The sequence below is a fragment of the Leucopleurus acutus genome, assembly GCF_964270905.1.
Source record: "Leucopleurus acutus genome assembly, chromosome: 3".
NCBI lineage: Eukaryota > Metazoa > Chordata > Mammalia > Artiodactyla > Delphinidae > Leucopleurus > Leucopleurus acutus.
This window is the reverse complement of record NC_139145.1, coordinates 118,743,749-118,815,837: the sequence shown is the minus strand read 5'-3', so window position 1 is coordinate 118,815,837 and position 72,089 is coordinate 118,743,749. Positions and strand designations below refer to the sequence as shown.

Here is a 72,089-nt window from a genome sequence, read left to right as displayed (position 1 = left end):
GATGCCTTAGTGAGTAAAAAATGAGGAAAGTGCTCACGATTTTTTTCCTTTGCCTCCTCAGTTTCTTTTTCTTTTCTTTTTTAAGAGGAAGGGAAGTAAGTGCCTCTTAAATAAATTCACGGGATGGGGATGGAGAGGAAACACGTTGTTGAGCAGAAGCGCTAGCTTCTTATTTTAAAGAAATAAAATAATTACCCAATAGAGAAGAAAGAAATCAACCAAGAAATGATCTAAGGTCATAACACCATGTGTGGTACAAGGAGCAATTCAATCCATAAGGGCTTCATTACCCCCGCAATAGATAACATTTGGCTAAATCTAGCTGCAGATTAAATCTCCACAGCACAACACAGCCCTGAATGGAGAGGCTCCTTTTTGTGTGGTCCTTCTTCGGGAGCTGCCTGAACCATTAGCCCCAATATATCCCTCTCCCTATTAACTGCAATTCCCTCCCAACTGCGCTTCGGTCATTTGTCTCCAGGCTCTACGGGGGCGTTTGATGAGCAAAGAAACAAGGAGAAGGGGAGAAAAGCGTCGGGTTAATGAGTTGTAGCAAATCCACACTTTGTAGTCGGGAGGAGGAGAGCTGGTGGCCAATGTTTGTCCAACTGGTTTATTTTTCGAGACCCAGCCTATTGAGGAAGGCTTGTTGAAGCAGGCTTCGTCCTTACAAACACACAAACATCCTTCTGTTTGCCTTCAAAGAAAAGGGGACCGGAGCTGGATTTGCATGCGAATGAGGAGCCCCGGGAGGAGACGTCCTTGCCCATCAAAGGCCGCGGTAGCTGGCGTCCGGGCTGTCTTTGTTCCAGCACCTGCTCGCCCCGCGGCCTGACGGGGCGCGCCCCGCTCTCCTGGATCACCGGGTCCACGGCCCACGGCTCACTCCTCGCCTGCCCCGCGGCCCTCGCTTAGCGGCCCACGGCCCACCCCTCACTTGCCCCACGGCCTTCGCTTTCTCATATGTCGTCCGCCCGTCGGCCAGGCCCACGGAGCCAGCAAAGAAGATGGTGGAACCCCAAACCCTGAGGGTGGAGGAGCTGAACTCTTAGGACGCAAAACTCGAGACTGAGGCAGGCAGGTCTGCTTTACCTTTTCTCAGGAATCAGGGCTCACGATGCGCTTGCGGGGGAAGCTCCGGGTCCAGGACCGAGGCCAGCGCTGGATCGCCCAGGCCTTCTTGCCATTCTCTTAAAAGCACTGACAACCTGGGGGTGAAGCCCGTCCCCGCACTTTTTTAAAGATGCAGGAATCTGGACAGAGAGAGGGATTAGCCGGGATTCCCAGGTTTCAGGACATCCAAGCATCATGCAAATAATAATAATAATACACACGGTTTTGTTCTTTCGCTCTCTCTTCCTAATTACTTTCAGATATACATTTCAGATTTATGCGTTACAGAAGGCTGCAAGGCCCGTCAGCAGTGCTTGTGCGGTTTGGGCTTGGCCTGCTAACGTCTGTTCACCCAGGGCGCCAGTGGCATCCGGACGTTCTGGGTTCCAGTGTCTCCTCTCCCTTAGGTGGGCTACAGTAAGAGTAACTTTGAAATTTGAAATTCTAACGAATTTCAACTATATCTATATATTTAGTGGTAAATTTGGGGGTGATTGTGTTTAACCTCTTATTTAACCTCTCCCTAATATCTCATAGGAAAAAAAAAAACACAGAACTTAATTTTGAGGCTGTGAGAGTCAGTTTTTTTCCTCCCTAAAAAGGGAGGGAAGGACAGGGCATCAAGAATGAACGTCACTGCAAAATACTGGACTATAATGAAGTCTTTGTTAATTTGCTAGGTTAAATCTCCAGCTCTTCAGATATATACCTGTCCAGATATTTTTTAAAAATTAACAGATTTAACCTCTGCAACTCACTGATATTAAGCATTTAAATTACATATTACATATGCGTTGGTTTTATCTGAAGCCCACAACATCGGTAGTAATCAAAACTAGAGTTTCACTTTTTTTTCAAAGAACTATAAATTGCCTGCAACAAGTAGTCAGTGAAAGCAAAATCTGAAAAAAGATATCCTAAATCACCCAAATTGTATAAATATAGGTAGTTCACTAAACACCTGATGCAATTTCATTTTATTCTCTAAAGAGTATGCTATCCAAAAATTAAAGGTTTCCCTTACATACTCTAAGTTTTTCATTTAAACTAGAATTTCAAAGTTAAGTTTGCCTTTTAGGATAAAAACTTCTTTATGCAACTACTGGAATCCTATGTGTCAAAGAAAATAGTTTTAAATACTAGAGCTTTCAAATACAATTCATTTTATCTATGTAAATAGTTTCTTATTCATGACTTTAAAGCTATTTAACTAATGATCAGTTCTATTAAATTTTTTTCTAATAAATTTTTCATCCAAAAATTCCCTATTTGCTTGTGTTGCTTCCATTATAATATAACCTTATGTTGCAGAGTTTTTACATATATATATACAATATTGTGCTCAAAAAAGAGTGGCAGTTAAATGGAGTGAGAAACTCGAAAATAAATTTTAAAGTTCTGTAAAATTATCAGTATCTTAAAGATCTGTGGCTTTTATTTTGAGTAGGCTCAATGCTCTTCAAAATGGAATCAAATAAGATTTGAAATGTATACCAAAGTAACTTTTATTTGTAGTCGTTTAAAAACAATTTCTGATCTGCAATGGTTTTGACTTAGAAAGTATAAATGAAAAATCATGGCATGATGCTTTTGCTAAATTGTCTTTGAAAATATTATTCTTCTATTTCATAATGGGTTCCTACTTATCTCACAAGGAAACTTTTTTAGCAGAAAAGACAATAAACTAAGAAGGGGATGACTGAAGCCGATTCTTTTTGAGAATTTTCTTTGAAAATTAAGCATTTATTTCTAAAAAAGTGTAAAAATCTTACATTAGAATAGTACAATAATAATTGCCAGTCAAAATTTACAATACTCCTTGCAAAGAATACGCAGTAAGTACAAAATAAAAATTCCTCATGTCTATTATGATACAAAACACAGGTTAAAATAAGAAATGATAATTCTGACTTTTTTCCTTATGTAAACATGTTAATCATTTTTTTCTTTTCATGAAAAAGTACACCAGACAAGTGTTCTCAAATAAAAACTATTGCTTCTCTGGCATTCTTCGGGACTTTTACTATTTTTTGTATTAATCTTCTTTTGAACATTATCGATCCTTTTTTTTTTTTTTTCCTTTTAACGCCTGGACCTGAGACTCTCTAGACCTCAAAAAGGCTTAGGTTTTAAACATTTTCCCAAAGTCAAGGAAGCCCCTTGTGCCTAGACAGGGCGGATCCCCACCAGCACCCTCTTCCTCCCCGCCCTAGGTTAAGGGGCTGCAGCATAGGGCGACTTTGCATAAATAAGAGGGACCTGCAGAGCAGAAAAGCGCGCCCTAGCAGTTGCCAGACAGTCTCATCTGAGAAACCAAAGCGGTGGAATGGGGGCGCGAGGTCGGGAAGGGCCGCGCCGGGAGGAGGGAACAAAACAAAACCACCCAGATGAAAAAAGGAGCCGGGATTCCTACCTTCTCTTTCTCAAGCGCGCTAACATAGCGTTATTAACAATTTGAGATCCTAGCAGTAAAGTTCTCGACACTGGACAGGGCAGTCCCTTGGTGCAGAGTCCCCAGGGCGGCGGACGAGGAGACGGAGGAGGCGGCGGCGGCCGCGGCGGCCACGAGGGAACGGGTGAGCGCGGCGGCCGGTCCCACGGCCGCCTGAGCCGCGCAGCCGCCGCCGCCGCCGCCGCCGGACCCGGGCGCGGACGGTGTCCCGGGAGAGGGGGAGGGCGAGGCCTGCACGGCGACGGCGGCCTGCGCGGCGGCGGCGGCAGCGGCGGCGGGGCCCAGGCTGCCCCCGATGATGCTCTCGATGGAGAAGGGGGAGCGCGCCAGCGCCGAGGCGCCCGGGCCGCCCGCCTTGGCCGCCGAGGCCTGCAAGGGGCCGGGCAGGGTGGCGCCGAGCGGGTGAGGCCGGTAGCCGAAGGCGGTCCGGGCCAGCTCCGCGGCCGCGCCGTGAGGCGGCGGGGGCGGCGGGGGCGGCGGGGGCGAGTGCGGGTGGAAGGCGGCTGCGGCGGCGGCGGCCGCGGCGAAAAGGGCCGAGGGCGGCGCGTAGGGCGGCAGCTGCAGGCCGTAGCCGCAGCCGTAGGGGCCGTAGCCGTAAGCGTGCGGGGGCGGCGGGGGCGCCGGCGGGAAGAGCGCGGCGGCGGCGGCGGCGGCTGGGTCCCCAGCGCTCCCCGCGCCCCCCGCGCTGCGCAGCAGCAGCGACTCGGCTGCGGCGGCGGCGTTGGGGGGGAGCAGCGGCTGCCGCTTGAAGCGCTTCCTCCGGCGCAGGAAGCTGCCGTTGTCGAACATGTCGGCGGACTCGGGGTCGAGCGTCCAGTAGTTGCCTTTGCCGGGGTTGCCGGGCTCGCGGGGGATCTTGACGAAGCAGTCGTTGAGCGAGAGGTTGTGGCGGATGCTGTTCTGCCAGGCGGGGAACTTCTCCCGGTAGTAGGGGAAGCGGCCGCTGATGAACTCGCAGATCTCGCTCAGCGTCAGCCGTTTCTTGGGGCTCTGCAGGATGGCCATGGTGATGAGCGCGATGTACGAGTAGGGCGGCTTCACCAGGGGATTCTTGACGCCGCCGCCCGCGCTCACGCCGCCGCCCCCGCCGCCGCCCGCGCCCGCGCTGCCGCCGCAGCCGGTCCCGGCCCCTGCCACCGGGGCTGGGCCCGGGGGCGCCGGCGAGCCCCCTGTCCGCGGGGCCAGCAGGATGTCATCGTCGTCGTCCTCCTCCTCCAGGTCCTCTAGCTCGTCTTCCCCGGCGTACGAGCGCCGCCGTCGCCGCCGCTGCGCGGGGACAGCCAGCCGGGACACGCCACCGCCGCCCTCGTCGTCGTCCTCCTCTTCCTCGTCGTCTTCGTCCTCGCCCTCCCCCACCACGTCGATGTCTGTCTCCTCGGCGAGGCCGGAGGCATCGGACATCTCCGTGCTCAGGGTCATAGCTGTGGCGCGGCGGCGGCGAGGTGGCCCATAGGGGCGCCGGGCTCCGGGCTCCCGCCGCGCCCCAGCCCACGTCTCGGGCGGCTGGCCTGGCCTGGGGGCGCCACAATGGGGGGCGCCGCCGCTGCTCGGGCTGCGCAGCGGTGCCCGAGGCTTGCGCTGCGACTTTGTAACTCCTGCGCCGCCGCGGTAGCCCCAAAACCTCCGCGCTTGTTTGGCTCCGCGCGCACCCCGCCCGAGCGGGGGGCTTTATCTTCCTCCCTCCCAGCGGTCCTCGCCGGCTCAGTCGAGGAGGGGGTGCTGGGGCTCCCGGGCGAGCAAGTCAGAGCGTCGGGCGGCCGGGAGGATGCGGGACGGTTGAGAGTCTAGGGACAGAGATCGGCGAGGAGAGGGCTGAGTCCAGGAGAGGGCGGACCTTTCCTCTGCTTATAGCAGAAGGAGGCCTGTCACATGGTGTGCACGTCAGAGCGCTACCGAGGCAAGGGAAAGGAAGCCTAGGAAAGCAGCCCCGCTCGGGAGACAAAGTTCACCCAGAGGAGGGAGCAGCAACTGAGAAGAGGGGGGAGGAGATAGGACCCCACCATTCGTTACCAAAGGGGCTGAGACCTGAAGTACGCGCAGGCCCGCGGTGGTCTGACCAAGGGACGATGCACGAGTTAAGAGTTCCCAGTCTCCTCTTCAATTAGCCCTCAACCCAAACCTCAGCAGCACTCCCGGGACGCGACGGTTTGACCACTCGATGGCCTATCGGAGCCGTCCAGCCAGGAGATAACCACCCCGTCGTCTGAGGTGGTCCCCAGGGAACGGCCCTGAGGTCTGCTGCGTTGTTCCATATCCCCCAGATAGGGCGAGCGGCTCCCCACCGAATCTGATGAGAAACCCCCCCAGTTTAAGCACAGTAATAATTGTTTATTGACCTTTTAACCTGTCCCCTTCGGTTCTTCTCCAAAGACGTTTGTTTTCCACCATCTGTTAATAAAAATGCTGTTAAGCTGGCGTTTTAGTCACTTATCTGCAACTGAATGCCCTAGAAACTTGACAGCTAAACTAAGCTGTTCTAATGAGAGGATCTGACAAATAAAGGAAATAAAGAAGGTAACCATTGAATGCAGAGAAGGAATAGAAATTTTTAGTGAAAACCCAAATACACACCAGAAAAATGCATCTAGGAACGACTTTTAAAAGTTCTTTCATAATGGGGTAAGGGATTCTATAGTTATCAGTAAGAGAAACGTTCTAATCAACACTCCACAGTAATCTCGAAATAAATTACTAAACGTGTACACATATCTCTACTCAGCCAGGCTTAATAATAGAAACTACAATGATAAAGACTTTCACACCAGCTTTAGAAAAAAAAATTTTTTTAATCCACTAAATATTTCCAATAGGTACTGGTGAGAAGAAACGAAATAATTTTTAAAAAGAAGATTCAAGTTCTGTTCAGCCCAATTTTCCTTTTCAGGTGACAAGGTAGTGGAAATATTTCAAATACGATGGTATTTTAAGTACACTTATCTTTGTCACCAGCTGATTTTATTTTGGCTAGTGGGAAAATCCTAATAGTTTGTGGAATTCATACATAGCCATACCTTTTGGACTTTTGCATTTCCTAAAACACTTCTATTTCAAAGTGGGGACCTTGCCTCAAAATTTTAGCTTCCTGATTAAAATGATCACTTGACAAGAACTGAGGATCAAAAATCAATGGCTTTATGTAGGAACAATCATCAGCTGCCCTTGTGTATATCATATTATGGATCAAGCAGTTTTCACGTTTCCAAACGTTTCATTACTCCCCTTATCAATTACAGAGGCTCAAAAATACACTGTTACCCCACCTACGACTTATTTTTAAGTCAAGTTTTTGTTGCTCAGGACAGCTATCAACCAGTGATAGTTACAAATGACCCATAAAGTCCATCATAGATCTTTGGAAGATGTATGAGAACGTCTCAAAGTCCTAAATAATTTTTCATTGACTCTCGTTTGATACATGGCTGAACCATCTAATTATTGTAATGGGCTCAGCATTAACCTGAGCCAACATTAATCAGCACTATTAATCAGGCATTACATTGCTTTGTTGATGTAGCCAGGAGTCCTTACCAAGGAGTTCACTCTTACATTTGAAAGTTTAAGTTTTATAAGTACTCAGTCGTTATCTAAATAAACACCATGATTTTCGCTGCACTGAGGGTTGGTGTGTGGCGAAGTGTTCAAAGCTGAAACAGAGAGGAAGAATTTGTTCGCAGACCGTTAGTTACTTTAGATGATCAGTTACAGCCGTCGTTCCGTTCTGCTACCACCTCCGTGGACTTGTCTGACCAAGGAGGGCGGGGAGATTAACTCTGCAGTTCCGTTTGTAACCTTGCCCGAAGGTCCTTCCCCACAGGGTTAAGAGCTCATCCCTGAAAACCTTTGAAAAAAACGTGGCAAGTTATCTTCTGGCCACTCAGGTGAAAGTGTTAGGATTTACTGGAGGTTAGAGCGGAATTTCAATCCAGGAGAACCGCTGCAAGGATAGCGTTAACGGAGATTTGGGTGAGCTTTACTAAAGCCTCGTGTTTGTGCACGCCACTTGTTTTGTTTGCTTTAGTTAAACTACACGTTTGTATGCCACCTTTAGCTCCGCGCTCGTGAAATTCCCCAGCGCGGAAACCCAAGCGTTTCTTCTCCCTCGCGTCCCCCTTTCGCCTTCCTTGTCCCCTACCCGCGGGCCTTCCGTCCTAATGGGCTCCCAGCTCTCGGCCTCGGCTGCGAAATCTCCACTCCCACCCCTCAAGCTGGTACAAGATCAAGAACTTTTCCTTGTCGCGGGCGGGGGCCGTCGCGGCGACCCCCCTCCGGCGTACCCAGCTCGCGCGGACGCGGAAAGCGGCGGGGCTCTTGTGGGCCGGGCGGTGCCCTCATGGGGGAGGCCTGCCTCCTGGCGGCGGCGCGGAGCTGGCCCGGGGCTGGCCCCGAGCCGGCCCCGAGCCGGAACGCGGGAGGCAGCGGGCGTTTTACGAGTGTGCCAGGTGGGCTCCCGGGCTTCCCTCCCCCTGAGCTTTGGGCGGCAAGGCTTTTTCTTTTTCGAGGCCCCACGTCGCCTTCTCTGCGGCAACTGGAGGCGTTTCCCTGGATTGCAGGTTTCGGATATTTTCCCCTGACGGTTTGGGCGCTCCAGAAGGCGTCCCGAAGTTATCGGGGATAAGGCGGCGCAGGGGCAGAGGAGGCGGCTGAAGCCTCGAGAGGCACCGCTTCAGCCCTTTGCCCTCGGGCCCCGGACCGCGAGCTCCACAAGGTCCAGGGACTTCCTTCGGTGGGCGAAGGCTGGCAGACTTGGGGGCGTAAGCTCCCGGGCGGGAAACTGGACTACTCTCTCCGGCCCCTAGAGCATCCCAGGCGTTTACCCATGAACGTGAACATGAACGCGTTTCCAAATTACGCGGACATTTGGGGCTCTCTCTCCAAGAGTCTTTCCACTCGCCTGTATTGAGATACTACTTTGTGCCAGGCATTCTGGTTTTTGGAGAGCGTAACAATAAAAGGAGAGTTCCTGGTGTGACTAATGTCTCATGGGGAAGCCAGGTAAACAGATTATTATGCCTACTGAGAAGTGCTTTCTGAGTACCCCAGCCTAAAGTGGGCTATGCCTCGGGGTCCCTGCCTGTCTTTGGCTCTGTTCTTTCATCCTGCGCTGCCCTTCTTGTGGCTGTATGCGTCTTCTCTTGTTTTTTTAAACGCAAGCGCCTGGAGACCAAAAACGGCTCTATTCGTTGCTTTTTGTTTTTCGGTGTGTGCGTGTTCACATATGCGTCGCATATAACTTGCCGTTTTAAGTGCAGGGTTCAGAGGCGTTAAGTACATTCACCTTGGTGCAACTACTGCCACTATCCATTTCCAGAACTCTCACATCATCCCAGACTGAAACTCTGTACGGTTTAAAGAATAACTCGCATTCCACACCCACCCCCACACACAGACACACACACACACACACACACACACACACACACACACACACACAGAGACACAGCCGCCAGCAGCTTGGCAACCACTATTCTACTTCCTGTCTCTATGAAATTGACTATTCTAGCTACCTACCTCATATAAATGGAAGCATACAATATTTGTCCTTTGTGTCCGGCTTATTTCACTTAACATAATGTCTACAAGGTTCATCCATGTTGTAGCATGTATCAGAATTTCATTCCTCAGGCTGAATAATAGTCTGTTGTATATTATGTATACCACATATTGGTTATTGATTCATCCATCAGTGGACATTTGGGTTGTTTCCTCCTTTTCTATTTATTTTTGAATTTCCACTTACCTAGCTCTTTGTAACACTGCATGCACCAGGCACTCAATAAAGATGTGTCTGTTAGTTTTCCTACACCTTTTTCATTCCAGAAATCCTCAAAGGATCCCCATTGTTTTTTGCTGTGCCCTTCTGGATTTGTCACCTTAACTTGCTCACAGTTTTGAGACTTTCAGACTGAGACTCTGCCTCAGACTCTTCAGTTAAAAAAAAAGTAGAAGACTCTGCCAGAATTAGTTCCTGGTAAAATTAGTTACACACACACACATGCACACTTTTTACATCCTTTTTACTTTTTATGCCTTCTTACCTGTCCTAAATCCTTGAGGGCCCAAGATGATTTTTAAATGTTTCTCTGGCTGTCCAGGCCCTCCACTTCACCATTCTCCTGTGGTGTAATATTACCTGCCATGAATGTTGGTTCACACGTGCCACTAAGCTAATTCCAAGGTACAACAACCAGTCAGGTGGGCACCTCATGTGATGGCTGAGGAAGCAAAGCAGGCTCTTGAGAGTTGCTGCTGGCCGTTATGGAGGCAGCCATGGCAGAGCAGAACTTTCCAGCATCATGTCCCAGTTCTAGCGGCCTCTCCCTACACAGGACTCCATGAGCCAGCCTCTTTCCACCCCCCTCCCCCCACCCAATCTACTTCTTCAGGACCAGTTAGGTAGTCTGAAAATAAGTTCAAGGCAAGGTATTACTGGCTGACAGTGGTTGGCACCTCTCCCAAGAGTCGATGCATTTTAACCCAGGAGTTCTGTTGATAAAATGCCATAATCCAGTTTCAAATGGTGCATCTTCAGGCAGTGTAGTTGGGAGGTGAGATTCCTTTGTGAAGAAGATATGTTAGTGGTCTCCTGGGTCTTACTAGGCAGTCTATGCTTGCACAACAGCTCCTTAAACAAGCATTTCGTGGCCTGAGCAGGATTCAGAAATCCTCAAGAATTCAGAATGTCAGCAAAGGTCTAAATCTGTGTTTTATAACAGTAAAATTATTTACACTGACTCAGGAATTTTCATTACTGCAGTTCAGCTGGACTAGCCCTCCTGCCCCAACACACACCAACACAGACTTATTCAACTCTGGGTCTCAGTGGTTTGCAGTGACACACATTTAAATTTTGCACCCCCAAATCAAAAGTTCAAAAGATATTTTTATCGTGAATTTAATTGCAAAATATACACAACTCCATTCCAGAAAGAACTCCTCCATTTGGAAGTCATCTTCAATACAAGACCCTCAAGAGTCCGTGTGTGTGGTGCTGTAATCATCTAGTGTTTATTTACACTGTTTAATAAATTAATTTCCTGGAAATATATATAGTACTTTAAATTCTAATATAAGAATTTAAAAATAATATTACCACATCTAGAAAGAGCACACATAATAATAATAATAATATTAGCACATCTAGAATTATTTTTTATTTGTAGTTCATCCAGGGGCTGTCTGTGAAGAGAAATCTCTCTGCTTGGGAAGAATGGGGCTCTCTAAAGGGATTCTAGGGGTGCAGCTATCTACAGGACACACTGAAAATGAAAAGAATTCTTACAAGACCATGAGAAAGCCTTGTCTTGAATTTTTTTTGTGTGCTTAAAATGTATACAGTGACCAGCCTCCTCCCTCCCTCCTTCTCTCTCTCTCTCTCTCCCTCTCTCTCTCTCTCTCTCTCTCTCTCTCTCTCTCTCTCTCTCTCTCTCTGTCTCACACACACACACACACACACACACACACACTCACTCACTCTTTTTAGCCTGATGTTCAGGCTGAAACCAAGGCTGAACTACATGCTCTACATATGCAAACACACCAAAAGCTCGATGTCTGCCCTCAGGGGCAACCCTGCACCTGACACCATGGTCTGACATCAAGCTGTGGGAGGTGAGTAGAGACAGGGGGAGGTTTGTTGCAGTCAAGTACAAACATACTCCCCTGTGCAGAAAGCACTTTAGATGTCTTCCACTAGAGGCACATGTGAGTGAATCTCCTTTGCTAGAAAGCTTTGGTTGGCAGCCTTCCAGAGCAGAAAAAAACTGAGAAAGGTCCTAAACCCAAAATTTACAGAAGAGTAAATGCAAATAATGATCAATAGTTTTTTTTTTTAAAAAAAGATATGCAAATTAGAAAATGATGAAATGCCATTTTCCTCTATCAAATTAGCAAATGCATGAGGGTGATGGGTGTGATTGTAGGAACTCAATCATATGCTGCCTTTGTAAAGTGTAAAGTGGTGCAAACCTTCTAGCAGACAATTTGGCAATACAAAGCTTGGATCTTAAGTGCCATTTTCTTTGATTCATTTATTCTAGGATCCTATTCTAAGGAAACAACCAGAAATGTGAACAAAGATTTACGTACAAAAATATTTGTTGCAGTGATTTTTTTTTTTAAAGGGAAAAAATTGGAAACATTTTAAATGCCCAGGAGTTAAATATATTACTATATATCCTTAAGGTGGAATATTTTATAATCATTAAAGATTAAGTCTGTGAACTATTTTAATAACTTGACAAAAACTCAAGATTAATGGTAAAAGTCCAGAGAGAAAAATTATATGTAATACTTTATCAATTATTTAATATACTATACATGTAAATTGTATGACTGGAAGGAAACACACTAAAATGTCAACTGGTTATTTCCAGGAAGTGAGATTATGGGTGGTATTTATTTCATTATGTATATTGTACTTTTCTATATTTTTTTCCCAAATTTCTCACAATGAGAAACTTCTAAATTGCTGAGTTCAGACACCTGAAGAGCACACTTAGTGTGAGAGAAAGACTACAAACTGAACGGGTTATATAATCTTAAGCATGATTATTGGAACAGACACCAAAAATTTAAAGTAAGCATGATAAACATCTTAAGGAGGAAAGGAAACTTATTAGTAACATTAAGCAAGAAAAATAATTTTTTAAAACCCTAGTGGAAACACTGAGTATGAAGAATGTAATAGATGAAATAAAGAACAAATCAATGGAATAAATAGCAGAATGGGTACACCTGAAGAATGGGTTGAATTTGAAGATCAATTTGAGGAAGTCTCCCAAAAGCAGCTGGAAAGGACAAAATTCTGGCTCATGAAATCAAGTTAGTGAGTTGTAGTCAGCATTGACAGAGAATAGAATCAGATGGGATGGGATGGGATGGGATGATGGGATGGGAGGAGATGGAATAGAGGAGAGTAGAATAAAAAATAGCACCGAATGACACATAAAAATGCTAAGAATAATTTGTGAAACTTTTACTTCAGTTATTTTTATATTTTTTAATGTATGTGCGTGTACTGAGTTGCCATGTAAAATGAAATCTGTCAGTGCGGGTCACAGTAAAAAAATGTTAGACAGCTACTGTTTTTTTAAAAATATATTTATGCCATGATCTTGCTATTCTTTTCTACCTTCTCTGGAATTCTGCTCATAAATTATCCTTTTTTTCTCTTAATGCTCATCTCAGTTTACAAACATGTTCCAAACTCTTGTATCTAAAAATAAAAACATGCAAAAATGTTCTTCTCTCCTGAATATGCCAATGCAAGCTAGTGCCCCCCTCTCCCCTTCCATTCATCACCTAATTTTTCAAAAGGCTGGTTTGTCCACATTGCTTCCAACGTCATCTCTTGCCCACCTCTTAGACCCTCACAGTGTCATTCCAACTCTGAATACCATTGCTATATTAATCAATGTGCCATGGAAAAGTATGGCCATGCACATTTAGGAAAAGCTGAGTTAAATGGAGAAAGCAGTTGCCTTTACTGCAGCACTTAGGAGTTTTTACGTATAAAGTGCATTGTGATTCTTCTTCCAGAGGCATATAGATGCAGTGTAATATTTTCCAAGTTTATTTTATTATGGAACACAACTTTGGGAAATGGAACTCACTGAAATAACATGATAAAGAGTTAACAATGATTTTCTAATGGCCCAGAGTAAGGATTCCTCTCATTTATTTACTTAACAAATATTTATTGTCTACCATGGGGCAGGTACTGTTCTAGGCACATGGGATATATAAGTAAACAAATGGACAAAGATCTCTGCCCTAAGGAGTTTTATATATTTAGCAGGAGAGAGACAGACCTTAAGAAATAAACAAAATGAATATATTAATTAATAGATTACTTATATAGTACGTTAGAAGGTAATAGATACTGTGAGGGAAAATTGTAGAAGGGGTAAGAGGGTTGGGAATGGTGGCAGTACAGTATGGAAGAAACAGGTAGGTTAGTTTTCAATAAGGACCAAAGACTGGGATAATGATACAGCTGGATGTCTGGGGGAGGAGAAATCAAAGCAGAAGGAATAGTTAGGGCAAAGGCCCTAAGGCAGTGAAATGGAGCAGGACCTTATGGTCCTTCCCCCACCCGCCATGTCCTCAGTCTGCCTTTTGTCTATGGAAAAAGTTTAGCCAAAGAATAAGTTTAATCAGAGGAGTGAGAAAATGCAGAAACAAAGGAAAACAGTCAAAGGAGACCAATTATTAATAGTTTGGTCAGTAAGCAAAGCCAAGGATCTTTAGTTCCCCCTCAAGGGCTATAGATAATATTCTGAGCCATATCTTGTGAGCTGTCTTATAGATACTGAAACCCCCATCAGGTGGAAGAAGTGAACTACATGATGACCAGACTGTAGGCATGACATAAGCTGCCACAATTCCGAGAATTTGCTTCAAAGAAATGGAAACAAACGGACCCTGGAACTGAAGCCTAACTGTACCTAAAACAATCAAGATGACACTGGTCAGACCACCGCATGATCAATTTCAAGATGCCTGTCAGAGCTGATGGTGCTGTTTCTGCATATAGCCCCCTCCCTCCATCGATAAAAGCTCTTGCCCCTTGGTTGTGGGGGGGTGGGGAGTTGGCCTTTGGACAGGAGCCCGCCCTCCCTCCACCCCCCGCACCCTGCTGGCATCCAAAACAAAGCACACTTTCCTTTCCATCAACTTGCCTCTTTATTGCCTTTTGAGTGGTGAGTAGCCGGACCCCACTTTCAGTTACAGCAGGACCATGCTTGTCATATTCAAGGAGTGGCAAGTAGGCCATGGTGGTCTAGTGGAGTGAGCAAGGGGGAGAACGATACAGAATGGAAGAATAGGTGATGAGGTCAAAGGGTGTGGGGTAGGAGGAGGCAACCATGCAAGGCCTCCTAGGCATTAGAAGGACTTGGGCTTTTACTCTAAGCGAGATGGGGAGTAATTGTAGGGTGTCAAGTAGAGCAATAACCTGCTCAAACTTAAATCCTTAAATCCTGTAAAGGGTCCCTCTGGCTGCTCTATTAAGAATAGCCTATATTGGGCTTCCCTGGTGGCGCAGTGGTTGAGAGTCTGCCTGCCGATGCAGGGGACACAGGTTCGTGCCCCGGTCCGGGAAGATCCCACATGCCGCGGAGCGGCTGGGCCCGTGAGCCATGGCCGCCGAGCCTGCGCGTCCGGAGCCTGTGCTCTGCAACGGGAAAGGCCACAGCAGTGAGAGGCCCGCGTACCGCAAAAAAAAAAAAAAAAAAAAAAAAAAGCCTATATAAAGCAAGGGAAGAAATAGGCAGACAAGTTAGGAAGAGATGGCAGCAATGAAGGTGAGACCTGCTGGTGGCTTAAATCAGGGGGATGACAACAGGGATGGTGAGAAATGGTTGAATTCTAGATGTATTTTGAAGAAGGAGCTCACAAGATTTCCTGACATTGAATACAGGCTATAAGATCAAGACAGGAGTCAAAGAATCATCTCATCTGGTCTTTCCATGGCATTTTTGGCACTGCTCCATCTAAGCTTCTTTTTTTTTACTCCTTCCTCACCTGAAGCCCCCCACTCATAGCTATTTACCCAAGAAAAACAAAAGCATATGGTCATTCAAAGACTTGTATGTGATTGTTCATAGCTGCTTTATCAGTAATAGCCCAAAACTGGAAACAACACAAATGTCCATTAACAGGAGAGTGAATAAATAATCTGTGGCATATACACAGTGGAATACTACTCAGCAATACAAAGGAAAGAACTACTGATGCATGCAACAAGATGAATGAATCTCAAAATCACTACGGTTTGTGAAAGAAGTCAGACAAAAATGAGTATATTCTGGGCTTCCCTGGTGGCGCAGTGGTTGAGAGTCTGCCTGCCGATGCAGGGGACATGCGTTCGTGCCCCGGTCCGGGAAGATCCCACATGCCGCGGAGCAGCTGGGCCCGTGAGCCATGGCCGCTGAGCCTGCGCGTCCGGAGCCTGTGCTCCGCAACGGGAGAGGCCACAACAGTGAGAGGCCCACGTACCGCAAAAAAAAAAAAAAAAAAAAAAAAGAGTATATTCTGTATGACTCTATGTATATAAAATTCTAGAAAATGCAAACAAATCTAGAGTGACAGAAAGCAGATTAGTGGTTGCCTTGAGGTAATGGGAGAAATGGGAGAATGAATTATGGAATTACATAAGGGCACAAGGAAAATTCAGGAGTGATGATTATGTTCATTACCTTGACTGTGGTAACAATTTCATAGGTGTATACATGTCAAAATGTATCAAATTGTGCCTTCATCTGCATCTTCTGCTGCATCCACAATGTTCTGACTTGGATTAGTTATAGGTGACCTCTTTTAGAAGATGTATATCAGCCATCTTTGCGTCCACATGCAGTGTGTAGCATGTTTCCTGGCAGGCTGTGTTTAGCAAGGCTTTGCTGGTATGAAACAAATATAGATAAATCAATTGTTCTGCTATATAACAACTGTAACTAGATAGGTGGGCATAATGACTATTTTAAAGGTATTGATGAGTTTAATGCAATTATGATAAAAAATTATCATGGGTTTTTAAAACTTCATTCCAAGGCTGTATCAAAGAATAAATGAGTGAGAATAACAAAGAATATTTCGAAAAAGAAGAATGGTTGGGCATTAGAGCTTGCCTTAGATACTACTATGTAGCTCTAGTAATCAAAATAATGTGGACTTCAAATAAAAGTAGACTGATAGTGCAAACTGTAGAGTCCAGAAACAGGCCATAAACTGTGAACATGGACTGCTTAGTATATGACTTTAAATGTGGCACAACAGATAAGAGAGGAAAGGAAGGAATTATTCAGTAAATTGTATAGGACAGTCGGTTAACTTTTCTTGGGAGCCAAAAAAAAAGTTAGACACTTAGGTCCTATATCAAAATAAATTCCAGGTGAATAAAACTGGTGGTTCTTTAGATGTGGGGAGAGGATGACAAGGATATTTCACTTGGGGAGAGTTTTTCAAAGTTTTTCAGTGCTTTGTCCTCCTCCATCCCCCAACTGTAATATTTTGGTTGAAAGTAAATGCAAATGATGAAACCTTCCTTTTAGATGAAACCATTTCTAACAAAAATATAGGAGTTATTTATTGGATCTCGGAATGGGCAAACACCTTAAGTATCAGAGAATGGAATAAATCATGAAGAAAAAGATGGATAGATTTTGCTACATAAAAACTGGGTAAAAATATATAGACAGAGGCAAAGGGGAAAGATCAGATGGGGAAAATAATTACAAAAAATGTGACCAGTGGAGTTTTAATAAAGTTAAAATAGTCCTTACAAATTGATCTTTATTTATTTATTTACTTACTATTTATTTATTTTTGGCTGTGTTGGGTCTTTGTTGCTGCACATGGGCTTTCTCTAGTTGCGGCGAGCAGGGGCTACCCTTCGTTGCGGTACGCAGGCTTCTCATTGCGGTGGCTTCTCTTGTTGCGGAGCACAGGCTCTAGGCGCGCGGCTGCAGTAGCTGTGGCTCGTAGGCTCCAGAGTGCAGGCTCAGTAGTTGTGGCACACGGGCTTAGTTGCTCCGAGGCACGTGGGATCTTCCCAGACCAGGGGTTGAACCCGTGTCCCCTGCATTGGCAGGCGGATTCTTAACCACTTCGCCACCGGGGAAGTCCTCCAAATTGATTTTTAATAAAAATAATGGTATTTGAAAAATGGACAATGAATGTTTGAAAACAGTTCCACCTTGTTTATAATTACATTAACTGCCAGTCACACCTTGTTTATAATTACATTAACCGCTAGTCAGAGAAATGCACATTAGACTGATGCTATTTTTCCCCCAAAGGGGGGAAAAGATACCTAAGGCTGGTAAGGTATGAGAAAACAGACACTCCTATGGCTTGCTGATGAGACTGGAAGGCATTTGGCAGGATGTAGTAAAAGCCTTAAAATGTTTATATTGTTTGGCCCAGTGATTCTACTTCTAGGCATCAATCCCAGAGAAATAATCATTTATATAAAAAGTGCTTCATCGAAAAAAAAGTACTTCATCCAAACAATCCTCCCACAGGAATGTGAGCTCCATGAAGGGAGGAATTATATCAGTTTTGTTTACTGCTGTAACCCCAGTAAATCAAACAGGGTCAGGCATAGACTAAGTGCCTCCAAAGTATTTGTTGAATGAATATGTTTACTTTCTGAGTTTTGTATTGTTACATATTTTAGATACATGAAAAGACATAATTTTTTAAAAATATAAAACACCCAAGTACTACTGCTTTAAGAAATATTAATATGGCTAAAGTTCCCTGTTGCATATAATAATTTTTTTTTAATTTATTTTTGGCTGTGTTGGGTCTTCGTTTCTGTGCGAGGGCTTTCTCTAGTTGCGGCAGGTGGGGGCCACTCTTCATCGCGGTGCGCGGGCCTCTCACTGTCGCGGCCTCTCTTGTTGCGGAGCACAGGCTCCAGACGCGCAGGCTCAGTAGTTGTGGCTCACGGGCCTAGTTGCTCCGTGGCATGTGGGATCTTCCCAGACCAGGGCTCGAACCCGTGTCCCCTGCATTGGCAGGCGGATTCTCAACCACTGCGCCACCAGGAAAGCCCAATAATTTTAAAATGAGAAAAAAAAGTGTAAAGCATGTTCACTTTAACCTTCTGATCAGGCCAAAAATTCCACACAGAATTTTCTCTTTTCTCTCACTTTTTTTTATTATTATGGTAAAATACACATAACACAAAATTTACCATCCTAACAATTTTTAACTGTACTGCTCCTGCTCGGTGGCACTAAGTATCTTCACATTGTTGTGCCGCCATCCATCTACAGAACTCTTTTCGTCTTGCAAAACTGAGATTCTGTACCCATTAAACAGTAGATCCCATTCCTCCCTGCCCCCTGCCGCCCCCTCCCAGTAACCACCATTCTACTTTCTCTGTATTTGACTACTCTAGGTACCTCAAGTAAGTGGAATCATACAATATTTGTCCTTTATGTCTTTTTTCACTTAGCATGTCTTCAAGATTCATCCATGTTGTAACATGTACCAGAATTTCCTTCCTTTTCAAGGCTGAAAAAATATTCCATTGTCCGTATATACCACATTTTGTTTATCCACTCATCCATGGACGGACACTTGGGTTGCTTTCACTTTTTGGATATTATGAATAATGCTGCTATGAATGTGGGTACACAAGTATATTTTTGAGTCTCTGCTTTCAATTCTTTGGAGCATATACTCAGAAGTGGGCTTGCTGGATTATATGGGAATTCTATTTTTAAGGAATTGCCATACTGTGTTCCATAGTGGCTGCACCATTGTATATTCCCAAAAACAGTGCACAAGTGTTCCAATTTTTCCACATGATCACAACACGTGTTATTTTCTGTTTATTCATTTTTTATAGTAGTCATCCTAATGGGTATGAAGTGGTTCTTCTCACTTCTTAACACCACTAGTGAGCTTGGAAAGCATCCCTCTTACCTTCTGCACAATACTCATGAGTGTGAACAAGCATGTGCTTGAAAAAGAAACTATACTCAAGAAGTTCTCAGATAACAGAACCACAGTCTCATAAGGTCTTTACAGGGTAGTCAAGAAAAGGCCTGTAAGAAACACACACACACACACACACACACACACACACACACACCCTCATTCCACTTATACAGGATCTGATTTTCCACTTTTCTCCTTATTCAGCCGACTTTTCCAGCAAGCATGATATTCATTACCATACTCTGCCACTAGGGGCAATATGCCTCCCAAGCAAGGCGGACATGTGTAGGTCAAAACTCCCTCATCCCTTGGCGGGATGGGAAAGGACAGAGAGGGGTTTAAAAGGCCAAGGAAACTTTTGCGACTGAAGAATATGTTCACTATCTTGACTATGGTGATGGTTCCACCGGTATATACCTATGTCAAGACTTAGATTCTACACTTCAAATATGTGTATTGTATGTTGATTATTCCTCAATAAAACTTTTTTTTTAATTCCCCCATGCCTGACAAAATTTGAAATTTTTCAAAATGAATTTTGTTAAAAAGCAAGGAAAGGCAAACCGAAAACCAAAAAGAACAGTGAGCTAGGAAATAACTGGGGGCAGATTTACGGATTACATTCTCCTTATGTTTGATACTTAGAGTCTGATGAACACAGCTCCTCGGTGCAGATGTGTCAATGTCTTCTTTCCTACCTCTGCTCGTTAGGGATTCAGACACTGAACTTGAACTTGTGGGGCAGTCAGGTTGGCAGTGCTGCCTAGTTTGGTTGAAATTTTAGATCCTGCCACAATCTGCTTCCCAGTTCTTCTTCCAGAACAGCCAATACTTATCACCCCCTGACAGGTTGGCACTTCTGCTTTTTTTTTTTTCCTGGACTGTGTCCCAGATGAGGAAAGTACTGCCTTACGGGGCTCCGAGATTCCTCCCCTGCTCCAGGCAAATTGTGTTAACCTTGCTAAAGTTTGTAACTATCTCAGAAGTTGTTCTGAAATTCCTACCCTCACCCTTGAGCCACTGCTCCCTGTCCTGTTCATTTTGTCTGAAATTCATTCATTAGGTCTATTAAGTTGACTTGAGGCAGAGTCACTGATTGTTCTTGACTAACGTCTGGGCCTAATGTCACAAAGGGCTGAGAGAAGTGAGGACCGTTGTCTAGGACCTAAGGTACCTGATGATTTCAACAAAAACACGAGTCACATAAAATAAAAATTTGTGAACAATGACATGTTGCCAACTACTAAGTAACAAATTATTTCCAAATTTAGTGGCTTGAAACAACTTTTTGTTATGCTCACAACTTCTCTGAGTCAGGAATTCACAAGGACCATAAAGGGGTTGATATATCTGCAGTACGTGGGGACTCAGCTAGGAGGATTTGAAGGCTGGGGTGACCCAGGGCTGTGGACAGGAATCATCTAGAGGTGTTTTTATTTACACCTCTAGCAGTTGATGGCAGCTATCAGCTGGGATTGTCAGCTAAAACACTAACATGTGACCTTTTCAGGAGGCCTGGGCTTCCTCACAGCATGGCTGACCAGTCTCCCTAAAGAACCAATGGAAGCTGTAATGCCTTGTATAACTTAGCCTAGTAAGTCACATATGTTATTTCCTCCCCCAGATTCAAGGGGAGGGGACTGTATTAGTTTGTTAGGCTGCCACAATGAAGTTCCACAGACTGAGTGGCTTAAGCAACTGTCTCACCATTCTGGAAGCTAGATGTCCAAAATCACGTTGTTGGCAGGACTGGTTCGTTCTGAGGGTTGTAAGAGAAGGATCTGTTCCAGGCCTCTCTCCTTGGATTCTAGGTAGCCATTTTCTCCCTATGTCTCTTCACATCACTGTCCCTCTGTGTGCCTCTGTGTCCAAATTTCCCCCCCTTTATAACACTGGTCATATTGGATTAGGGTTCACCCTAATGACTTCATTTTAACTTGATTACCTCTGTAAAGACCCTATCTCCAAATAAGGCCATGTTCTGAGATACTGTGAGTTAGGACCTCAACAAATGAATTTTGAAGGAAACAAGTTAATCCATAAGATGAACATAGACCCCCAACTTTCAATGAGCAGAGTGTCAAAGTCACCATGTAAGGAGTGCATGTGGGATGACAGATGAATGGATAAAGAAGATGTGGCACCTATACACAATGGAATATTACTCAGCCATAAAAAGAAATGAAATTGAGTTATTTGTAGTGAGGTAGATGGACCTAGAGTCTGTCAAACAGAATGAAGTCAGAAAGAGAAAAACAAATACCATATGCTAACACATATATATGGAATCTAAAAAAAAAAAAAAAAAGGTACTGATGAACCTGGGGCAGGGCAGGAATAAAGAGGTAGACAGAGAGAATGGACTTGATGACATGGGGTGGGAGGGTGAAGCTGGGGCGAAGTAAGAGTAGCATCAACATATATACACTACCAAATGTAAAATAGTTGGCTGGTGGGAAGCAGCACCGTAACACAGGGAGATCAGCTCGGAGCTTTGCAATGACCAAGAGGGGTGGGATAGGGAGGGTGGGAGGGAGGCTCAAGAAGGAGGGGATATGGGGACATGTGTATGCATATGGCTGATTCGCTTTGTTGTGCAACAGAAACTAATGTAGTATTGTGAAGCAAATATACTCCAATAAAGATCTATTTAAAAAATAGTAAAAAAATAAAAATAAATAAATTTAAAAAAGTGCATGTGGGAGATATTGTCACTTGCCGTCACTGGAAGATATAATCTACCACATCACAATATTAAAAAGTTTTAATAATGAGCACCTATTACAACTTGTATTATTCGTTTCATATAAGTTAGCTCACAACATATAAAACGTAATTTGGGGGGAACTACTATCATATGTTTCATATTTTTATAGCGGTCAGAGAGCTCAAATATCAACTGTTTGGTTCCAAACAAGACACCTGGAACCTCTATGACCGACTCTTCCCCAAGGCAATGAAAATCTGTGCTTCAACAGCTAGTGCTTCCTAACAGAACTTCCAACAAATTATTATTTCTGGCCCAAGGATTCACTCTACTTTAAGTTCCTTTGCTGATTTGCTTATTTGTAGTAGACACTCACTATTAGTGCCTGTAGTTCAGTCTTGACTAATCTTGTCTTCACTCAGAGGAATTCATCCCTGTTAGTTTTATTTTACGTGCAAAGTAAATTTAAACATGTATTATTATCAATTTTTGGTAAAACAAATATTAATAAGTATGTACTGTAACAGTAAATCCTATCATGCCTCATTTGTTACCATTATTGTTACTTCTTGAGATGACTCGTACAGTGCCAAATAAACTTTACACACAGGCGGGGCTCCTGCTAAACCCAGATCAGTATTGGTAACACACTCATTGCCCGAATGCACAACAGCAGATGTTCTGCACCACCAACCATTGAATAAAGATTGCACAAAAGCCAGTCTCGAAAATCCAAACATTCCTTTTAAAAGTGGGGTAGGGAAAAAAGTGGGGTAGAAACCTAGTTACCGCACGATCCACTGGACTAATTCTCCAAATTGCTTTTCAGTACTGCTCAGTCCTGCCATTTTGCCTTTCCCAGCCTCTTTTCTACTCGTCAGTCTTTCCCTTCCTGCTCACCTGGGGAGACACCCAGACCTACTGAATTTGAACCTCTAGAAGTGGGGCCCAGGAATTTTTTGGGAAGTTGCCCAGGTAATTCTGGTGATCAGCTAGGTTTGCCAACTACAGGTCAGTGTGATCAAATTCAAGTTCCTTAAGCTCAGCCTAAAAAGGCCCTCATCCCTGCTCAACCCTACAGTGGCATCCCCTGTCACTTCCCATCTCATGATTTACCCACAACAATCCTGAATACCGATAGCTCACAATACTCAGTACACTGCTTCACCCTGCTGGGCCCTTGTCCTGGATGAAAACCCTCTGCCCACCTTGACTGCCAACCTATTCTCCCTCCAAAATCCAGTGCCAGGGTCTGCTTCCATGAAGTCTTCCCTGACTACCTCACCTCCACCCCCACCCAGAATTAATCCTTCCCTCTGTATTCCGACTGTACTTCATTCACAGAGCAATCAGCACACAGTGCAGAAATATACTTGCTTACCTCTCTCCCCTGCTAGAGTGCAATCTACTTGAAGGCAGGTTTTATGCCATGTTCATCTTAGTATTCACAACATCTAACCCCAGGATGAAATGAATTAGTGTAAACTGGTTTTATGGGGGTGAACAAAGGAGTCCTTTGTCAAGCAGGTTAAGTCTCCTTCTTTGTGTGTTTTGTCACTGCTTGTGTGTTTTGTCACTCTGCCTGGCCCTGAAGTGTTCAGGGAGATTATCTTTCAGCATCTAACCCAGTACACACTAGCTCTTTCCCTCAGCAAGAAAGCAGGTTCCTATGAAAAGGAAAATAGATTTCACCTGCAGGTATAACAAACTTGAAGGGCATTAGCACCCAAGGAAATCTCCCAGACCAAGGTGCTCTGGTCTCACTTGGCACGGACACTTGCCTTTCCTCCTTCCCCTATTTCATGCTCCTGTTTCACAGCCCAAACAAGAGGGGCTGATGTTTGCTTTACATTGCCTTCCTTCTGTTACCTCTGCCTTGCTTTTAATTTTGACCAAGATTGCAGCTGCAGCCCGTAACTGACTCTCCAATTTAATGCCGCCCATTTCTAGTTAACAAAAGCTTCACAGATTATAGAGAAACTCAGTCACACTAGGAATTTTGGCATCACTCATCTGGAAACTGAGGATTTGGTATCGCCCCAGATTCAGAAGACGGAAGTTCTTGCTTCTTGCTCTGGCTGGTCTCTAGGGGAATGGCGATCAGGACCCTCAAGTTATAACGATGATAATACGGCAGTGGTTCTCTGACTTTAGGGTGCATCCAAGTCACCTGGGGGGCTTGTTACAAGACAGACAGCTGCTCCCCACCCCCACAATTGCTGATTCAGTGGGTCTGAGGTATGGCCTAAAAAGGACAGGTCTAAAAAGTTCGCAGGTGGTGCTTATGTTGGTCCAGGGACCATACTTTGAGAACCACTGTGGTAGAAAGTATCTGGAGAGGGGCGGACCAAGCTACAACCTGACTCATTAAACCTAGAACAGTGGTTCTCAAATTTATCTGCATATTAAACATATTAGAATCACCTGGGGGAGATTTACCAACTCTGGATGCCCAGGCTGCATCCCCTTATAAATCAGAATCTTGAAAGTAGGAGCAAGGTCTCAGTATTTCAAAATTTCCCAAGTATCTCCAATATGTAGGCAAACTTGAGAACCAGTGATCAAGACCAGCAGTTCTCAACCCTGTTTGCAAACGAGAGTCACATGGGGAGCTTTTAAAACATATTCCTGCCAGGACCCAACCCTGAACCAATTAAATCAGAATATCTGGGTAGGAGGCCTGGGCGGGGGCCGGCCTTCCTTCCTTCCTTGTTTCCTAGGTTTTTCTAAAGTTTAACCAGTGTTGGGGATTACTAATCTGGACTTCAGTGTACCCCTATTATAAACTGTCATTTCTGCTCCAGTTGAGTAATCGCTTCTTATTTTGAACAAAAGAGATTGGGGAAATTTTTATTTCTTGAAAACCACAGGGCACTGGTCTGAATAATCTGGGTAAGGGTGGGAGCAGGGGAATAAATCTGTCTTCAAGGTGGATCCCCTAGCAATAGGGCCAGACCTCTAAAAAATTACCTAGAGCAGCACTTCTCAGAGCCATCCTTGGACCTGCAGCATCAGCATTACCTGGGAGCTTTTAGAAATGCATATTCTCAGGGCCTACACCAAAATTCAAGGTTGGGGCTCTTGAATCTGTTTCAACAAGCCTTCCAGGTAATTTTGATACATGTTAAGGTTTGAGGACCAATGACCAGGAAGATAGCAGTGGGGAAATTAAGACCTCGATCTTCTGTTTCTTACATAGATTCATCTCTTTAATTTTTTTAAAAACACACTCTCACCACACTATTTCTCAAAAGGAAGTCTCTAGAAACAATAGCAGCTGCAATGCCAGAAGCTACCTGACTTAATGCCATGTGTCTCAGAGGGAGGTAGAGCAGTCAAACATCCACCATCCCCATTCTGGGTATGGGCTTCCATCCCTGACCTCTTTGTTGGGCCTTAACAGGTGGGTTTGTGTCATTGATACGATGGCCACAGGTAACTCCCAAATTCTGATAGACATCTGCACTTAGTAGATGCTCCGTGATGGCACGGCAACCCCAATGTGATTAAAGTATCTTAGGAAGCTCTGTGGGGCTCCTGATGCCCGTCTTCTGTTCTCCATTTCCTCACCAGATGGGGTCACATCTTCTCTAATTTTTATACAAGCCACAACACATGAGCCTGCGCAGGCAGGGAGCTGGGTGGAGGCCCTGCTAGATTGAACCCATCAGTATTTTACCAGAATCCAGAGCCTTCCTCTCAGCCTGGAGGTCAGCAAAATAGGAAACAGCTCAATTTTTTGCCAAGAACCCTTTATCAAGGGTTAGCAAGACCCTCAGACAGTGTGAGGTCTCAGGACCTGTTTGGAAGGGAACCAGACCACAGATGAAACGTGTGGTGACTCCCGTAAAATAACGAATCCCTGTGCTGGTGCTCTCGGCAAGGAAGGGAACCTAACTTATTGAGCACGTACTAATTCTCAGGATTTTACATTCACAATTTTACTTAATCCCCACAACAACATTGTGAGGTTAGTAGTATTATTCCAACTTACAAAACTACAAAGATATAGGAAACAAATTGAACAATGTGCCTGAAACCCCCCAGTTAGTAAACTGAGATTCATGCTCTCACTGTTTCCCTACCCTGCCCATCTGGGGGTGACTTTTCCATCCACACCACGCAGCATGCATAAATGCCAGTCCTAGTTTGTTTCTACCACCTCATTGCACTTCCTGAATATAAATGTTTGAAAATGTATACAATTTTAAAAAGAAACCAGTATAAATGTGCACTGAGTTTTAAGAGCTGAGTCTTGGGATGCTCTATAAAAATCAAAAGCATGACCAAGGAAGAATTTATGAAGGGAAACATAGATGTAATGGCATCAGAAATCACCCTTATTCCTAGTACCCTCTTGGATATGTTTCTCCTTTGCTATCCTGCTGTCTAACTTTCTATCCCATCAAGAGCTTTCAGCAAATCTCAGATGAGTGGACTAGGGCTCAGAACACTGAGCCTCTTTTGTGAGTACTGGTGCTCTCCACCCCTGACTGTTCCACCCCTCTCTCCCTCACTCCATCCTAATTCCCAACTGTGTGTAAACAATCCCTCTGAGATAAGAGCCCCTGCTTTTCCACAGCCTTGCCAGTATTGAGCACTATATTCTTTTAAAATCTTTGCCATTAAAATAGTAAAAATAAAAATCTCATTCTTTTAATTGGCATGTCCTCAATTGAAGTTGAGGTTGCACACATATATATTTGAATGTTTTTTTCTTGTTGAATTACCCTTTCATGTTCCTTACCCACCTTCTTTTGGAGAGTGGTTCTTATTGATATATCAGAACTCTTTATTTACTAAGGATATTAATCTTCTGTCGTACATAAGCAACGGCTGTTTTCCAATTTGTCTTTTGACTTTGGTTGTTTTTAAAACAGGAGTTGTACTTGGTCAAATCTATGCTTTCTTCCTTCAGGGTCATTCTTAGAAAGACTTTCCACATACTCAGATTTTAAAAATATTTACCCATACCTTATTATATATAATTTTTATATCTCACTTTTTAAATTTAATCCATCTGAAATTTATTTTCTTGTAAGTTATGGGATAAGGCTCTAAAGTTAATGCTCCCTCTCAAATGGATAGCCAGTTGTTCTAACACCATTTATTGAATGATACATACTTTCCCCGCTGATTTAAAGTACCACCTTTATTATACACTAAATTTTTGCATGCACTTTAGTTTCTTTCTAGATTCTGTAGTCTTTTCATTGATCTATCCTTGTGACAGTAGCACACTGGTTTAATTTCATAAAACGTTTTAATATCTGTTAGAGCTAGTTCAATCCTTTTTCATTAACACTTTTCAAATACTTCCTGACTACTGTTGAACATTTATTCTTCCAAGTGAATTTTGGAAGTATTTTCTCAAAGCTTGACTTTTCCACTAACTGTTCTAGAAACACCTGGGTCCATCTCTCTAGCAGCTATTTTTTCCAGTATTCGATAATTGTTACCTGCACCTACAGTTAACCTGGCACTGTGCTAGGCACTGGAGTTATAAAAATGAATTTGACCCAATCCCTGACCTCAAGGGGCTTAAAATCACATATAGGAAAGGAAAATCAACGCATAGGTGCATTAAATCATGATTTCTGCTGTAGGGGAAGACTGAAAAGGGTTGAGTTCTGTGGAGGCTTTGATATAGCTCCTGGAGTAGGGGTGGAAATGAAAATAGCAAGAGGTCACCAATACTTCACCACTGGGCCTGGTGAGTGGACTCAAGAAGGGTCCATGCTTACTGTGCAACATTAGAGCCCTAAGATTCCAAAGATGCGTTTTGGGGACTTAAAAGTCTACATTCCATCTTAGCATTGTCCATTGTGCCCACCACACGCTAAAGCCTCCTCTCAGATTATGTCTCACATGCTGGCAATAGTGCAGTACCCTCCTCAATTGTATGGCTGTCTTTCAAAGCACTATTTGCCCATTTTATATAATCTAAAATCCCTCACACAGTCTTGCGAGGTGGGCAGATATCATAATTTCTGCTTGAAAGATATATAAATGGATGTTTTGCAAAGCACATGAGTTGAGTGATTTGTCTAAAGTACTGGGTGACAGAACAAAGCCTAGGAGGAAAGTTCGGATTCCTAGGCCAATTCTCTATCAATCACACCCTATGGCCTACTGAGTACGCCCAAACTTTCTGTATAAGGTGGTTCTAACAGTACTATTCAACTTACAGGAAGATATGTCTAGAACTTCATTATATCTCTCCTCTGCCCTTCACCTACCACCACTGTAATGAAATGGTGGGTCCCCTTTCTTTATACTTCTCCAGCCAAACCATGGGGCTGGGAGAGGAGGAAAGAGGCTAGGACAAGGCTGGGGTGAGCATCTAGATGGAGGCCAAACAAGTGGAGCAGAGGGGAAATGGGCCTCTGTGGGACAGGAGTTTGAGGCACTGTGGCTGTTGGGTTTTTGCACTAATGCATCTCCCAAGACTGGATCCCCAGGCACTCCAACACACCTACTTCCTCTTCCACTGCCACCATTGGTAGCTTCTGAACAGAATCTTTCCTCCTCAGGCAACTGAAGAACAGAATTCAGACTCAGCTTTTCACCTCCTCAGATATACCTTTTAAAAATACACACACCTTTAAGGATTTTTTGAGGGTTTGTATACTTACTAGCAGTGGAGAAGATGGTAGTGACTGAAAAAGGAAAAAAGCTCCATCCTGAGTGCCCCTCTGGTGCTATTTCATGTAGGTACTTCAGAGTAGAAGGGAAGACATTTCCCCTCACGCCAGTTTTTCTTTAGGAATATCTGGGACAGATTAATCTGTAGCTCTTGCTCAACTGGGCATTTCATTGCTGGTGCTGAGACTTAAAGAGAGGGGGAGTTTGGGGTCAACGTGGGGGAAATGGGCTGGATACTGCCAAGACTAACGTTAGGGGTTCATGGGGGCTGAGAACAACAGTGGGGGTGTGTTCTTCCCTACCTCAGCCTCCAGATCTCACCCTGGACCAGCTGGAGGGGGCAAACAGACAGAGGAGGTGGGGATCTGGGCCAAGGAATGGGTGGGAAGAAGGGAAATCTTAAGTCAAGCAATTGGGCGAGAATTCCTATAGAGGACTCCGGGCAGGAGGTGCATGCGGCGGCGGTGGGGGGGAGTGAAGTTAAGTGACCTAAGTAACCAAGAAAAGTCAGGCTTGTAAGGCCAACTGCAAAGCTTGCTTCTGCCAGCAATGTGTATACCATCTGTCTCCCCATGCCAGTGGAAGCACTAATAAAAGTTACATGTTGAAACTTTTGCACTAGCTTGTACATAAAAATTCCATATGCCAATTGACTGGACTACATGAACACATCTGTCAAAAACAGGTCTCTTAGGCACAATTTAGGACATTCCAAAGCAGCTTTATAACTGTTTTAGCCTCCAAATGGTATGAATTAACTCTCATAAGCCAGGTCTACTCTTGCTGAGCCAAGGATTGGGCCAAATCTCCAAATAATTCAAGTCAGAAACACTCTTTTGCCTTCACTATAGAGAGTATCAGTAGCAAGGTCTTTTTTCCTCGAAAATTATGCTGTTGATTGACTCGGTGTTTGATGTCACATTGTTAACATATGTTAATATGGCCAAAATGATAAAATATTTCATGTATTATGGGCTTGAAAAGGACCATATTTTGTATTTTTATAAGATTCTGTTACTCCAATAATGTTTACAATTTACAACAGACATTGACTGATATTAGGTCATTAGATCTCAGGTGCTAAGTATATTTTACTTTGGAAAAGTCAGTATGTGGGAACTCCTGAGATGGCCCTTTTAGATCCCCTTCCCTCCCTGAAGTGGGAGATGCGTGAAGGAGGAATGCAAACCTCCTCTTCAGGAAGAAGCCTAGATACAAACTTCATGTGCTCAGTCTCAGCACATACAGTAGCTCTAGGGACTAGAAAATGTGCTTCTTTTTTCTTCCTCATACTGACTTTCTGTTCTTATTAACCTTTATGAAAAACCTATTTAGAAAAGCAAGTATAACTAATTAAGGACAATGAGTTGGATAACCAAATCGGAATCTTCAAATGTCTCAACATGATTGAGTATAGGGAAGAGTCTAACATAATTAAATGCAGCAGGTGTGAACGCAAAGCACACATAGTTCTCAGAAAACTAGAACTAAATGGAGGAGGAATTCAGCATATCAGCAGCACCTGTGCAGAAAGGCTTCAGGATTTCAGTTCATGACTTGGTAGGCATCAGCCAGGTTGCCCTGGTATAATCTTAGTCTATAGAGGAGTACCACCCAAAACAGGGGAAGAGATAGCCTTCCTTAACTCTATCAGATACTGTGTTCAGATATAGATACCTCATTTTAAGAAGAGATTGGAGTGGATCCCAACAGAGCAACCAGCTTGGGAGACAAGGCATAGCGTCTGCCCCTAAAGGATACCTAATGCAACAGGGGAACTGAGTCAAATGAGTGCCAGTTCAAGGAACCTGTGGTTCAGTTTAGCCTCAGAAAGGAAATGCTTAGAGGAGCCTTTCAGTATGTTGGGAATATAATTTCTGTTTCCAAATATTTGAGGATCTCTCATACGAAAGAGAGATTAAATCTGTTTGGTATGGGAAAATTAGAACCAATACGTAAACTTTACTAGAAGACAGAGTTCAGCTCCTTGTGAGGAGGAAAAGTTGCTCTTTAAGCTACCTGCTAGTACTCACGCTCAGAGGGAGTGATAGTGCCATCAAGGGGGTGAAAACTGATTCAAGAAAGGGTGGGGGTGGGTGAAAAATAATATTACTGTACAATGATTTCTGACCCTCCAAAGTTCAACCCTACCCAGCAAAATCGTATTCCTTAGTATTTTATTTCTCTTGTTGACCTTTCTCGGGCATCACACGAGCAGCATTGCTGTTGGCATGGAAGGTACGTAAATGTATGCTATATCCGTACTGCAAAATTATGCCAAATAGATGGCTGTGATTGGAGGACTTTCTCTTGATTGATAGCTCAGTCTCGAAGTCACATAGTAAGAGGTGGCCTGCATGTGCTATTGACTGCCATTGGCTGCCTTGGGCATACTGCCTGTGTGGGCTTTGTGTGTGACTTGAACTTTGAGAAGTAAATAAAAATGGTTTCTTTTTACTATTTAATTCTACAAAAGTTAGTCAACCCATTAACTATATCAAGTGCTGAAAAGAAAAACTGTCAACAACAGTTGAATAAATATCAAACATCCAACTAGGTTAAAAGCCATTTTCTCATATTAAGCAAAAGTTAATGTTTAGGAAACTTAATTTTTTTCAATTGTTTTTCTTTCGCTGAAAAAAAACCCATTTTGAATGATTTGTTTTTAAATTGATTACACTGTTATTATTACCATGTACTTCTAAAAGTTGCCAATAACTATGTATAATTTGATACATTACAGTACATAAGCAAATAAATTATATTAAAAGTTACACAGCAATTACAGTTTTAAAGGTTAATGGCTTTGATTTTCAATTTAACTAAAATTTTAACTTAAAATTTTGTTGTTCATACTGCACTGGATAAAAAGAGGAGGCTTTATACTTACTCTTCCTATATACTTCCTTTATACTTACTCTTCCAGATATACATATACTACATAAACAGATATACAGTATACCTGTGGTATTAAAATTTCATAGGGAAGTGAGTAGGCAAAACAATGCCTTTAAAGTTCTTTAGTGAATGATAATTTTTTAAAAGTTGTGAAACTCTGAATTAAAGCCACCTAAACATTTTGGCACGAAAACATTTTGCTGTTGGTTTGCCACGATGAATTGTAGCCAAAATTTGAAAATAAGAATGGGTTTATTCACATTCTTATCTTGTCCTCCTGTCCCCTCTTGTTTTTTTCCCACCTCAAGTTACTGTACATCTTTTTTTTTTAACAGAATCACTCTCTTCCTTTTGGAGCCATAATCCCATTCCCTGATTCTAGTGGTGGTAGGTGACCCAGGCCTGGCCAGCAATGAACATGTCACTTCAACAAAGCCAGAGTTAATTCTGGGACTTTTGCTGGAACTGAGGAGATATTTCTCTGTAGGGGTTACATATGTCAGGTTGTAAGCTCAAAGCTGCTGGGGTCTCTCTTTGCCATACCTGGGGAAAACCTAGCTGAGGATAAAACCAACCCAGCAGAAAGCAGAGCCAGAGAACCAAAGGAGACAGACAGCATTCAGTGATATCACTGAGAACTTAATCCAGTCATGCCTGAAGCTATCTGAGCCCCTGGACCTTCAGGTGTCTTTTGTGGCTTAGGCCAACTGGAGTCAAGTCTCTGTCACTAGCAATCAGAAGGTTTTTTTTCATTTACTAACCCAATTCTGCCCTGTTCCCTCATTCAATGACTGTCCAGAGACCAGGAATCCTTCTTCAGTTCCTCATATAAATCTGCTTTCCCTGCCTGGGGCCTTGACCCATCACCTGTTTCTTAAACTCCACTCTCAGAGAAACTGTTACAGTTCTTGCTGGGTACTGTTTTGAATCTCAGACACTAATCCTGAAGCAGTATTTTTGGTGCCACTTGCAATTTCTTGGTTAAATTGTGAATTATTATTTATCTGAAAGAATGTATTTTATTTCCTTTATGCTGGCACCTTCACAATGTTTGCCATATATGTAAATATTCATAAATTAATTAGGTGACATTCTGTTATTATCAGCTCACTTATGATGAAGTATGTATCATTAAGGTACTACACACTGAAAAGCAATAAACATGAATCTATATTATGAAATACTACTCTGACCTCCATGACAAATGTCTATTGCTAATTTATGACAGATAAACAGAAGGTGAAACTGATTTTGACAATTTTATTACAAAGTATGCAAATACAAATATATATTTTAATTGGACTATAGTATATTGGCTAATATATTTTGGAATTTGCTTGTAAGGTTCTAATCAGTGCATTCACTAGTACTAAAGCCGTTCCGTATTCCTCATGAGTATTCCATTTAATAGTCCTGTACTCAGTAATCTGAACTTTTTAGTGAATTCTTGATTTTCAACAACCTTACTCCCAAATGCTTTCCTCTCAAAAAGTTTTTAAAAATTAAAAAATAAAATAAATACATTGAAATTCATAAGGCAAAGATACAACAAAAGATGGTTTAAAATTCTCTGGGTGCACAATCAGTTAACATTGTCCATTTCTCTGTGGACAGAAATCATGGAACAGCAGACCAGCTAATAAGAGGTGAAGCCACAGCCTGTAGTATATCATTTTATTAGCCTTAGTAACTGGTAGTAAAAAAACAGGATGGTTAAGGAGATTTAATTCACTAGGATGATTTACGTTGAGATACACTGCCCTTGAGGACATCCAAATGGATTCAGGAGACATCTGAAGATATGGACTTGGGAATAAGGGGCCAGGGTGTGTGATACAAATTCAAAAGTCAGCAGAGACTCGATTGTGGAGGCTCAGAAAATGACTGGACTCTCTGGAGAAGAGACAGAAAAAGCAGGTAGTCCTGTAGAAAGTCTAAGGACCAGGAGAGAAGGAGAGCCTAAAAAGGTATTTGAAAAAATAAGCCAGTACAGCATCAGAAGAAGAAAAAAAGACAAAAGAACAAAAGGCCATATGACCATATTGCAAGTGCCTGTATCTTCAACAGCTGTTGAGAAGGTGGGAAGAAGTCTCATAATTGAGATTTTGCTAAACAGGCAACAGGGCAATTTTTGTTTAGGTTACATCTTATATGTTAAGTCATCTAGTGGGTAGGGCTTCATTTTGATCCTAGTTTTGTTGTTTTGTTTGAAACAACAGTGATATACCAAGTCTGAAAATCAGCCATTATACTTAAAAGCACAGACCATGGTTATAATTTAACTAGATTTTAATGCAAATGTCATTCTCTTCATGTGTTCAGCAGATCTCAGCTCAAAACAGACTGCATGCCGAAAGAAAATAATGAGGGAGTTTAACATTTAAATTTTGAATTCTGTAAAACTACAGGAGACTGAAAACTATAACTCTCTACCTCCTGAGTTACATTTTATAGCATAAAATATATATAATATTCTATAGGTGCTTTTTCTTTTTCCTAAAGCAGTGCTACAGGCTAGACCTTGGTATTATTTTAGATTTTGATTTAATGATCTTATTTTTGCAAATGAATCAATAAAATCCTATGAGAGAGAGGATCTAGAAAAGCCAAAAGAATTATGACTGCTCCGCCTACCATTTTAATACCACTGTGTCAGGTTTAGTAGAACTTTCTAAGGTATAATGATCCACTTTATTTTACTAATTTACGCTATATAATCCTTATGCAGAGAGACCTCAACTACTTGTTTCTGCTGAGCTAGGCCCAGAGTCCAATTCAAAACTTTTCTTTCTGGTCTTTTACCAAGGGTCTTTCTAGAATCCATGTGAGGAAAAAAACAAACAGACAAAAAAAAACCCAACCTCAACCTTGATCTCTACCTTACATCATAGCTAAAAATTAGAGATGGGTCATAGAGCTAACTGTGAAAGCAAAAACTGCAAGAAACAAAGGAGAGTATGGGGTGAGTAAAATTCTTAGGAAGAAAAAAGTACTAACCATAAATTTAAAAATAACTTAATATATTTAAAATAAATTTAAAAATAAATAAATCACAAGTCAAGCCTCAGTAATTGAAGAAAATTGAAATCATATCAAGCATCTTTTCCGACCACAATGCTATGAGATTAGAAATGAATTACAGGGAAAAAAATGTAAAAAACACAAACACATGGAGTCTAAACAATACGTTACTAAATAACCAAGAGATCACTGAAAAAATCAAAGAGGAAATCAAAAAATACCTAGAGACAAATGATAATGAAAACACGACGATCCAAAACTTATGGGAGGCAGCAAAAGCAGTTCTAAGAGGGAAGTTTATAGCTATACAAGCCTACCTCAAGAAACAAGAAAAGTCTCAAATAAATAATCTAACCTTACACCTAAAGGAACTGGAGAAAGAAGAGCAAACAAAACCCAAAGTTAGCAGAAGGAAAGAAATCATAAAGATCAGAGCAGAAATAAGTGAAATAGAAACAAAGAAAACAATAGCAAAGATCAATAAAACTAAAAACTGGTTCTTTGAGAAGATAAAATTGATCAACCATTAGCCAGACTCATCAAGAAAAAGAGGGAGAGGATTCAAATCAATAAAATTAGAAATGAAAAAGAAGTTACAACAGACACTGCAGAAATACAAAGTATCCTAAGAAACTACTACAAGCAGCTCTATGCCAATAAAATGGACAACCTGGAAGAAATGGACAAATTCTTAGAAAGGTATAACCTTCCAAGACTGAACCAGGAAGAAATAGAAAATATGAACAGACCAATCACAAGTAATGAAATTGAAACTGTGATTAAAAATCTTCCAACAAACAAAAGTCCAGGACCAGATGGCTTCACAGGTGAATTCTATCAAACATTTAGAGAAGAGCTAAAACCCATCCTTCTCAAGCCTTCCAAAAAATTGCAGAGGAAGGAACACTCCCAAACACATGCTATGAAGTCACCATCACCCTGATATCCAAACCATACAAAGATACTACAAAAAAAGAAAATTACAGACCAACATCATGCATGAATATAGACGCAAAAATCTTCAACAAAACACTAGCAAACAGAATCCAACAACACATTAAAAGGATCATACACCATGATCAAGTGGGATTTATCCCAGGGATGCAAGGATTCTTCGATATACACAAATCAATCAATGTGATACACCATATTAACAAACTGAAGAATAAAAACCATATGATCTCAGTAGATGCAGAAAAAGCTTTTGACAAAATTCAACACCCATTTATGATAAAAAATCTCCAGAAAGTGGGCATAGAGGGAACCTACCTCAACAAAATAAAGACCATATATGACAAACCCACAGCAAACATCATTCTCAATGGTGAAAAACAGAAAGCATTTCCTCTAAGATCAGGAACAAAACAAGGATGTCCACTCTCGTCACTATTATTCAACATAGTTTTGGAAGTCCTAGCCACAGCAATCAGAGAAGAAAAAGAAATAAAAGGAATACAAATTGGAAAAGAAGAAGTAAAACTGTCACTGTTTGCAGATGACATGATACTATACATAGAGAATCCTAAAGATGCCACCAGAAAATTACTAGAGTGAATCAATGAATTTGGTAAAGTTGCAGGATACAAAAATTAATGCGCAGAAATCTTTTGCATTCCTATACACTAATGATGAAAATCTGGAAGAGAAATTAAGGAAACACTCCCATTTACCACTGCAACAAAAGGAATAAAATACCTAGGAATAAACCTACCTAGGGAGACAAAAGACCTGTATGCAGAAAACTATAAGACACTGTTGAAAGAAATTAAAGATGAAACAAACAGATGGAGAGATATACCATGTTCTTCGATTGGAAGAATCAATATTGTGAAAATGACTCTACTACCCAAAGCAATCTACAGATTCAATGCCGTCCCTATCAAATTACCAATGGCATTTTTTACAGAACTAGAACAAAAAATCTTAAAATTTGTATGGAGACACAAAAGACCCCGAATAGCCAAAGCAGTCTTGAGGGAAAAAAATGGAGCTGGAGGAATCAGACTCCCTGACTTCAGACTATACTACAAAGCTATAGTAATCAAGACAATATGGTACTGGCACAAAAACAGAAACATCGATCAATGGAACAGGATAGAAAGCCCAGAGATAAACCCACGCACCTATGATCAACTAATCTATGACAAAGGAGGCAAGGATATACAATGGAGAAAAAGACAGTCTCTTCAATAAGTGGTGCTGGGAAAATTGGACAGCTACATGTAAAAGAATGAAATTAGAACACTCCCTAATACCATACACACAAATAAACTCAAAATGGATTACATGTGGCCAAACTGAGAGCTAACAGTAAGGGAACAGGATGGACAGCTCCAGTGTGTTTTCCATCACTACCAAGCAATTCCTCAATTCTCAGCGGACAATGATCAGGTGTCCTACAATGTAACTCAATTCTGACACTACTGTCAGATCCCACTGGTTAAGAGCTCAGTCCTCCAAGACTGCCCACCCCTTTTAGATGCCAATCACAAGTCCAAGTTGTTACCTGCTCTTCTGAGCTACTGGCTAGTGATTGGAGGCTACCAGGTTTGATTAATTTGCTAGAGTAACTCACAGAACTTAGGAGAATAATTTACTTACTAGATCACCGGTTTATTATAAAAGGACATACAAACAGGAACAGCCAGGTGGAAGAGATGTATAGGGCAAGGTATGTGGGAAGGGGTGTGGAGCATCCATGCCCTCTCTGGGTGTGCCACTCTCCCCACACCTCCATGTATTCACCAACCGGGAAGCTCTCCAAACTCTCCTTTTGGGTTTTTTTATAGAGGCTTTATTACATAGGCATGATTGGTTACATCATCGGCCACTGGTGACTGAACCCAATCTCCAGCCCCTCCCCTCCTCAGAGGGTGGGGCTAAATTACAACCCTCTAATCAAGGTTGGTTCCCCTGGCAATAACCCCTCACCCCCCCAACGAACTTCTTCCAAAAGTTATCTCATTAACATAAACTCAGGTATGGTTGAAAGGGGTTTGTTATGAAAATCAAAAGACACACTAATTGCTCTTATCACTTAGGAAAATCCAAGGGTTTTAGGAGCTCTGTGCCAGAACTGACGACTGAGACCAAATTTACATTTATTATAAACCACAATATCACAACAGCATAGAGCACTAATTGTTGCCATTGTATTTGTCCACTAGTGCCACAATAATACTATATAACAAACTACCTCAAACTTACAACTAAGGAAGTTGATGACAACTGAGGTTGGGGAGTGGTCAGTTCAAATGTTACTTTACATGACTACTTCCCCGAGACTGAGATAAACTCATCATTCCTAATATTTTGACCCTATTATTTTATTTTCCAAAATAAAAATGAAGGTCAAGGAAACTTTTTGTTGTTGTTGTGTACTCTGAGTAGCCTAAATATGGAAGATGCTTTAAGAAGAGTAATAGGAGATAAAATATGAGAAGTAGCTAAGGGCAGGTTATGTGTGGTTTTGAAGGTCATAGTAGAGTCTAGATTTTCTTCTGAATGCAATGGGCAGCCATCAGAATGCTATAAGCAGGGGAATAATATCTGCTTTGTAAAAAAAACTGTCTGCTGTGTGGAGCATGAGCTGCAGGTGGCAAAGTGGGGACAGCGAGGCAAGTTGGGAGGCTGTTATAGTAGTAGCCCAGGAGAGTGATGGTGGCTTGGATTAGGCTGGCAACAGTAAATATGGTCTGTGGTCAAAGTTGGGATATATTTTGGAGGTAGGACCGATAACATTTGCTGATGGATTTGATATGGGAGGTTATAGGAAAAAAGGAGAGTTGACTTTTTTTTTTTTTGCGGTACATGGGCCTCTCACTGTTGTGTTGTGGCCTCTCTCGTTGCGGAGCACAGGCTCCGGACGCGCAGGCTCAACGGCCATGGCTCACGGGCCCAGCCACTCTGCGGCATGTGGGATCTTCCCAGATCGGGGCACGAACCGGTGTCCCCTGCATCGGCAGGCGGACTCTCAACTGCTGCGCCACCAGGAAAGCCCGAGAGTTGACTCTTTGTGTTGATTTAATAGTGGATGGGAAATATTGTTCTGGCTTAGATGTGGTATATTTGGGAAGTCTGTTAGTCATCTAGGTAGAGATAATGAGTGTGCAATTGAATATACTTTTGTTGGGTATCAGGTACAGAGTTGAGATAATCATATTCCCTAGTAGTCAGTAGCACGGTATAATAGATATGGGCACAGATTGTGGAGCTGCCTGCCTGTGTTCATATTTCACCCTTGCCACTTACGGCACTGTGGCCTTAGGTAAATTACTTAACATTTTCTGTGTCTCAGTTTTCTGTTTCTGTAAAATGGGAGTAATAGTACCTACTTCATAGGATCCAATGGATTAATATATGTAAAGCACTAAGAACAATGTCTAATGTAAAAGCTATATAGACATTAGCCACTGTTAGCACAGTCATCTTCAATCCATGCCAGGCATCTCATGTATTCTTCTTCTCTTATCTTCACTCCTATTCTCCTCCCCCAAAAAGGTACCTGTTCGAGTGGTTGGTTTTGTTTTGTTTTTTACACCAATATCCAATTCTCTGATTCTCTGGATACCAACTGGGTGTCCAATAATTCAATTTGATGAAGACACTATCTACCTGGAGTTAGCATTAAATGCCACTGGTTAAAGGGGATCAGTCCCACAAAACTGCCCCCACTTCAGAGGCCAGTCCCAAGTCCTTGGCCACCCTTACTTCTGACCAACTGGCTGTAAATCGGGGGTTCCCATGACCCTCAAGTCCAGAAATTTGCTAGAGTGGTTCACACAACTCAGGAAAATCCTTTACCTATGATTGCTGGTTTATTATAAAGGATACTACCCAGGAACAGCCGAATGTAAGAGATGCATAGGGCATGGTATGTGGGAGGGGGATTTCTGCAGTCTCTATGCTCTCTCTTAGCTGTGTTACCCTCCCAGCACCTGGATGTGTTCGCCAGTCTGGAAGCTCTCCAAACCCTCTTGTTTAGGAGTTTTTATAGAGGTTTCATTACATACGCATGATTGAGTAAAATATCGGCCAGGCCATCAGCGATTAAACTCAACCTCTATGCCCTCTCCCCTCCCTGGAGGTTTGGGGGCAGGGGGAGGGGTGGGGAAGGGGGAGGGATGGGACTGAAAGTTACAACCCTCAACCCTTTAACCTTGTCTTGATCTTTTGTGGCAACCTGACCCAACCTGAAGCTATCTTCAGGGGCCACAGCACACTAGTCATCTCATTAGCATACAGAAGACACTTTTAACACTCTAAGGGTGTTAGGAGCTGTGGCCCAGAAACCTGGGACAAAGCCCAAATATACATTTCTCTTTACACCACACCACTCTAGTGTTGAAATATGACCTTAAATATGCACATAACTTTGTATTATATATGTTGTGTTATGTCCTTTTAAAAAACTTTTATTGTTAAGTATAGAAAATACAGAAAACTGCATACCACTAACAGGGCAGAATAGAGAGACCATTGCTCACCACCCTAGCAATGTTCCATGTGTCTCCTCCCAATTACAACCCTTCTTCTCCTCCCAAGAATAGCTACTATCCTGATGTTTCGGACAATCTCCTTTTCATCACCTAAGCGTGTGCATCCCTAAACGCTCTAGTTCTGCCTGGTTTTTCTTTTTTTTTTTGCAACAGCTTTCTAAAGCAGTCATTTGCTTTGAGTACTTGTTTATTCTTGAATTGTAACTACCGTAGTGTGTTCTTAACATCAATAACTCCCGTTGTGGGGTCTTGATTCTCCATCATCCTGATGGGTGGAGACAGTGGTAGTAGCTCCCTTAACTGCCCAGTTTGGCAGTATTATCCTGGGACTCATTTCTGACAGCCCACTCCTCCAGCCCTTTAAACAAGTTTCTAAACACCAATTCCCCATATTAAATCCCTATATATTTAAAATAGCCAGATCTATTTCCTGCAACTGAATGCAGACTCATACAATAATGAGTAAAGATAAATAAGCTTCCCAAATTAATCTACACAATCAATCCCAATTTAAAAATTTTAAATAATTGAAATCTAAAGTATATATGGAATAAAGGTCTGCAAATATGTCAACATCAAAAATGAAAAATAATCACCCTACCATATTAAGAATAATGAGTCTACATATTAATAATTGTTGATGCTTGGGTGACGAACCTATGGAGGTTCGTTATATTATTTTTATTTTTACGTACCTGAAGTTTTCTGTAATAATGTAAAAAGAATATTCAGTCTGATGTTCAAAAAGTTGGAATTATAGGGCTTCCCTGGTGGCGCAGTGGTTGGGAGTCCGCCTGCCGATGCAGGGGATGTGGGTTCGTGCCCCGGTCCGGGAGGATCCCACATGCCGCGGAGCGGCTGGGCCCGTGAGCCACGGCCGCTGAGCCTGCGCGTCTGGAGCCTGTGCTCCGCAGCAGGAGAGGCCACGGCAGTGAGAGGCCCGCGTACCACCAAAAAAAAAAAAAAAAAAAAAAGTTGGAATTATAATTTGGGGACTTATCAAAATGAAGATAATATTTACAGTCATGGGATAGGATGAAACCATTTAGGGAGAATACAGATAGAAAAGAACATAGGACTAAGATGTGAGCATCTCTAATATTTAGAAGTTGGAGGAAGAAGATAAAGCAAAGTAGACTGAAGAAATGCCAGTAAAGTAAAAGGAAACCAGGAGGTGAGATATTCTGGAAACTTAGAGAAGAAAATGTTTCAAAAATGTGGAAGGGCCAAGTATGTCAAATACTGCCTAAAATGAGAACTAAGAATTTGTCTTTGGATTTGCCAAGATGGAGGTTTAGACAATTTGGGGAGAAATTTTGCTATAAAGAGGAGTGCAAAAATTAAGTAGTGGCTGGAGGGGAATAGAAGTCAAAATTTTTTTTGTTTTGCTCTCTTTTAAGATACCTGATACTAAGGCATATTCAGTGCACTGGCAGAATGATCTAGTTGAAAAGGGGAAAAGAGATATAGGAGGCAAACAATAACAGAAGAACCAAGGTCCTGAATGAAATAAACAAGTAGAGAGACTATTTCTTTCATGTGTAACAGGAGGGAAGGCAATATCTATAGGTTCTGATGCATATAGATGGATAGACTTGGTGGAGGGAAGATGAGATTGAGTGTGTCTATTTTCACACCTTTAACTCTCTAAGCCTCAGTTCCCTCACCACTAATATGGAAAGTACCTATCTCATAAGATTTCTGTGAGAATTCAACAATCAAGGAGCCAACACTCAATATTAACCCAGTAGAAAATTGTTATGAAGACTCCTAGTTCAACAATTCTCAATTCTCCATCAACTCAACAAAATTATCAACCTCTCCTTTTCCATTTAATAAAATACCACAACTAAAATGAGTATGATGGGGACTTCCCTAGTGGCGCTGTGGTTAAGAATCTGCCTACCAATGAAGGGGACATGGGTTTGAGCCCTGATCCAGGGAGATCCCACATGCTGTGGAGCAACTAAGCCTGTGCGCCACAGCTACTGAGCCTGCTCTCTAGAGCCCGGGAGCCACAACTACTGAAGCCTGTGTGCCTACAGACTGTGCCCCGCAACAAGAGAAGCCACCGCAATGAGAAGCCAGCGCACCACAACGAAGAGTAGCCCCCGCTCACTGCAACTACAGAAAGCACACGTGCAGCAATGAAGATCTAACACAGCCAAAAATAAATAAATTTATAGTAAAATAAAATTGATTAAAAAAATAGCTCATTCCTTTAAAAGAAATGAGTATGATGGATGTAACTTAATGGTGTTGGGGGTGTCAGAGAAAGCTTTCCTTAGACACTTAAACTAAGAGCTAGATGAAGTATAGATGTTAACTTTATAAAGGTGGGGATGCTAGAAGAAGAGTTTAAGAAGGTTTAGAAACATAAAAGAAAAAAAAAATCCATTGTGGCTATCAGTCAAGGGGCCAGAAAATGAAGCAACTAAAAGCACAGGAGGGCTTCCCTGGTGGCACAGTGGTTGAGAGTCCGCCTGCTGATGCAGGGGACACGAGTTCGTGCCCCAGTCTGGGAAGATCCCACATGCCGCGGAGCGCCTAGGCCTGTGAGCCATGGCCGCTGAGCCTGTGCGTCCGGAGCCTGTGCTCTGCAACCGGAGAGGCCACAACAGTAAGAGGCCCGCGTACCGGAAAAAAAAAGTACAGGAACATTTATACTCAGTGATCTCCAATACCTCTTGTGTGGGTCAGAATGGGGCTCTTAAGAAATAAACATAATATAAAATATATATTTTAGCTCTTACTGAAGGAGAATCAAGTCCAACTGAGAGGTGAAAACAATTCATGGACGTTAATTAGACCATAAACCATAAACCAAGGAGGACTGCACATTTCCCCTTTCTTGCCTACTCCCTCTATTGACAAAGGCCAGGTTGAGTGCTGAGTAAATGATTCTTAGGTTTGTTCAAGCTCAGTAGTAAAGTGTGGGAGCCAGCTAACCATATTTGTCATAGACATTGGGAGCACATAGGAAATGGTAATGTGAGTTACTCTTTTGCCATCACTGAGCTAAGATGGCAACTTAGTAGCTATTTTCTCAGGGGGTGGGGGAGGAATCCCTTCAGTTATTTCTTTTAAAAGACTGGTATGTAAATATTAGCAGAATCAGAATTTCCTGACCACTCACAAAATAACCAGGAGTCAGAATCAAAATTTTCTTTTCGTACTATTAGGGAATCTCTCATGATTTCAACACAATGAAAGTTTTAAAAATTACAAAAGAACAAGAGTAAAGTGAAACCAAAGGAAAGTCAAAACCTGGCACATTTCCTGAAAACAGGTGAAGAAAATCAGGTGGCCAGTTACTTAAGTAGAAACCTGTGTTTATGCAAATACTCAGAAAACCTCACAGGACTAGGAAGTTTCAAATGCCATCAGTATAACATGGAGGAAGGGGGGAAAATTGTTCCTGAACAAAGATATACTTTCAAAAAGAGGGGTATTTCTATATATTTTGTAATATTCCTACAGCACAGTCATTTTGACCCTTATTGTTAAAACAATGACCCCCAGAGCCTAATAGTACAAACTCCCTTTTCTGTAATAAACTTGACTCATATTTAATAGAAGCAACATTGTTTTTTGAGAAAGTATCAACTATTACAAGTATCCTAAAAAGCAACACAGCGGTCCTCATCAGTTATTTTCCTAAAGAGGTCACAATCCTAACAAATTCACATTAGATAAGTATTCAAAAACAAAAACATTAATCTTAATTGGGGAGAAATCTGCACCTAGACAAGTTTTCTTGCTTTATGTAAACTGTATTGTCTCTAGCTTAGATTTCCGACTCACTTTTTAATATGCAAACGCTTTTCATAGCTAAGACACAAAAAGGCTGATCAGGAAGCATTCTGATTTAAATTGCCATTTTTAATATCGGTTGTTTTAAGATTGTCTTAAAGCTTGTCCTAGTGTTTAGAAAATTTTAACTCACATCAGTTTAGCCTCCCCAAACACACCGGACACAAATTCTCCTTTGATTGAATTACTCAGCTAAGAGGTAAAGTTTGTTCAACTGTGAATCGCTAATTGTCAAATCCATACCAACTGGTATCAAGGAGTCAACTTTTTGTCTAAGACACAAAAGAAATAAGGTAATCACGGTCACGGGTCTAAGGTGGTTAGCCACCTGCTAAAATGCAGACTACCTGGTCCCATCTGCAGTCAGACTGAATCGCTGAGAGGTGGGGCTCAGGTCGGCATTCTGAACACGCTCCCCAGAAATTCTGAACCATGGTCCCGCAACCAACCAAACCACCTAATCTGTGAAAGCTAAATTAGCTTCGTTTTTTACAAAACGTCTTGGTAAAGGCTCATTCGGGCCAAAGGGGAAATTCGAAAACATTCCGATGATCGCTACAATCTACACCTCCCAGCGAATGGAGGGGTGAGCACACTCTAGGCTCCCCGATCGTTTCCGCAAACGTGAACAGGCCCTTTCTTCTGAGGATGAAGAACTTGGGGATAGGGGCCCTGAGACAGGACCGACTTACTCAACCCTAACTGTGCAAAGAACCGTGCTCTCTGACCCTTCCACAGCCTTTCCCAGGGTCACTCGCGGTGCTTCCAGCCCAGTCTTTCGTTCAGTCTCCACCCTGCCAGCGCTGGACCACGGGAGACTGTCACAAACGCGGCGACCGGAGGCCGCGCGTGCGCAGCCAGCCGCTGAGCTCGCGGCGAAGTCCGTTTCCTGACTTTTAGAGGAAGTGGCGTTGCGTCACTTCCGGCCTCCCTCTAGCTGCCATCTTGCGTCCCCGCGTGTGTGAGCCTTATCTCAGCTGGTCTGCCCGAGACCCCCCTGAGCGCCAACCCTAGTCCCCCGCGCGGCCCCATTTCCGCTCCAACAAGGTACAAAAAGGCTTTGGACGCCGGCGTGGGAGGAGGACGGGAACGGGGGCGGGAAGTGCCCGGAAGGAGCGAGACAGGGAGGGACAGGGCTGAGGAGAGGAAGGCGATGCGACGGACAGGCGCACCCACTCAGGCTGACTCTCGGGGTCGAGGTCGGGCCAGGGGCGGCTGCCCTGGGGGCGAGGCGACGCCGTCTCTTCCTCCACCTCGCGGCGGAACCCGAGGACAGGAGCCTCAGGTACCGCGAGGCTTGCGGAAAGTGGCCGGGCCGGGCAGGCCCTGGCTAGGCCGAGGCAAGGCCAGGCCGGGGCCGGGAGGTGGGAGGCGCTGACCAGCTGTGGGTTAGAGCCCTTTTTCTGGGCCTTTAAAGAGCGGGGGAGGGGTAGGAAAGCGGGTGCTCTTTGGGCTCCCTCAGAACTGAAGTTCGGGAGCTTGGCGGGGTGGATTCGGGATCCAGGCCTCGGCCTGTGTAGGACGTTTATTCCGCTGGTGTCTTGGGAAATAACGAGCGTGGAATGCTAGAGTGAACTAGATCTTTCCTCGCTGAGGGTTTCCTGTTTTTCTAGATGAAAGAAACTATCATGAACCAGGAGAAACTCGCCAAACTGCAGGCACAAGTGCGCATTGGTGGGAAAGTAAGTTTTACTAGCGTTGGGGGTTTTGGGTTTGGGGTTTTGTTTTTTTTTTGAAGTTTTATGGTTTAGGTTTTTTTCTCCTTTATATTTTTAATAGAATTGGCTTGTCACTTTGTCTCTAGAGGGCATTTCACAGAGGTTGCAAATCGTTATGAAGGGAGTGGCAAGGGATTAAATTAGGTGTACAGTGTAGTGTATCAGTGAGACGTGTAGGTTGTAAATTAGAAGAAAAAAATGCAAGCGAAGAGACAAAGAGAGCACTTAAACTGCAAACTGCTTTTATGTAGATGTTTTCAGTGTTACAGTATTTTAAGTAGAACAGAAGTGTTTCCTAATTTAATTAGAAAGAAAATGTCATTTTGGTGAGATCATCACGTGACCCTTAATACCCTTGACTTGTCTTGTCATTGGCTTTATAATCTAAGTTGTATATAGTCAGTGCTTGATTTTTATTTTATTTATTTTTTTAATAACTAAGCTAACTGGATCCAAGTTTCAACTATCTTTTCAACTTTAGTTTATGGTTGTGGATAATTGTGGTACTTAATAGTTGGAAGTTCATGCCTCTTGTAAATTGGAAGTTCATGCCTCCTGTAAATTAAGACCTTTTGTAATCCTTTCTTCGCTAAATACAACCCAGGGTAGTTGTGTATTTTCTAGGATGTTTGAAGATGTCATTCTTATAGGTACATTTTTTTAAATTTACGAGCAATGACTGTGGATTTGGAAATATTACCTAAGCAGATACCATTCCATTTTTGCTTTGTAATTACACTGAAACTGAGGGAATGAGAGTGATTGATGGGTGGGTTTTTAAATGATCGGTTTTTGTTTAATTGATCTTTCCTGGTGGCTGTTGGTCCCCTTCAAGGGGATTCTTTTTTGAACTTGGTAAGTTTTAGGTTCTCTAATTTACTTAAGTCAGATGTGCACTCTAGCAGAGGTCTACCTAGTTGTATTTTATCTTGTGTTAGCACATTCCTAGTATTTAACAAGGTGTGGTAGCGTGTTGAAACAGAGCGTGTCTTTACTTGGTAAAACTTGTAAAGCTTCCATGCTTCAAGTTTATCATCTACTAGTTTTTCTCACTTCAAGCATTTACCTTCAAGTAGAGTCTACTGCAAAATAGCCAAAACTTGCACTTAGACTTAAGTAATAAGATGTATATGTGTTAGTTACTGGATTTTGCCAGAAGTGAAAGTATCCTGATTCCCCCCATGCCCCCAAGCTGGTTTTCAAGTTCTACACCTACCCATTAACAGCAGTAGGTGTTTCTTGTCCTTTTTAGCAATTGTTATAAGCTAGGTGTGGCCTTCAGGTGCCAGGAAAACTCATATTCCTTGTGGGTCAGTGTTTGGGTGCTCTTATATTGGTATTTTTAACTATCATTCCTTTCAGTGCAGGTTTCAGAAGGAGTCATTTGAATAATGTGCTTGTGTGCCTTCTTTTTGTTGTTACGCTGATCATTAGTCTTTAACTTGTGAGTGACATCATTCTAGGGTAAAGGAAAGTCAAGGTTTTCTAGGATTCTTAAGGCTGATGAAGGATTAAACTTTGTTTAGTTAATGTAGGAACTATTTCTGTCATTGTAATACAGAAACATTTTCTTCACGTTTTAAGAAACCTACTTACTGTGGAATGTGAAATTAGATGAGTTAGTGTTGCCTTAGAGAAATCTGAAAGCGTTAGGTACTTTTTAGGTAAATGCTATGAAAGCCCTTTATTTCAGTAAAAATTGAGTGTAAAGTGTATGAAACCTGTAGAATGTGGGCTGGTTTTGTTTTTAGAATCTTATAGTAGTTCTTTGGAATGTGTTTTAGAGAGGATTCTTTGGAAACCCAGTATCTACATCGCTTCAAGATGATCTTTATTAAAGGTTTTTGGGGGTGTTTGGTAACCAGTATTTTTTGTAGCTATTGATATTTTTTTCAGTTAAACTATGATTTGTTTAAGCCTTTACTATTGCTGGATCCTGAGAGTATAAAATTTAAGAAGTTTAAAGTCCTTAGAGGGGGACTTTAATGCTAGTAGGGGAGATAGGCATCTTAAAAAAAAACAAAACGAAACAAAAACCCCTTTTCACAGTGTAATATACATAGTGGAACAGAAGCATTTTCAAAATACAGAGATGGGAATGATTTGGTTTGGGGGTGTTAATGGCAGTTTAGGGAAGGCACAGAAGAGATGATGGCTTTAGCAGGATTTTAAAAGGATGAATAGGAATTGGTGTGGAGGTTGGGGGAAGGTGAAGTCAGTGGGTGATAGCCTTTCCATGAAGAGCCTTATGTGCTGCATGAATGGATTAGTCTGTATGAGAGAGTCCATGAGAGTGTCATTAAAGAGTTTTGAGAAGAGGGAGATTGGAGATTTGGCATATATGTACAAGAGACAAGTTTTCCTGAAGCCTGTATTCTGTTCATTCATTAAGACGTGTGCTTTCAATGAATCAGATACTGTACTCAATACTAGGTCTGTAGCAATAAACAGAATCGAAGCCCTCGAGGACCTTACGTTCTAGTGGGGAAAGACAATAAAATATATTTCTTACAAGTGTTATGAAGAAAAATAAACCTGGATAGATAGAAAATGAATGTGGGAATTACTGTTTTTCATTGGGTAGTTGGGGAGGGCCACTCCAATATGGTGACATAAGAACGGAGATCTGTAGTGAGGTAGGGAGCCATGCAGATGTTAAGGGAAGAAGGGAGCAGTATATGCGAAGGCTCCTGTTCGGCCATTTTTTTTTTTTTTTAAGAAGATGTTGGGGGTAGGAGTTTATTAATTAATTTATTTATTTTTGCTGTGTTGGGTCTTCGTTTCTGTGCAAGGGCTTTCTCTAGTTGCGGCAAGTGGGGGCCACTCTTCATCGCGGTGCGCGGGCCTCTCACTATCGCGGCCTCTCTTGTTGCGGAGCACAGGCTCCAAACATGCAGGCTCAGTAGTTGTGGCTCACGGGCCTAGTTGCTCTGCGGCATGTGGGATCCTCCCAGACCAGGGCTCGAACCCGTGTCCCCTGCATTAGCAGGCAGACTCTCAACTGCTGCGCCACCAGGGAAGCCCCTCTGTTTGGCCTTTTTAAGGAACAGCAAAGAGGTTTATTTGTCTGAAGATGAGTTTACATGTGTGATAGAAGGTGGAGTGTCAAGAGTGGCATAGAGGGGCAGGGCAGATAGTGTAGGGGCCTGCTAGGTAAGATAGATTTTACTTCAGATTTTACTATTGGATGCTGTAGAAGTCTATATATAGACATATTTGTGTCTTATGGTATCTTGTCTGTGAATATTAATGGATGTTGATTTTTCTTTAATATCGAAACAGAAAAGGTTAATGGTTCTGGATATGGAGTTTCTAAATGAGGCTTAATTTAGGTTGGCACATGCTCACATATAGAGCAGATAACGTAAAAAGTAGAACTCTGAAAAGATCATTTCTTTATATCTGACAAAACTAGAAGCTTAGAAGTTATGAAGGATTTTTATTTATTTATTTATTTATTGTGTTATGCGGGCCTCTCACTGCTGTGGCCTCTCCTGTTGCAGAGCACAGGCTCCGGGCGCGCAGGCTCAGCGGCCATGGCTCAGGGGCCTAGCCGCTCCACGGCATGTGAGATCTTCCCGGACTCGGCACGAACCCGTGTCCCCTGCATCGGCAGGCAGACTCTCAACCACTGCGCCACCAGGGAAGCCCTATGAAGGATTTTTAGACAATTCCTTTCATTGTCTTCTTTTGGCTTCCATCGGTGCCTTAATATGCCTACTCACTGCATAAAAGTTTGTGGTTATGGTAATTTTCTTACACAGATTGAGAGGTCAGAAAGGAATTAGAAACTGTCCAATTGAAAATGACTCTTGTGGTATAAACATATGCTGTGTTCTTTCCTTTTCTCCCCACTTTAGGGAACTGCTCGCAGAAAGAAGAAGGTGGTTCATAGAACAGCCACAGCAGACGACAAAAAACTTCAGTTCTCTTTAAAGAAGTTAGGGGTAAACAATATCTCTGGTATTGAAGAGGTAAGTGTCAGATTTTATTTCTTTACAAAAATAAGATTTGATTGAAAACTTTAATGTTTGTGCGTTAAATGATTTTTTTGACTACTGCCAACAGAGAATTTCATCTCTCTCTAAAATATGTTCCTATTCTAGTATCAGGGAGAAATCTATTTTATGCTACTTTAGCATACTTTATGCTATCTACTTTATGCTTATCTACTTTAGCTACTTTATGCTGAAGCTCTCTGATTAAAATTTTGAGGAATGGAAGTGTAAAAGGGATTAGATTACACTTTCCATTTCAGGCAGAATTTTGCTTGTGCATTATGGTGACATACTAGGTTACTTAGCCAGACTTCAGCTTTTGCTTAATACAGTGTTTGGTTTTAAAGGGATTTTGGTGAGTGTTGCTAATTTAACAATTTTTTTTTCTTTTTAGGTGAATATGTTCACAAACCAAGGAACAGTGATCCACTTTAACAACCCTAAAGTTCAGGCATCTCTGGCAGCAAACACTTTCACCATTACAGGCCATGCTGAGACAAAGCAGCTGACAGAAATGCTCCCCAGCATCTTAAACCAGCTTGGCGCAGACAGTCTGACCAGTTTAAGGAGACTGGCTGAAGCTCTGCCCAAACAATGTGAGTTTCCTAGTAGCAGTTTTGCCCAGGGTTACTGAGTTGTCAGTAGATTTCTAAGATTTAGGGTGCACGGTGGATATGAATATTTTTAAATTTGGAAATGCAGACTTTCCTCTAAGAAACATCAATTTTTATACTGATTTTAAGCAGGTGTTTTTAGTGTGTTGTAATATGCTTTGATCATTATACTTGCTTAAGTGAAATGTTTGCTTTCTACTAGCTTTCTGTTTTGGATCAGAGACTAAAAATTGTACCTTTATTAGCTGGAAATGATGAAAATGTTAATTTGCGCCTTTTTTTAAAAAATAACTGACAGTTAATTGAAATATATTTAAATACATTACAAATTATTAAACTTCTTCAGTTGTACAAATTCAGCTGGTATTACCATTAGTCTTTAAGAATTGGCCTCCTGCTATTCTGGTGTTTTTAATTATACTGTAATAAGGATTTTGTTCGGGGCAGAAAATTGTGTGGTTGAATAGGTGTATATCAGGGTATAGCTACTTTATGCTGAAGCTCTCTGATTAAAATTTTGAGGAATGGAAATGTAGAAGTGAGACAGGTTTATTATATGGTCTGCTGTTTAGTCATCCATGTTTTTCTTGAGGTTTGCTCCATCTGCTTTAATCAATTTGTGTGTGTTGCTGTTTTTTGTTAGTTTGTTTGTTTTGTCATGCCGAAAGGCCTAAGAGGTTCTAGAAAGTCTTAGGCTTTCAGAGGTAGGCTTTTGAAGGATTCCACTGAAAATTGTACAGTGCTAGTACCGTGAGGTCTCAGCTGTCAAGTGTAGTTCACTTTCTTGTGTAATAAAAGGAAAGTGGAGGCTTACCAGTCAAAGGTACTTTTAATTTTTTGATTATTTTATTTTCACTTCAGTAAAGGTTTTTTGGTATGTGGGTTTACCTGTACCATGTTGTAGGTGAGAGGGATTGAAAGGAGAATGGGTTTGGAATTTGGTGTGTTGGCTGGTACTAGTATTCTAGCTCATTTGTAGACGTCAGACTATCATGCTATTGCTAGTACTGTAAAAGAAATCCCAAATGTCACCATAAGCATAAGTTGTAACAACACTTGACCATTCACCTGTTGTTCTTTTGGTTAGTGTTCATTGAACATTTACATTTCCTTTCACAGCTGTGGATGGAAAAGCACCACTTGCTACTGGAGAGGATGATGATGATGAAGTTCCAGGTAGGAACTTTCACTTGTGGTTAAACTAGAGAATCTTAGCAAGGGAGAATGAAGAATCTTTGTACTATAGGAAAGATTACCTTAGGCCAGGGGCTGGGGAGGTATGTGAAATAGGGTAAAGTGGGGCAAAGGGAGAATGAGAAAAATAATGCAGTGTTAGTCACCTGGGATTTAGGTTTGTAGGCTTGGTTTTTCTCTGTTTGGGATCCCAAGAAGGTATCTAACCTTAAATATTGTGTAAATAGATACGTGTGTAGTAACCTAAATATAATAGGTACTTGCAGATCACAAATGACCCTCGTTTCCTACTTTGAGATCCATAAATGTATGAGAAGGCATGGAAAAGTTGTAGAAGTATCTTCTATATAATCATTCTGAAATCAGCAGAAAAACTCCTTTGGCAATCATGAGGCATTTTTCTGTTACTGGATAATTTATTTTGTTGTAAAACAGATATTGGGCAGTAGACTCCCTAGACTCAGAAATATTTCCACATGGCATAGACAGGTATCCTCAGGAATCCAGGAAAACTTCAAATTGTGTATCATGGTATTCTTTGATTCTGTCCCCCATATAAGTAATATTACTTAACTGTAATTCTTGGAATGGGGCAGGAATGGGTGGGACATATACATATTCTTTAAGCATTATATTTATGTCATTGGCAAGTTAATAATTTTCCTCTTTCCCTTGTATTAATTATATGCCAAAATATACACTTCAAAATATGCCAAATGAGTAGTGGTCTCATTAGAAATAAAAACAGGTGTCTAAATTTATATCCTAATTTAACTGTAGGATATATTTTGAGAGCATTTCCCTATCTTCTTTTTAAGACCTGATGATTATAGACTTGGCTTTTTTTTCTGAGTTTTTACTTTTTTTTTTTTTTTTTCCTTTTCCTAGATCTTGTGGAGAATTTTGATGAGGCTTCCAAAAATGAAGCAAACTGAATTGAGTCAACTTCTGAAGAAGATAAATCTTGAAGAAGTTACTGGGAGCTGCTATTTTATATTATGACTGCTTTTTAAAATTTTGTTTATGGATCTGATAAAATCTAGATCTCTAATATTTTTAAGCCAAGCCCCTGGACACTGCAGCTCTTTTCAGTTTTTGCTTATATACAATTCATTCTTTGCAGCTAATTAAGCTGAGGAAGCCTGGGAATAAAGTTTGAAACAAAGATTAATAAAGTTCTTTGCTTAGTATACGGTTTTATATTTTATTTCATTGATACTGATTTGTACACAGAAAGCAAAATTGTTTATAGAAAGCTAATCATGGCATGTAATATGACTGGTAATCATGGATGGAATCTGATTAAAGATTTAAAATGACAGTATAAGTATCAAAGGTGCTTTAAAGTTCTTATGTCTGAAAACTTCTTTCTCCAGCAGGCCTCAGAGCTTCCATAGTTTGTGATGGGTGTAATTATGAGACTAGTATATTCCTTCGTGGGTAAGCAAGGAGTTTTTTCCTCTTAATATTGTCTGTATTGTAAACATACACTGAGTGCCGTTTATGTATTATAGCACTTAATTTTCTCTCATTTAATTCTCAATCTATGAAGTAGGGACTAGTAACTCCATTTTGTAGATATAACCGAGGTTACATCAAAAAAGTTAAAGTAGTTACTAATATCTTAACTCCATTCTGTGTAGTGTATTCTCTAAGATACCTGAAAAAATGTAGTGTTGTGTTAGGAATGTCACCTTATCTTCCTTAAGTGATAACACTTTAAATGAATAGGACTACTTTTTTCTTTAAAATTGTTTTTGTTACTTTTTAAGTTAACAGTAATATTGACATGCGTGTATACAGTTGTAAGAATTTTAACACGTAATGTGACTGCCACCAGAGTCAGAATACTGAACAGTTCCATTACCCCAGAAAATTTCCTCAATGTAGGGCTACTTTTAAAAAATTGTATTAGCAATCATAATGCCTTAGTTTCTGCTTGCAATAATAAGAATTCATTTAAGTTTTCATACTAATTGGAGAGTACCTTTTGAAGGTACTATACAGCTATATCTAAAAGTCAACTGTTAACTCAAAAATGAGATGCTGTGCAAAAAATATTTGCACATCTTAACATTGTATTATTTTCTTCGAAGGATGTATATCAGTTCTGTTAAGGTATACTGCTACAGTAAGCAGGACTAAAGTCTCAGTGGTTTACAAAATTAGGAAACAAGTACATGTCTCCAGACTACTGTGGGTTAGGTTGGGCTGTGCTACATACTCACTCCAGGTCCCAGACTGATGGAGCAACCACTATTTGGGACACTCAGTTTCCTGGCAGAGTGAGAAGATGGTGGGTCACCTGCTGGCTCTTAAAGTGATACAAGTATCACTTCTTGTATCTAACTGGCCAAGGCAAGTGGAGTGGCTTACCTGGAGGGCAGGGGGTTTGGAAGGCTTGGAGTAAGCCCTGAGGATTTGCATATCTGATAAGCTCCCAGGTGATGCTAGTGCATTTCCACTGGTGATGCTTCCTTTGAGCAGCACAATTAGAGATGTTCTCAACTCATCCCAACAGATTGCAGTGACAGAGGCTGACTTGAGCATGTGAAGATGGCCGCTGTCTGAATATCCTTATAGTTATTTGCCTTAGATCTGTATAGGAAAGGGACTAAATAGAGAAGTGCAATAGATTTCTAGGCTGCTGGCTAAGGTTAGTCCTGTTTTGCCTGGGCTTAGAGACTTTTCTTTCTCCCAACAACCTCTAAAAATATTTCTTTGGTCCATTATTTAAAGGATCTGGTGGTGTGTGTTGGTGGCAATAGACTGGTAAGAAAGGTTTTTCCTGTAACATTTTCAGTATCAAGATAGGCAGGGTTATGCTACAGTTAGAAATGACTAGAAACTTTAGTTGCTACAGAGATTTGTTCGTCAGGCTTGATGTTTGTGGTTTGCCTGTGGCTGGGCTCCACTTTACTTCAAGGACAGCCTCTAATCAGAACATTTCCAGTCTCAGGACAAGGAAAAGAGATGGCAAACAGTCAGCTGGCTCTTCAGACTTACGTTGGGAAGTGATACACATCATTAAATTTCGGCAGCCAGAGCAAGTCACATACATAGTCAAGTCTGATGGCCATGAGGATTGGGGAAGTATAATCCTCCCCCGGAGCAAGATAGCAGATTTTTTTTAAAACAATAATATAATCTACCATATCCTTATAATTTTTCTTAAATTGCCCACAATTCCTGTGTTTATTAAGCACTGTATAACTCATTTTATATCATCTTACTGATTGTCATAACAATCTCCCCCAAAGAGCCACATTATGTGGATAAGGAAACCCTTAAAACATACCCCTTAAGTGGTAGAGCGAGATTCAAACCCAGGTCTGCTGTTTTGATCTCAGTACCTACTGGAAAGAATTTCAGGTCCTGGCAGGCTGGAGGGGCAGATGATTCTAGTCTGGTTGATCTTTTGGCTGTTGTCCCAATTTGCTGGCTGTTGTCCACTGCTTTTAAGACTAGCCCCCGACTTACTTTCAGCTGGATCTGAACCAGGGTTACCCTAATGAAGAGATGGACATCGATTATGAACTGAGGATTCTAAGGATTAATACTCTTTATTTGTTGAACTAACCCACCTGGAGTACACTTGTGTCATCCCCATTATAACCCTGTGTTGTAAGGGCAGAAAGCTACATTCTAAAATTTGGAAACAAGTTTAAAAAAAAAATGGGTCAGAGGTCACTGACAGGTCTGAATTCTACCAATCATTTTTTTCTCTATTCCATAACACTGGATTTGTGCTTTGGTAGCTCTCCCTACCCCACCCCACCCCTTTAAGATACATATGTTGTTGGGAGAGAAATCTTAAGGGGACTAATAACAGTTTTTAGCCTTTCCAAAACAATAGTTAGAAAAGTCTTCTATTCACATAAATTTTCATGACTCCAATCAGCACAGTCTTGACTGCCATCTTTGCAGCGAGTTCTGGGAATGCAGGCACAGTCGGCAAAGAAAACAGTATCACATCTGTAGCCTGAACACTTCGGGCACTGAAACTAGACAATTTTATTTATTTTTAAAACCATAACTGTTAAAATGTCAAGGTGAACTGGAAAAGATACTATTGGAAAAAAAATAGCCATTTGGATTTTTAAAATAGGGAAGACTGTCCAAGAGGAATATTGCAGATGTTTATTAAAGATTCTACATATTTGGGTGAAAGAATTTGTACTCTGAAAAACCAAGAAGAGTACTGTCTCTCTCCATCAGCCTGAGAATAAACATACTGACACACTACATAAACAAGGAAAGGTCCGTATGAGTTTATACGTTCAATAAGCAAGGAAGAGAATCAGTATTTGGTAATTGGCAGCTAGCAAGAAAGATCTGTTTATACTTCTAGTCTTTTCTTGTCAACACATTGTTAGATAACATGCAACTCGTAGGAGGCATTTCTATTTCTACCTTCCATGAGGACTAGACAAAAGGCAGGATATGATCTATTTAGTGTACTTTATTTCCGATGGGTCATTTACATTGTTGATTGGGGCCATGCGGTATTGGAATCGTATCTACCACCATGGTTTTAGAATAATCCAGTTTACCAGACTGTAAAGTGATCGGGGTGCTGCACAGTGTTAAACCACCATAGAGAACACTGTGAAAGGCAGAGAGGAGAGTGGAGAAGAAAGGGCAAAAGGTTAAATAACAACAACAAAAAGTCTTTGAAAGTCAAAACATTCAACAGACTTTTTTTTGATCTTTACTAAAATTTCCAAAGAAATCAAACAATTTTGGTAACAGACAAAAATTGTTCGTCAAGGTTAATCTTTGTTAATCTTTGCAAATCTGGCTTTATTTGCTTCTTAGCTAGAGAACTCACCTACTTTAAATATGCAAACTATTGGAAGTGATAGAATTGCTTAACTGTGAATGAAAGTATCCTTAGGAAGGTTTCTAAGCATGAGTTAATTTATGTGGCTGAAATGTAAGGGTAGCAACTCCAAGAACCCATTAAAACATTAATTACATATTTTCATCTTTACCTGATTCATCTGAACAATCCCCACAGTCGTTTCTTGTGTCACACACCTTGTCCACGTATGTCCAAGTCTTCTGGTTGGGACACTTGAATATCAAGTTTTGTGAGAGGCTGCTGGGCATTTGGCCTGTATAGACAACGGCATTATTTCTCATAGAAACATTCGTTCATTGATAATGTTTTAATTATAATTCTGAATTTTAGATATTAGTTGCTGGTGACTGCTTTTTAATTTGGATTGTTTGTCCACCTCAGCACAATATGTAGCAGACTCATCTTCACCGTGACTGCAGTCCAGCCTGCCGTTACAGAGCAGGGAGGGTGGCAAGCAAGTAGAGCGGTCCTCACACAAGAAGCCCAGTCGCTGTGAAGCTGTTTTAAACAGTCGATATGACAAATTGGAAGATTTATAAGACAAATACTGGATGTTGACCTATGCACCTGTGACCATGAACATCAAGCTCTAATAATAGAATAACTTGCTTTTAATAATCCACTTTCTTCTTCCCCCTTTTGCTTCTTTCTATTGTTCTTTTTCCCATGATTTCCTCTCCTCCCTTTCTTTCTTTTTCTCCCCTGTGCTCCCAAACTCTCTAGGCCGACTTAGCTTGCATTTCTTGCAATGCCAGTGGCCTTTGGGTAAACAAGTATGTACTGAGAAGGAAGGTGACCAGGAGGGGGCAACAAGCCTGGTATCTGCTTTGAGCTTCTCCACACATTGGTTCTGTGTATCTGTGATTTTCTCTCTGTGCTTTTCTTAGCTAGAAATGAGAGCAAAGATAAATTGCTACACCAACCTCAAGGGGACACTGTGGGCTAAATTGAAACATGTTTAAGTGCAATGAATCTACTAAAAAATGTGTGGGAGTTTACCAGAATAATGTGATGATATTTTTAAAGACATGTAAGTACTGTAAAATTTTGATGGAAGTTAAGAGGTAAATAGCAGATTGGTAACACATATCTCAAATATTTACACGTATTTACACCTGAAATAATGTATCACCAGAAAATTCTGGTTTGGTGTGTGTAGTGGTAAACAGGAAATATTTTAAATACCTGGGTTAGAGTTGGTGAGGGCTTGGGGAAGGTGCGTTTTGTATCTTGAAAGTTTTATAGTTGGAATAAAGGTGCGTTTTGCATCTTAAAGTTTTATAGTTGGAATAAAGTTAGAAGTTTATATAGTTTTACAGGTAACACTACTGTGTGTATCCCTTAATCCATGAGGTTTATATAGTTTTATAGGTAACACTACTGTGTGTATGTATCCCTTAATCCATGAGGTGCTTGGACTGTGATTGTGGCTGGTTTCACTCAAATTGCTAACAGTATTTATTACCCCACTCAACCTCATTTAACACTGAACGATATGCTCTCCTGTATTGTCCACCACTGTATCTCTGGTCTCCCTAAATATGGCAGAAACTCCTTGCAGATAGAAACCATATCCTGTGTAAGCTTCAGAGTTGGGTAGACCTGGAATGGAACCCCTGGCTTGTCGATTTTCCAGCTGTATGATCCTGGGCAAGTCACCTAACTTCCCTGAGTGTCTGTTCTTAATGGTTATGACAACCACTGCCTCTCAAGGTTGTTGAAAAGAATGGAGTAAAGATGAAATGTGTTAGGTGTCCAGAGCAATGGTTGGCACATAGCACGTGCCAACCATCAATTATCAGTGGACTCACTCCATATCACCCATATCAGGAGACTCACTCATTTTGGAAATACATGGTGGATAAATATACTCTTGCTGGTTGAGTGAATTATTGACAGAGCCATCACCTAGGGAAGAGACATACTTGCAGGTTTTACAGGTATCCCAAAGGTGATCCCAAGACTGATCACAGCAGCCATCACTCTGAGCACAAGAAAAGCCATGCAGGAAATCCAGAGACACTGCCTCGTGGGAGGCCAGCATTGCTCTATCACAACAAAACACACAGACACAGAGGAGGACAAGTCATCTTGGGGCAGAGGCTCGGGCTGGGGGTATGGTGTAAATTAGCCAGCTGTTGTCCATGTTTATCTCAGTGTGAAAGGCAGGAGACAACATTCAGGACTTTAAATGTGTGCTTTGAGTTGTAATGGTGCTTTTCCTGTCTAGGATCTAATTCAGTTTCTGAGCAACAGGCCTTTTGATGAATGGGTGTTGGTCCGTCGGTTGTAAATGAAGCTTTAAAATGAAGGAACAGGGCCAGTGAGATGGAGTGACTTCTGAGGTTTATGCTGAGATAAGGGGAACTGTCTCACCTCACACTCAGGTCTCCTGGTTCCCTATCCAGGGCTGTGGCTACTATGCCAGTGTTTCCCAAAACCTGGCTTTCAGGCTACCTACCTGAGAATCACGAAAGGAAATTCAGATTCCTGGGCTCCCCCCAGACATACAGAATCTCTAGGGGGTGGGGCGGGGGGAGTCTGAATATTTTTTGAGCACCTCAGGTCACTCTTAGACACACCACAGTTTGGGAACACAGCCCTGTGCCAAAGATGAAATGCAGACTTTGGTCTTGGGTTCCGAGCATTCCAAAGGACATTGCTTGCTGGTTCTGGAGTGAGCAGTCCTGGAAGAACAGGAGAGGCAGCTGCCTGACTGGTTTTATTGGCACACCACAAAGAGAAACACTGCTCAGACTACTCTTGATCTTTCCTTAGAGTTCAGCAGCACTGCCTTTTGCAAACAGTGAGACTCACCCTTGATATTTCTGCAGTGACCCATTGGCCAGAGTTCCTGATATCTCTGAGCCTTCTTCTGGGGCCTGAGTCTGCAGTCAAACCCCTTTGTGTGTAAACAGTACATTGTAATAGAAGAGAGACAGGATGGCATCTTTTCATGGGAACCAGTCCTAGACTCCAAGGCTTTTTTTGTCCCTCTGACAAGTATAAACATTATCTCCAACACCTAATAGTGCTTCAGAGTCAACAGCCCTGTCACGTAGCTGTGAACATTCACATTACTGGTGAAGAAACATAGGCTTAAAGAATCTTAGGGTCACAGCCAGTAAGTGGTAGAAGCAAGTGCTGGGACGCAATCAGACACGCCAAGGCTTTTTGCCACTTCACAGAGCTCCACTGAAGATCCTCCCTCAGCTGGGTCACAAACACCAGGAAGCTCTTGCCCCTGAAACCAAAGTCTTCTGCTCCTGTGGGGTCAGTGTTACTTTGTCCTTCCCACAGCAGCTACAGCCTTTTAAAATGCTCTCACTCTTTGAAAATCCCCCTCTGGGACTCTATCCTCTGCCTATAATTGGGTATATAGAAGAAAGCTTTACGTAAAAAGATTTTTTATGTAGTCAAATTTGTAATAGGAGATGCTAAATGCTAAACAATGCTAAAACACTTTCAATATTGAAACATCCATTTACTGGACTTGACTTCCTTGGTGGTCCAGTGGTTAAGTCTCTGTAAGTCTACTGCAGGGGGCACAGGTTCGATTCCTGGTCTGGGAATCAAGATCCCACATGCAGCGCGGCCAACAAAAACAACAACAAATCTGTTTACTAAAAGTGATCAAATAAGCTACTCACTTTTATATGTGATTGGTTCTCAACTGTGCAAAACAGTCATATAGAAACACTAAGCATTAAAACAAAGGCCAGGAGAGCTACCAGTGGCTGTCTCTGGATTGTGGTTCATTTGTTCATCATTCATTCCTTCAGCAAATATTTATGGAACATCTGTGTTGGGCAGTGTGCTAGGCTCCATAGATACAATGGTGAACAAGACAGATGGATATTGTCTGCCCTCAGTGAGCTGACAGTCTAGAGTACTATGTGATTTTTAGCAGAGAGGGTTTGTGTCAGAAACACAAGGGGGTGCTTTTTAAAAATTCATATATCGTTGGTTGTTTGGCCTCAGGCAACCCAACACTGGAGCCTACCTGGGTTCTTTGGTGGGGCTAATAACAGACTCTGGGAGGGCTCATGCCAAGGAGTACTTCCCAGAACTTCTCCTGCCAGTGTCCTTGTCCCCGTGGTGAGCCACAGCCACCCCCCGCCTCTGCAGGAGACCCTCCAACACTAGCAGTTCTCTGAAATATGTGCTGAATACCATTTTGCAAATGAAGAACTGATATGGAAGAAGCTGTCTAAAATTCTTTTTAGAGCTGAAAGCACTTCAGAGATCTCCTGCCCAAGTGGTTTTCAAACTTCTTGTCATGCAATCCCTTTCCTCAAAAGATACAAACCCAAAAAGACTATAAAAGAGAAGCAAGAAGAACTACAATCCTGCAGCCTGTGGAACAAAAACCACATTCACAGAAAGATAGACAAGATGAAAAGGCAGAGGGCTGTACCAGATGAAGGAACAAGATAAAACCCCAGAAAAACAACTAAATGAAGTGGAGATAGACAACCTTCCAGAAAAAGAATTCAGAATAATGATAGTGAAGATGATCCAGGACCTCGGAAAAAGAATGGAGGCAAAGATCGAGAAGATGCAAGAAATGTTTAACAAAGACGTAGAAGAATTAAAGAACAAACAAACAGAGATGAACAATACAATAACTGAAATGAGAACTACACTAGAAGGAATCAATAGCAGAATAACTGAGGCAGAAGAACAGATAAGTGACCTGGAAGACAGAATCATGGAAATCACTGCTGCGGAACAGAATAAAGAAAAAAAGAATGGAAAAAAATGAAGAGAGCCTAAGAGACCTCTGGGACAACGTTAAACGCAACATTTGCATGATAGGGGTCCCAGAAGAAGAGAGAGAGAAAGGACCAGAGAAAGTATTTGAAGAGATTATAGTTGAAAACTTCCCTAATATGGGAAAAGAAATAGCCACACAAGTCCAGGAAGCGCAGTGAGTCCCAAACAGGATAAACCCAAGGAGAAACACGCCAAGACACATAGTAACCAAATTGGCAAAAATTAAACACAAAGAAAAATTATTGAAAGCAGCAAGGGAAAAATGACAAATAACATACAAGGGAACTCCCAAAAGGTTAACAGCTGATTTCTCAGCAGAAACTCTACAAGCCAAAAGGGAGTGGCATGATATACTTAAAGTGATGAAAGGGAAGAACCTACAACCAAAATTACTCTACCCAGCAAGGATCTCATACAGATTCAATGGAGAAATCAGAAGCTTTACAGACAAGCAAAAGCTAAGAGAATTCAGCACCACCAAACCACCTCTACAACAAATGCCAAAGGAAATTCTCCAAGTAGGAAACACAAGAGAAGAAAAGGACCTACAAAAACAAACCCAAAACAATTAAGAAAATGGTAACAGGAACATACATATTGATAATTACCTTAAACGTGAATGGATTAAATGCTCCAACCAAAAGACACAGGCTTGCTGAATGGATACAAAAACAAGACCCATATATATGCTGTCTACAAGAGACCCACTTCAGACCTAGGGACACATACAGACACATACATATGAAAGTGAGAGGATGGAAAAAGATATTCCATGCAAATGGAAATCAAAAGAAAGCTGGAGTAGCAATATTCATATCAGATAAAACAGACTTTAAAATAAAGAATGTTACAAGAGACAAGGAAGGACACTACATGATGATCAAGGGATCAATCCAAGAAGAAGATATAACAATTATATATGCACCCAACATAGGAGCATCTCAATACATAAGGCAACTGCTAACAGCTATAAAAGAGGAAATCGATGGTAACACAATAATAATGGGGGACTTTAACACCTCACTTACACCAAAGGGCAGATCATCCAAAATGAAAATAAATAAGGAAACAGAAGCTTTAAATGACACAATAGACCAGATAGATTTACTTGATATTTATAGGACATTCCATCCAAAAACAGCAGGTTACACTTTCTTCTCAGGTGCGCACGGAACATTCCCCAGGTCACAAATCAAGCTTCAGTAAATTTCGGAAAATTGAAATCATATCAAGCATCTTTTCTGACCACAACGCTATGAGATTAGAAATGAATTACAGGGAAAGCAACGTAAGAAACACAAACACATGGAAGCTAAACAATACGTTACTCAATAAGCAAGAGATCACTGAAAAAATCAAAGAGGAAATCAAAAAATACCTAGACACAAATGACAATGAAAACACGACGGTCCAAAACCTATGGGATGCAGTAAAACCAGTTCTAAGAGGGAAGTTTATAGCTATACAAGCCTACCTCAAGACACAAGAAAAATCTCAAACAATCTAACCTTACACCTAAACTAGAGAAAGAAGAACAAACAAAATCCGAAGTTAGCAGAAGGAAAGAAATCATAAAGATCAGAGCAGAAATAAATGAAATAGAAACAAAGTAAACAATAGCAAAGATCAATAAAACTAAAAACTGGTTCTTTGAGAGGATAAACAAAATTGATAAACCATCAGCCAGACTCATCAAGAAAAAGACAGAGAGGACTCAAATCAATAAAATTAGAAATGAAAAAGGAGAAGTTACAACAGACACCGCAGAAATACAAAGCATCCTAAGAGACTACTACAAGCAACTCTAAGCCAATCAAATGGACAACCTGGAAGAAATGGACAAATTCTTAGAAAGGTATAACCTTCCAAGACTGAACCAGGAAGAAATAGAAAATATGAACAGACCAATCACAAGTAATGAAATTGAAACTGTGATTAAAAATCTTCCAACAAACAAAACTCCAAGACCAGATGGCTTCACAGGTGAATTCTATCAAACATTTAGAGAAGAGCTAACACCGATCCTTCTCAAAATCTTCCAAAAAATTGCAGAGGAAGGAACACTCCCAAACACATGCTATGAGGCCACCATCACCCTGATATCCAAACCAGACAAAGATACTACAAAAAAAGAAAATTACAGACCAATATCACTGATGAATATAGATTCAAAAGTCCTCGACAAAATATTAGCAAACAGAATCCAACAACACATTAAAAGGATCATACACCATGATCAAATGAGATTTATCGCAGGGATGCAAGGATTCTTCAATATATGCAAATCAAGGAATGTGATACACCATATTAACAAATTAAAGAATAAAAACCATATGATCATCTCAATAGATGCAGAGAACGCTTTTGACAAAATTCAACACCCATTTATGATAAAAACTCTCCAGAAAGTGGGCGTAGAGGGAACTTACCTCAAAAAAATAAAGGCCATATATGACAAACCCACAGCAAACATCATTCTCAATGGTGAAAAACTGAAAACATTTCCTCTAAGATCAGGAACAAGACAAGGATGTCCACTCTCACCACTGTTATTCAACATAGTTTTGGAATCCCTAGCCACGGCAGTCAGAGAAGAAAAAGAAATAAAAGGAATACCAACTGGAAAAGAAGAAGTAAAACTGTCACTGTTTGCAGATGACATGATACTATACATAGAGAATCCTAAAAACGCCACCAGAAAACTACTAGAGCGAATCAATGAATTTGGTAAAGTTGCAGGATACAAAATTAATGCACAGAAATCTTTTGCATTCCTATACACTAATGATGAAAAATCTGAAAGCGAAATTAAGGAAACACTCCCATTTACCATTGCAACAAAAAGAATAAAATACCTAGGAGTAAACCTATCTAGGGAGACAAAAGACCTGTATGCAGAAAACTAGAAGACACAGATGAAAGAAATTAAATGATACCAACAGATGGAGACATATACCATGTTCTTAGATTGGAAGAATCAATATTGTGAAAATGACTATACTACCCAAAGCAATCTACAGATTCAATGCAATCCCTATCAAATTACCAATGGCATTTTTTACGAAACTAGAGCAAAAAATCTTAAAATCTGTATGGAGACACAAAAGACCCCGAATAGCCAAAGCAGTCTTGAGGGAAAAAAACGGAGCTGGAGGAATCAGACTCCCTGACTTCAGACTATACTACAAAGCTACAGTAATCAAGACAATATGGTAGTGGCACAAAAACAGAGACACACATCAATGGAACAGGATAGAAAGCCCAGAGATAAACACACGCACCTATGGTCAACTATGACAAAGGAGGCAAGGATATACAATGGAGAAAAGATAGTCTCTTCAAAAAGTGGTGTTGGGAAAATTGGACAGCTACATATAAAAGAATGAAATTAGAACACTCCCGAACACCATACACAAAAATAAACTCAAAATGGATTCGAGACCTAAATGTAAGACTGGACACTATCAAACTCTTAGAGGAAAACATAGGAAGAACACTCTTTGACATAAATCACAGCAAGATATTTTTTGATCCACCTCCTAGAGTAATGGAAATAAAAACAAAAATAAACGAATGGGACCTAATGAAACTTCAAAGCTTTTGCACAGAAAAGGAAACCATAAACAAGACGAAAAGACAACCCTCAGAATGGGAGAAAATATTTGCAAACGAATCAATGGACAAAGGTTAATCTCCAAAATATATAAAGAGCTCATGCAGCTCAATATTAAAAAAACAAACAACCCAATCCAAAAATGGGCAGAAGACCTAAATAGACATTTCTCCAAAGAAGACATACAGATGGCCAAGAAGCACATGAAAAGCTGCTCAACATCACTAATTATTAGAGAAATGCAAATCAAAACTACAGTGAGGTATCACCTCACACCGGTTAGACTGGGCATCATCAGAAAATCTACAAACAACCAATGCTGGAGAGGGTGTGGAGAAAAGGGAACCCTCTTGCACTGTTGGTGGGAATGTAAATTGATACAGCCACTATGGAGAACAGTACGGAGGTTCCTTAAAAAACTAAAAATAGAATTACCATATGATCCAGCAATCCCACTACTGGGCATATACCTAGAGAAAACCATAATTCAAAAAGACACATGCACCCCAATATTCATTGCAGCACTATTTACTATAGCCTGGTCATGGAAGCAACCTAAATACCCATTGACAGACAAATGGACAAAGAAGATGTGGTACATATATACAATGGAATATTACTCAGCCGTAAAAAGGAACGAAGTTGGGTCGTTTGTTGAGACGTGGATGGATGTAGAGACTGTCATACAGAGTGAAGTAAGTCAGAAAGAGAAAAACAAATATCGTATATTAACGCATGTATGTGGAACCTAGAAAAATGGTACAGATGAACCGGTTTGCAGGGCAGAAATTGAGACACAGATGTAGAGAACAAACGTATGGACACCAAGGGGGGAAAGTGGCGGGGGGGCGGGGGTGGTGTGATGAATTGGGAGATTGGGATTGACATGTATACACTGATGTGTATAAAATGGATGACTAATAAGAACCTGCTGTATAAAAAAAGAAAATTAAAAAATAATCATATATCACAAGCTTCAGTGCTGAAGATGGTGGTTTACTAAGTCTGGGATGGGGTTAGAGCATAATATACTTTTTTAAAAAGCTCCCTTAGTGATTCTGAAACCCAGCCAGGATGATAAATACTCTTCTAGAATAGAGGTCTCCAACCTTTTATCATCGTATATCCCTTCAGGAACAAAACAAATAAATCAAATAAAATTAGCACTTCCCTACAATATATAAATATTTATGTATATAAACAACAAGGTTCTACTGTATAGCACAGAGAACTATATTCAATATCCTATGATAAACTGTAATGGAAAAGAATATATAAAAAAAGAATGTATATATATATATATATATATATATATATATATAACTGAATCACTTTGCTGTATAGCAGAAACTAACATTGTAAGTCAACTATACTTCAATAAAATAATTAAGAAAACAAAGTAATATTCTCAAAAAATTATGTATAAATTCTGTGCCTGCACTAGTCCACTATTATATCATGTATATTGTAAAATATTGTCCAAGACTGAAACTTTAGAAGAATGAAATTAAATATACTATAGGAAAATAAAAGTTCTAATATTTTCTTCCCTGAACCCACTGGAGCCTCTTGTGAGTCCTGTGTGGTTCATTTGGAAATGACTTCCTTAGTCTAAAGAATAATGGGGCTGTGAGTGGCAAACAAAAAAGCTGCTTTTAAGAACTCATTGCTTATTTAGTGCCACACCTCAAGGGTGTTCAAAAGGCTAATGCAAATACTTATCATTAAAATAGAATTAGACATTCAAATAGACCTCAAACATTAAAATGGAATTAGAACAACAGAGCATATCTTTTTACCTCAGGGGCTAATGTGTAATTGGAAATCATTTCATTGCAGGTCAACAAACATGAGGAAACTTTATAGGGTCTCTGGGCCCTAAAATCATCTTAACTAAGCCCTAACAAGAAAGAAAGTGTGCAGACTGAGAAATGAACAGAGGAGCTTGCACAAGGCCTAGGGCCTGAAGCCTGCAGTGAACCAGGGCCAGCCTGGAGCTGTGGGATCCTGAGTAGGGGCTGGAGCTGGACTGTTGAGCTGAGGTGCCCAGAGGGCAATAAGGCTTGGGCTTGGACGGTACTTCCTGACTTGCTGCGGAGACCCCGTCCGATGCAAGGCCAATTTTCATACTGAAGAGGGCAGCAGAGAGCAAGGAATGGGCCCTCACTCTTAAATGCTTTCAGAAAGCTGACCAATAACCACCACCCTTACTTGCTCAGGAGAGGCCTGGACAGGAAGGACCAGAAGGGCCAGGAGGTATTCACATCTGTCCCCTGCTACTCAGGAATAAGTGGCCAGGGCATTTCAAAGCGTATAGAAGTCAACCTCTAGCCACTTGGCCCTGCCATTGTGATTGTTTTCCATTTGTAAGCAGGATGAGGGTTGTTTAAGCACCTGCACATAAGCTGTCTGATTCACCATCATAGTGGACCTGTGACGTAAGGGGGATTATAGGACTGTTTCATAGATGAGGAAACAGATGCCTAAAGATGTAAACACTTGCCCAACCTTCCAGAGTCAGTTAGTGACACAGTTGGACTTGGACTTTAGTCTCCCAAAGGCAAACTGTTTGACTTTTCCCGCTAAACTCTTCTTTCCCGGAGTTCGTCAATTTCTCAAGGATCTGTAAATTCTCTATGAGAAATTTAAATTTTTGTTTTCATGGTGATGATCATCTGTAACAGTTATTATAAGCAGATTCTGAATCATATGGCTGACCACACTTGAGTAGAGGCATGTATCATCAGAATCCTTGTTTTTCTCTTTTGATTTGTGTTTATCTTTGAGTTTATACCAAGTGCAATCCAGTTGCCTTCTTGGTGTACTCTATCACTGAGACTTTTTGCAGCAGGCTGAACACAGAAATGTGGGAGAATTGAATCATCTCAGGATACACAGAATACAGGCATGTCAGACTAAAAAGGAACTTACCTCATAACGTCCGTGTTCATGTTTTCAATAGATGTGCACTGTGGTCTCGGTCTTTGAAAATATCAATTTTCAACCATTCAATTAACAATAATTTTAGTAGTCAGTATGTCTTGAAGAATGGTCTGTTCTGGAGGGCAACAATAATTGGATTAGTCGCCCATTGAATGCAGACGAATATCTTCAAATCAAAGAGAAAACTTTACAGAGTTATCAAGTAACATCTGCTTTGCTCACTTACAGCGTGTTGGTTAAGTGCAAGGTTTCCTCCTCCTGAATTACAAACAAAGGCTGGGATGCATTAATACTTCTGTTTTGTGTGCAAACAGATGTCCTTGGGAGTTGTATTTTCAAACTCACAATATAGAAAAAGACCAAATATATGAGCAGACCTGAGCTAACATTTTTCTACTATTAACCGCAAATTGGCAATTTAGTTTCTGCGAGACAATATCATCCACTTACCTATCACATTAAATTAATATCACAGATTTGAATTTCATTAGCTTTATGGCATTTGATTTCACTTTTGTTCTGCAATGATATGGTAACCTATAAACATGGAGTTTATACATTTTTATGGCTGTACATATGGAAATAACACTATAATAAAAATTAAAACGATAGTTGGGGGTCTGCAATAATTTCCCAAGAATGTGAAGGGGTCCATTCATTACCTGGTTTGAGGAACTTACACTCCAGGACAGCTCACCTCTGAGCGCTGCCCACAGATTCCATTTCTTCCTCTTTCTTCTTCCCTAACATCAGTCCCAACTCTTACTGTAACTCCACACTGAGCTCCTGAGCCCATCAGGGGACTCTCCTTTTTGGGAAAAGTTTTGAGACCTTAATCTCGTTTCAGTTACCTTATTTTATATATGAAGAAACTGGGGCCTAGATGGATAAAGTGTCTCTAATTCAAGGTCACTAGAGACTGTAGTTGGCTCTCCTGACCCTTAGCACAGGCAACAGATCCACAGAAAGAGGGCAGGGAGCAGCAGTCACTATTCGCACAGGCCTGCTCATTTCCTGTTTTAAATGGGAGGCCGACTCGACCGCAGGCATGACACAGGGCATTAGGAGAGGGGTTATTACGGGTGCAGTGGACTCCTCACCCACTGGCCAACATGGTGTCCAAACTCCCAGCCGGAGCCTCCTGATTCCCTGAGCCAAGGCTACAGACTGAAGGGCACAGTCATTGTACCGGGAGTCAGCAACCTGACCCTGGACTTGGATCTGCCAAGGAGGAGCAGGCAGCCTTGGGTGAGCCTTTACACCTATACAGGCCTCAGCTTCCCCTTCTGTAAAATAATCAGGGTTATGGTAGAATTTCAGTGTCTCCCAGTCTTCCCTGAAGGTGAGCACCCCTCGGACTGTTTCTTAAAAACCCACATTCCTGGGCTTCCCTGGTGGCGCAGTGGTTGAGAGTCTGCCTGCCGATGCAGGGGACATGGGTTCGTGCCCTGGTCCGGGAGGATCCCACATGCCGCGGAGCGGCTGGGCCCGCTGAGCCTGCGCGTCCGGAGCCTGTGCTCCGCAACGGGAGAGGCCACAGCAGTGAGAGGCCCGTGTACCGCAAAAAAAACCAAAAACGAAACCACCCCCCCCCCCACATTCCTGGACCCCAGCCCAGATTTGGAATATCCAGGGGCAGATGCCTGGTAACTTGTATTTAACAAGGGCCTCAGCTCAATGCTATCATCAGGAAAACACAGGACTTGTTGAGCACTGAGGCCTCTGCCAGCTCTTAAATTCTGAGTCATCAAAGGCCCTGGATACACTGCAAGAGTGGCTCTGAGAGGAAGAACCTGGAGTCAGTATCAGCGGTTCACTCCTAAGAGTATTGTCAGTGAGTCGGTCAGTAAGGCTCTGAGGGACTGGAGGAACAGGATGCGTGAATTTGAATCAGAAATTAACTGAGGGGCTTCCCTGGTGGCGCAGTGGTTGAGAGTCCGCCTGCCAATGCAGGGGACACGGGTTCGTGCCCCGGTCCGGGAAGATCCCACATGCCGCAGAGCGGCTGGGCCCGCGAGCCATAGCAGCTGAGCCTGCGCGTCCGGAGCCTGTGCTCCGCAATGGGAGAGCCACAACAGTGAGAGGCCCGCGTACCGCAATAAATAAACAAATAAAGGGATGCTGCCAGATCATATCCTAATAAAAATAAAATTTATTTAAAAAAAAAAAGAAATTAACTGAGAGAGGGCAAGGGCAGGCCTTCAAGGGGAGGCAAAGGCAATTGTGCAGAGCAACAGTGTGGTTCTCCGGGGGTCTAGGGTTCAACACACGGGGAGGCCTGAGCCTGGAGTGGAGCCATCTCACTTCCTCCAGGGCTCTGAGTGGAACCAGCTCTGTGGTTCTGTTTCAGCAGATGAGTGTCCACTATGGCATGTGGATGAGTGATGGCCCGATGCCAGAGGAATCAGCTGGGCCCCCTGGTGACTCGTCCTGACTCTAGAGGAGGCCAAGTGCCATTTTCTGTCTTAATGGGCAGTGACACCATCTAGTCAGAAATGACGTGCAGTGATGAGGGGTGTAAAAGAAAAATTATTCTAACACTTGTTAGGATGGTAGGGAGACTTCTTTTCAAGCCCATTGCAAGAGGGGAAGACTAAACTCAACTCCAAATACAGCAAAGGCAAACTGGAGATTTATGGCCAACAAGCAGAGTGAGGGGGGACAGTGGACAGAAGTCACCAGGAGGAACTTGATCAGACATCAAGTGCAGGGGGATTCTTGATGAACGGGATTCTTGCTAAAGCAGGCCACGGTGATTACCTATCAAGGGTGGGGGCTTCTCAATAAATTGGCTTAGGAAGAATTGTGCCAAGACTGGGCCCAGCAGGCCAAGGTCAAGGGCAGCAGGCCAAGGTCAAAGGAAGCAGCCCAAGGTCAAGTTAAGAAGAGGGCTGAGAGTGAAACAGCATGTAAAATATTGACCGGCTTAAACTGACTTTGCCTCCTGAGATAGGTTGATTGACTAATCAGACGAGTTATTTTAGACACAGCATGGCACATGTGCAAGACAGGAAGCCAGGTCTCCAGGATGACCCCAGGACCAAAGAATAGAAATGTTTCCACCGGAGCCCTTTATGTGAAGTGAGAAGTCCTTCAGTAGAGAAAATCTGGCTTCCAGCAGCACCAGTAGCTTATGAGGACTGATTTGAGACTAGCCAATCAGCTTCCAAGTTTGAAATTCCCCTAACCGCTTAAATTTCTCCCGAACCCTGGATCAGAGAGGCGGATTTGAGTTAGGCTTTCAGCCTCCTTGTGAGTTGACCTCACAATAAAGCTTTTTCTTTTCTCAAAAGCCGGTGCCATGGTATTGGCTTCTACGTGCATCAGGCAATGAGCCCTTGCTCAGTAACAGGAGGAGCCTGATTAAGGATTGATCAGGGAAGAAGTCTTGCTGCGGCCTCTCCCGCTGCAGAGCACAGGCTCCGGACGCGCAGGCCCAGCGGCCATGGCTCACGGGCCCAGACGCTCCGCGGCAGCGGGACCCCCCCGAACCGGGGCACGAACCCGTGTCCCCCGCATCGGCAGGCGGACCCCCAACCACTGCACCACCAGGGAAGCCCAGGGAAGAAGTCTTTGTTAGAGGCTGAGAACTGCCATGGTTGAGCTGAGTTAACAAAAAGCTGGTGGAAATCTGAATTTCTCTCTGTCAGACTGAAGAAGTTGACTAAGAGGAAGAATCATCCTCAGGTAAATATGGAGGATTGAACTGGGGGTTTGTATTGCTTAGCAGCAGCAACGTTAATAATAATAAAATAGTAATAACTATAGCTCTGATTTATTATTTACTATGTGCCAGTAATGTTATATACATTATTTGAAATCCTTAGAAAAACCCTCAAAGTTGGTATGATTATTTTAACTTTATAGGTGAGGAAACAGGCTCAGAAAAAATGTTAAGTCAGGAGTTGAATCCAGGTCCCTTTGATTCTAAAACTAATTATTTCCACCATGGCATGAATCTTATATATAGCTGTTTGGAGAGAGAATGGATTTGTAAAGTGAATGAATAAATGAACACATCAATTCTATTCAAGCCTAAAATAGGTATCCTGATAAAAGAACTCATCTCTCGCAAGTCTCAAGAATTGTACGAGCCTCTTACTTACACTAACTTCTCCTCTCCCTCTGTCATGGTTTCACTGCCTCAACTTCGATAATGTAGTTAAAAAAACAAGTGACTAAGATGCCTAACAGGGAGGGTTAGTTGGCTGCAAGCCTGGATACTTAGTGGGCAGCTGAGCTCTTGGAAACCCTGGGGATGGAGGAGGACCAATGGGCACCACGTGGACTGCCTGGGTGCATTGATGTCCTGGGGTCACTGACTTCTCCTTGCCCATTTTCGACTAAAGGCCACTGGTCAAAGTGGTGAAAGGAGAGAGGAGGCTTGTGACCTAGGTGTGGAGAAGCTTCGTTCCACAGCCTGCTCTCTGTGGTGATATAGCCTGTTCCCAGAAATGCACCGTTGATGTGAATACTCAAATGGCTAGAAATATTAAGAGCTAATCCAAACCATCAGAATGGTTGGCTCCAACTCCAGCAAAGAAGGATAAACAAAATCTTTCTAAATTGGGAAATGGCTCGGGATTATTTTTCTTTGCTTTTCCAACTCATCAGAGATAAGCTTTCATCACCAGAATGTTTTATTAATATTTTTCTAACAGGCTTTATTATTTTGTTAATCAAGCTAATCACAAGCATAGCATCTTTATGTCTGTATTACTGATTGGTTTCTTTCAAACCACGTTGACATTTTAGTTGTTTCTGAACCA

The 72,089-nt window shown here is 41.9% G+C and overlaps 2 protein-coding genes across 2 annotated transcripts; one reads left to right on the top strand and one right to left on the bottom strand.

The window, feature by feature from the left end:
- Positions 1–3,559: 3,559 nt before the first annotated feature.
- On the bottom strand, positions 3,560–4,984 carry FOXD1 (forkhead box D1; the record flags this gene model as incomplete). Its single annotated transcript, XM_082835971.1, has 1 exon — positions 3,560–4,984. The coding sequence occupies one exon, from the start codon at positions 4,982–4,984 to the stop codon at positions 3,560–3,562; it is 1,425 nt and encodes a 474-aa protein (XP_082692097.1).
- A 39,678-nt stretch (positions 4,985–44,662) lies between these two features.
- BTF3 (basic transcription factor 3) lies at positions 44,663–52,314 on the top strand. Its single transcript, XM_082835907.1, has 6 exons — positions 44,663–44,885; positions 45,214–45,282; positions 49,179–49,292; positions 49,711–49,912; positions 51,050–51,106; positions 52,013–52,314. The coding sequence occupies exons 1-6, from the start codon at positions 44,754–44,756 to the stop codon at positions 52,057–52,059; spliced, it is 621 nt and encodes a 206-aa protein (XP_082692033.1). The 5' UTR covers positions 44,663–44,753; the 3' UTR covers positions 52,060–52,314.
- Positions 52,315–72,089: the final 19,775 nt, after the last annotated feature.

Coding starts and splice junctions, on each gene's coding strand:
- BTF3 (XM_082835907.1), top strand. CDS start 44,754: ATGCGACGGACAGGCGCACCCACTCAGGCTGACTCTCGGGGTCGAGGT. Junction 44,886..45,213: donor CCCGAGGACAGGAGCCTCAG/GTACCGCGAGGC, acceptor CTGTTTTTCTAG/ATGAAAGAAACTATCATGAA. Junction 49,913..51,049: donor TGAAGCTCTGCCCAAACAAT/GTGAGTTTCCTA, acceptor TTCCTTTCACAG/CTGTGGATGGAAAAGCACCA.